Source organism: Oncorhynchus clarkii, chromosome 10 (genome assembly GCF_045791955.1).
Source record: "Oncorhynchus clarkii lewisi isolate Uvic-CL-2024 chromosome 10, UVic_Ocla_1.0, whole genome shotgun sequence".
Classification (NCBI taxonomy): Eukaryota; Metazoa; Chordata; class Actinopteri; order Salmoniformes; family Salmonidae; genus Oncorhynchus; species Oncorhynchus clarkii.
Window position 1 is genome coordinate 52,246,992 of NC_092156.1, and position 72,089 is coordinate 52,319,080.

General features: G+C 41.7%; 2 protein-coding genes across 4 annotated transcripts in view; both read left to right on the forward strand.

The window, feature by feature from the left end:
- Nucleotides 1–583: 583 nt before the first annotated feature.
- On the forward strand, nucleotides 584–40,358 carry LOC139418756 (rho guanine nucleotide exchange factor 15-like). 2 transcript variants are annotated; one of them, XM_071168432.1, is made up of 17 exons: nucleotides 584–693; nucleotides 1,949–2,534; nucleotides 2,953–4,017; nucleotides 4,171–4,222; nucleotides 4,367–4,431; nucleotides 5,043–5,215; nucleotides 5,362–5,445; nucleotides 5,687–5,847; nucleotides 6,227–6,379; nucleotides 12,661–12,790; nucleotides 13,853–13,927; nucleotides 16,168–16,260; nucleotides 37,105–37,259; nucleotides 37,423–37,599; nucleotides 37,722–37,804; nucleotides 37,912–38,016; nucleotides 40,052–40,358. In XM_071168432.1, the coding sequence occupies exons 1-17, from the start codon at nucleotides 685–687 to the stop codon at nucleotides 40,201–40,203; spliced, it is 3,318 nt and encodes a 1,105-aa protein (XP_071024533.1). In that variant the 5' UTR covers nucleotides 584–684; the 3' UTR covers nucleotides 40,204–40,358. The 2 variants fall into 2 exon arrangements, with proteins under 2 accessions (XP_071024533.1, XP_071024534.1); XM_071168433.1 differs by lacking the exon at nucleotides 40,052–40,358 and having other exon boundaries at nucleotides 644–693; nucleotides 37,727–37,804; nucleotides 37,912–37,999.
- A 25,643-nt stretch (nucleotides 40,359–66,001) lies between these two features.
- The window catches only part of LOC139419640 (mitochondrial fission 1 protein-like), a 40,408-nt gene continuing 34,320 nt past the window's right edge, over nucleotides 66,002–72,089 (forward strand). The window contains exons 1-6 of one of the 2 annotated variants that reach the window (XM_071169625.1): nucleotides 66,002–66,208; nucleotides 66,583–66,681; nucleotides 66,829–66,862; nucleotides 67,053–67,129; nucleotides 67,724–67,829; nucleotides 69,492–69,607. In XM_071169625.1, coding sequence (XP_071025726.1) covers nucleotides 66,092–66,208; nucleotides 66,583–66,681; nucleotides 66,829–66,862; nucleotides 67,053–67,129; nucleotides 67,724–67,829; nucleotides 69,492–69,580 — 522 coding nt within the window. In that variant the 5' untranslated portion in view covers nucleotides 66,002–66,091 and the 3' untranslated portion in view covers nucleotides 69,581–69,607. Of the gene's footprint in view, nucleotides 66,209–66,582; nucleotides 66,682–66,828; nucleotides 66,863–67,052; nucleotides 67,130–67,723; nucleotides 67,830–69,491; nucleotides 69,729–72,089 lie in introns of those variants that run through there. The other variant, XM_071169624.1, reaches the window with a different exon arrangement.

The window sequence follows — 72,089 nt, forward strand, 5'->3', positions numbered from 1 at the left end:
CAGCAAAAGGTGGCGCTACAAAGTATTAACTTAAGGGGGCTGAATAATTTTGCACGCCCAATTTTTCAGTTTTTGATTTGTTAAAAAAGTTTGAAATATCCAATAAATGTCGTTCCACTTCATGATTGTGTCCCACTTGTTGTTGATTCTTCACAAAAAAATACAGTTTTATATCTATAAAGATATAAAACTGTATTTTTTTGTGAAGAATCAACAACAAGTTTAAAGCCTGAATTGTGGCAAAAGGTCGCAAAGTTCAAGGGGGCCGAATACTTTCGCAAGGCACTGTATCTAAAAAAACAGTTTTTGCTTTGTCATTATGGGGTATATTGATGAAGGGGAAAAAATATTTAATACATTTTAGAATATGACTGTAGCATAACAAAATGTGGAAAAAGTCAAGGGGTCTGAATACATTCCGAATGCACCGGACATCTAAATACTCAAGCAATGACCCTAAAAACTGTCTGGGGAACTGACAAACGACCAGGCAACTGTTATAAATGGCCCAGAAGTGTTTTTGGGTGAACTTCCCCTTTAAGGACTTCCCCTATAACTAAGAGAGTACGGGGTAATTCTACAGACAAAATGCAGAAGTGACCCCCTATCTGGCCCACTGTAAAATGAAAGTAGTCTACAGCACACCACTCTCAGTCTCACAGAGGACTGCATGCAGGAAAAGACATGATTGTGGTATGTAAATATTAATAATATCTACTAATTATCATCAAAGTCATTGTGGCGTCCCAATTGGCACCCTATTCAACTTCATGGTTCAACTTCACATACTGAAAGTGTCACTGTTAATGTTGACAGTTATTTATGATGCTTTGGGTAAACGCTTCTGCTGAATGATCATTTTATGAAAGTGATTGAGTTCTCCAGTGTCAACTCCCTTGTAGGGATCTTTAACTTACTTTCCTTGCTGATCTGTTTCATTTCAAAGATTAGGGGGTAGTAATAGCGGAGGCCCGTTTCAGCTGCACTGAAGAAAAATATGAAAGCAACTTGAAACAATTTCAAGGATTACAGTTTATATAAGCAAATCATTCAATTGAAATAAATGAATTAGACATGACTAGGAATACAGATATTTATATTTTGACCACAGATACATAAAAACAGTAGGGGCGTGGATCAGAAAACCAGTCAGTATCTGGTTTGACCACCATTTGCCTCATGCAGCGCAACACATCTGTTTTGCATAGAGTTGATCATGCTGTTGATTGTGGCCTGTGGATTGTTCTCCCACTCCTTTTCAGTATCCCTGTGCATTCAAATTGCCATCGATAAATGCAATTTTGTTCATTGTCCATAGCTTATGCCTGCCCATACCATAACCACACTGCCACCATGGGTGCACTCTGTTCACATCAGCAAACCGCTCGCCCACACAATGCTGATATGTGCAGAGATTCTTTAGTTGTGCAAACCAACAGTTTCATCAGCTGTCCGAATGGCTGGTCTCAGACGATCCTGTAGTTGAAGAAGCCGGATGTGGTCTGCAGTTGTGATGCCAGTTGGATGTACTATCAAGTTCTCTAAAACAACTTTGGAGGTGTCTTATGTTAGAGAAATGAACATTCAATTATCTGGCAACAGCTCTGATGGCATGAGATTATCTGGAAATTTAAGATCTGTAGCATTGTGTTGTGTGACAAAACTGTACATTTTAGAGTGGACTTTTATTGCCCCCCAGCACAAGTGCACCTGTGTAGTCATCATGCTGTTTATTCAGCTTGTGTATATACCAAATTTGAGAGAAATACACGTTTTGTGCCTATGGAAAATGTCAGGGATCTTTTATTTCAGTTCATGAAACATGGGACCAATACTTTACATGTTGTGTTGATATTTTTGTTCAGTGTAAAAGTAACAAATAGTGGTGAGTCATAAGAATAATTGCTTTGATAATAAAGTTTTATCAATATTCTTGTTGTTAATGAAGTCAAGACTTCGACCCAGATCCGTCGTTCCCCCAAAGCCTTCTAACCTCAAATCCTTGGGGCCAAACATCCCAAACCACTTCCAGACCAGAAACCAGAACAGTCCAAACCTGAACCAGAACCAACCCCCATCAGGGGAGAGGAGCCAGGAGAGGAAACAACATCAACTACCGGAGGGGAAGGTGAAGAGGATTGTGCGTAAGTTCAGCAACCAGGAGTATGAGGTGATGGGGCAGGCAGGACTAGAGACAAGAACAGGTGTAGAGGCAGGGGCAGAGACAGTGACTGGGGCAAAGCAGGGAGACGGTGGGGTGGTGGGGTGGACAAGGACAGAGGCAGGACAGCAGGCAGACAGTAACAGAGGACAGACAAGGGCCCAGCAGGCTGACTATGATGCTATAATAATGAGCACTGTGGAACTCAGCCTCATACCACCTCCAGTACCATTGAGAAAGCCACGTTCTGGCCCTCACACACAACCTACAGCACAACCCACAGCACAGAGTGATGCCGTGCCCCTGAGGCAGAAGACAGACAACCATCTGGGCACCCTTCTCACACCTGGACATGGACAAGGAAACAGATCAGGTAAGCCAAGTCACATCTTTTAACCTCTGAATGTTCCTTTGTAAAATGATTAGGAGTCAGCGCTATTTTCTGACAATGAATACATGAAAAGGGTGTGTTCCTGCACATGTAGGAACAGAGAAAACCTTGTGGTATATTGACGTTCCTATGTATCCATGTCCATATGTCTATGAGGAAGAGAAAGAGTAAAAAACGATCATGTCTCGGACGTACAGAATCTGCTTTATGTTCCAAGTAGTCTCTTATGACATTAATGTAAAAATTGAGTAGCGGGAGATTTGGTTCTGGGTGCCGAGGTTAGGATGCCGAGGTTCTGGGTGCTGAGGTTAGGTTCACATGAATTGGATTAAGTAACAAATGAACAAACAAGCACATTGTATTTCACACTCACAACACAATAACACGCACTCTCTTTCAGCTCCCGATGGTAGTGAGGTGGATGAAGCGCCTGTGTGTGTTACCATTGAGAGCAGACAAACCACAGGCTCGGCAGCCACCCCTAGTGGTCACCATGGCAACATGACACAGTGCCAGTGCATCTGTCACCTGAGGAGAACTGGCATGAAGTTAGTCTGGGTTCCTCTGGAGGAAGAGGAAGATAACTATGTAGAGGTGATAGGGGATGAAGAAAAAGACAAACGAGGGAATGAGCACCAGAAGAGAGTGGTGAAGGAGGGGAAGGAAGAGGATGAAGATGACTACATAGAAGTGACAGGGGATGAAGAGAAAGAAAAACGAGGGAATCAGGACCAGAAGAGAGAGAGGAAGGAGGTGAATGAAGAGATGTTGGGATCTTTCAGAGCAGATGAGCGAAGGGGGAAAAGTGAGCACAGAGAGGTCAGAGTTCACAAGGTCAGCGAGAATAACAGCCAGAGATCCTTCCCTTCAAAACATAACACATCATCCAACGCAGAATCTTCCCTGGCCCTGATGATCTGCTCACAGCACAGCTCATATCAGCATAGCACACAACAGCACAGCTCAAACACCAAGCACAGCTCACACCAGCACAGCTCACACCAGCACAGCTCACACACCAGACCCCCTCAAAACAAAACTGAGACATATGATGAGGTTACATATGAGGCCATGTCCATGTCTGACAGAGAAGAACCACATCCACCCCCACTCCCACGCCTAATGAAACCTCCACTGATGCACAAGACGCAGCATCCCTCTCCTCCGAAGGATAATCTCCAGAGCATGTCCACGCCCTCTCTCTCTGGCCTAATAACCTCAATTTCAAAGTCAGACATCCAGAAGAGTACCCCTTCCCCTCAGACTCCTCCCTCCATCTCCCATGGCAACCCCCATCAGCCAATCCTGCGACCTCTGCCTCCACTTCCTGTTTTACATGATCTCTGCCTTCTCCCCTGCCCCATCATGCCCCGCCCTCAACTCAGACCTCAGATTTCAATGAAACCTCTTCCACCTAACCCTGAGCCCAGTGGTCCTAGCTGTCTCAGCCGACACTCATCCACAGGTGGGTAGGGGAAGAACTTATAAATATGGATTCTATGGTTGATTTGGTTATGAATCTAGAAATTCTATTTATATGAGGATAATGTTCACAATTCAATAATGAATCAATGGAGAAATATTAGAAACCAGATGAAATCACCACTTTCCCTCCCAGATGCTGATGTTAGGGATGACTGGGTGACTGTAGACGAGGAGGACGTAGAGGAGTAAGTCTGCGCTGCCATAGTGGCAACTCTCAACATACAGTACAACACAAACACCATAAATGTGTTTACGTCTATGTTATGAATCATCTCAAACGTTTAAAAGATTGTTAAATATGGTTTACATTCAGCATTGTGTTTCCACAGGCCACAGGAACAGGCAGATAGTCCCAGGAGGATCTCCTCAGACTGGGGACCTTTGAGGCTGGACGGTACAGAGTCTCTCGGTTTTGTTTTATTTCTGATATTACAACACGGAGACAATATACACCATATACACCAAATAGGAACACATATTGAGTTGCACCCATTCTTGATACACACGGGTAACTGTTGAGCATGAAAAACCCAGCAGCATTGCAATTCTTGACCCAAAACAGTGCACCTGGCACCTACTACCGTACCCTGTTCAAAGGCACCTAAATATTGTCTTGCCCATTCACCCTCTGAATGACACACCTACACAATCCATGTTTCAATTGTCTCAAGGCTTACAAATCATTTTTTAACCCGTCTCCTCCCATTAATCTACACTGATTGAAGCAGATTTAACAAATGACATCAATAAGGGATCATAGCTTTCACCTGAATTGACCTTGTCAGTCAATGTCATGCAGAGAGCAAGTGTTCTTAATGTTTTGTTTACTCAGTGTATCTTTTTACCTATCCTCTCTTCCTCTCTCTCCCTGGCCCTGAATATCTCTTCCTGGCCCTGAATATCTCTCCCTGGCCCTCTCCCCCCCCCCCCCACTCTTCTCCCTTGTTATTGCTCCCCCACCTCACCCCACCACTGCCAACCCCCTCCCCTCCACTCCACTCTCAGAACCTCTGTACCAGATCTACCAGGCTAAGTCCATCAAGGAGGCGATCCAGCTCCAGAGCATCAGCCGGAGTGCCAGTAGGGCCACCGTGGACCTCCATATGAGGCTCAGGGGCGGTGGGTCCTTAGGGGCCCCTAAGGGCCCGTCCTTCAGGGCCAGGAATGGCCCCGCAGAGGTCCGTCTCAGTAAAGAATGAGAGTGCTCAACTCTAAATCCTCTTCTGTAAACAAGCAAAAAGGGTGTTTTGAACCAGGAATGTATCACATAAAAATGAAAAAGGCCAGCACTCAAATATGATTGTGTTTTTTTGACTCCCCGGAGGTCACACTGTGGCAGGAGCTACCGGTGGTCAGAGACAGTGGGATCCTGGAGAGACTCAGTCCAGAGGAGCTGCAGAGACAGGAGGTGAGAGGAGGGGCGAAGGGGAGGAGAGAGGGAAGGGCAGGTGGAGGAGGGAGGGAAGGAGAGGAGGGAAGGGAAAGAAGAAGGGTGGGGATGGGAGGACGGGGTGAGGAAAGGAGGGGGGGGGGGGGAGTAGTCAGTTACATTGTCAGTTACATTATACCAGTCCTTTACCGTACCAAATTCCTATGTGAAACATTTTCTTAACAGTTCAACAATATTTCACAAATGTTTTTTCTATCAGAGCATGTTTGAAGTATTGACATCGGAAGCCTCGTACCTCCACTCACTGAACGTTCTCACTGATCACTTCCTGATGTGTCGGGACCTTGACGACACACTGGTGATCCATGACAAGAAGACCCTCTTCTCCAACATACTCCATGTGTATGAGGTCAGCCAGAGGTAAATGATGTCTGGAAAACAGACAGATGGAGGAAGAGTGGATGGAAGGAGGGAGGGAAGGAGAGAGAGGGAATGGAGGAAAAAGTGATGGAAGGAGAGTGACGGAGTGGATGGAAGGAGAGGGGATGAAAGAGAAGAGATGGAAAGAGAGTGGATTAGGGGGAAGGGATGGAGAGAAAGGGGATGGAGGGAGAGGGGATAGAAGGAGAGTGGATGGAAAGAGAGGGGATGGAAAGAGAGGGGATGGGGGAGAGGGTTTGGAGAGAGAGGTGGATGGAGTGAGAGGGAATGGAGAAGGGATGATACAGGGGACTGTAAAGAAAGAGAGATCCAACCTACGTAAATTGAAACATCCCTCACTCTCAAATTCTTCTCACAGGTTCTTGAAGGATCTTCTGAGTAGGATCGATGAGAACATTCTGATAACTGATGTGTGTGACATCATCCACCAATACGCCCTGTACGACTTCTCAGTCTACATTGATTACATCCGTAACCAGGGTTACCAGGAGAGGGCCTACAGCTCCCTCATGTGAGTAAATAAATTCACCCACCACACCTTATAAGGCCCATGTACTTATGGATTGTGTGCTTCTGAGTTTTGAAATAATTTATCGGGAAAACATAACCCAAAACACAACCAAAACAAACTTAAAATGCATCCAACAAGTTTGTAGAGTCACAAGGAATATGGGACGAAATATTGAACTAAATATACTATAAGAGAATTTGTCCAAATACTTATGACTTCTTCGGGGGCTAAATACATTTCTAAACGGTAAAACATATGTATGAAAATACCTTAAAATAAAAGGTGACCTTTTGTCACCTCATACAAAACATTTGCTGGAGCATAGAGCCACATTTTAAATTACAACTTCCCTCATGTATTTGGACATTGAAGTAACATTTTCACATTTTGCTCTGTACTCCAGCATATTTTTTTGATTTTTTGTCATCAAATGTTTTTATTGTTGTTGGTAAAACAAGTACACATGGACAAATAAACAGACGGAACAAGAACAAGACAAACATGTCCGCCCCACTCACAGGACTTCCCTAACTAATAGTTAGATTAGTAGTTCATGCTAGAAATCTTACTGAGTCATATGCTGATGAAAGAGCTGTTATGTTTCTTTCACTAGCCTCATACATTGGTGCTACAGATATTTACATGTTTATAATGTCTTTGACTGACAGCAGACACTGATGTCTGTTTGAAAAATGAAGAGCCCACCAACTTAAGGTTATAATTTTTTGGCTGCTGTTAACCCAGCCAGAGAAATATGTCACTGCTTCAGAGACAGGTCCAAAGTAGTGTCATCATTTAACAGTAAAATAGATGGTGAATATGGTACATTTCTCCCCATTATGTCAGAGAAACAGGATGAAACACATCTCCAGAAATAAAAAAAATTGCCAGGAGCCCCCTGAGGGCACAGTGAGCAATTTGGGGATTGTTGTGCAGTGGGCAAAATTGTAATGTTTTATTTGATGATCGGGGATTCTTGAAGCAATTTATATATTGGATCACGCTCTAGTCCAATTGATTACAGTAGTACGCATGGATTGTTCTTTCTTCCAAGAAGCATGGGAAGGAATTGCATTGTGGGTAATTTTAATTAACAGACAATGTAATTTTGAAATGAATCCCTGTGTACTGAATAAACAATTTGTGAGTTGGGTATATAGAGCATTCTTTCCCCCATAGGCATGCAAAGCAGAACGGAGCTGTAAGTAATAGAAAAAGGAAGTGCCAGGTAGGTTAAAATGTTTCTGTAGGTCTTGTAATGCACGGAAACAGTAGCCTTCAGTAATGTCTGAGACCATTGAGAAAAAGAGATATGTTTTCCAAACAGGTGCCAGACTGAAATAAGTTGTGAAGCGTTAGTGTCAAATTTGAGTTTGCAGTGTTTGAGTGGGATATCAGAATGGGTTATGTCTTGGAGTCTGTGAGGAGCAACTAGATTTTCCTCCAGGGGGCACCAGCGGTATTTGGATTTAGCCATAAATACAGAGGGCGTAAAATAAGATTTGTCCACCTGCACATTTTTCCCACTGAAGGGTAGATAATTTAATATGAGGGAGTTCCTCTTCCAAATGAATTTGGCAATGAATGTAGCCTATCCCAATATACTGATGGTGGTGAAAGAAGGATCATGGAACGATAAAAGTTGATTCTTGGCAGTATATTCATTTTAATTATCGAGTCTTGAGCCTGGAATGAGTTTGGGATTTGCTCCCATCTTTCCACATCAGACTCTGCTTCTTAAGATGGTAATTGAAGTTGTTTTTGACTATTGATTAGAAAGAAGTGATAGATTTCTATTTCCAGTTTGCGGAAATGCTGGACTCTGAGAATGTTTCAAGGCAGCTGTGAATTACACATTGCCTAGTTCAGGGTAATAGAGCAGATTTTGTCCAGGTTTTATACCCAGATATAAAGCTGTAGTTATTAAAAACGCTGATAAGGTTAAGTAATGACTGAGGTGCATTGCCAACATAGAGCAGTTTATCATCTGCATACAGAGATACAGCATGTGGTGGTCTGTGCCAAGTACAGTAATAGGATCATAATGTTGGGACTGTCGGACCACTTGCACACAAGCGGTTCTAGGGCTAAAGCAAATACCAAAGGACTCTGACAACCTTGGCAACAAGATCTGCCTATGTTGAAGTGGGATATATTTTGCCAGTTGATACCATGGCAGTGGGATTGGTATAAAGGACTTGGATCATGCATATGAATTGTTCACCCATTCCCATACGTCGTAGGACGAACCATAACAATCCCCATTATAGGCGCTTTTTCTGTGTCTAATGAAAATATACGTAGGTGATGGAGAGTCAGTATTTATAGACCCATAAAAATTATAATGCAAGTGAAATTATAGCAGTGTTCACGTCTCTATTGAAGGAGCCCCTATTACTGAAATAATGAATAATGTCTAGAAGTAGTTGACCTAAAAAGATACAAATAACTGATTTCCTGGTATTCATTGTTTGGCTTGTTTTTTTTTTTAGTTCAAATCAGAGTAATAGGGAGTAACAAGTGCCTTTAGTGTTGCAGGAATGAGCATCAGGGTGATGCTGTGGCAGTTGCAAGTCACAGAGAAATTAGATACATTTATCATTATCATGTGGGATCTCAGATCTATATAAAGTCCCGGAATGTTAAATTTATTAATACTGGGTCAGAGTGTATGATGCCGTCCATTGATTTATTTGAAGTTATATTTTCAAAGTTTTGGTTGGCACATAGTCTAATAGAATAGGCTAATAGAAGGCTTGGGGAGACCCATGAAAATAATAGAAGTGTTTTAGAAAACTGAGATTCTGCCCAGTGTCTATGTGAATAATTAAGTTATTTTCTGATAGTCTACTGATCAAGAATAGCTTGTGGAGATGTCAGAGTGCATTTTTGTTTCTAGTGGTGATAATTTAAATTCCAAATCAGTAATTTTGCATTGTTTAAATTAGATTAATATAAGGTAGAGTATGAGATAATAAAAACTTTGACTGCATCCCACAGTATTCGAGGACACTGAACAGTCATTGCTTATATCAATGAATTCAGATAATTGCTCCTCCATCTGAGACATGAGCTGATGATTTCACCAAGAGAGGCTTTGCATAAAATACCCTTGTGGTCAGATAAAGCAGTGGGTAATATTTCCAACATTTTGAATGTTATCAAACAGATCTTTAGAAGAAGAAATATATTTGATTCTTGGGGTGTCTCAATTAATAAAATAGAAATCTCTGGCTGTAGGATTAAGAGAGCCTGTCACGGTTTTCTGTACGTGAAAGAGAGTCATACCAAAATGCGGCGTGGCTATTGCGATCCATGTTTAATAAAACAAGGTAAACCCGAATCAAATACAAAAACAATGAACGTAACACGAAAACCGAAACAGCCCAATACTGGTGCAAAGTAACACAGAGACAGGAACAAGGACAATCACCCACAAAACCCAACACCAAACAGGCTACCTAAATATGGTTCCCAATCAGAGACAATGACGAACACCTGCCTCTGATTGAGAACCATATCAGGCCAAACATAGAACTAGACAAACTAGACATGTAACATAGAATGCCCACTCAGCTCACACCCTGACCAACCAAAACATAGAAACATACAAAGCAAAACATGGTCAGGGTGTGACAGAGCCAGAGTTCAATAATTGCGATTTCATGAGCCTAGCACCATAGCGCCATAGTTGATAGTCATTGGTCTCTCACCTCTGTTGGTCCAGTTCTATTACGCACACGATCCCATACAGCATTAAAATCACCACCAATAATCAGTCTGAAATCATACAATTGTTGCAAAATATTTGTTAATGAGCCGTGAAAGTTTTTCTCAAATGTGTTTGGTGCACAGACTGACACCAGAGCAATCGTATGCATATTGATTGTAGTTTTGATAAAAGTTATTATACCCTCAGAGCCATTATCTAAGTTCATGAATTGTAAATTTCACTTTGCTAATATCATTGCCCCTCTTTTTTGTTGTACGAGGATATCACTTGATATTGCTTGTTGCCGAGTCAATTCACATATTTTTGTAACATTTTTCCTTCTTAAAACTTCTTGACGCACCCATCCCGGTAGTGGGATCATTTTCATCAACACCCGATGAATTGCAGCGCGCCAAATTCAAATTAAATTACTAAACGTATTTAATTTTCATGAAATCACAAGTGCAATATAGCAAACACACAGTTTAGCTTGTTGTTAATCCACCTGGCATGTCTGATTTCAACACAGCTTTTCGGCGAAAGCATAACAAGCGTTTATGTAAGAACATCTCTCTCAGTAGACAAAATATTACAAACACCTAGCAGCCAAGTAGATTGGTCACAAAAGTCAGAAAAGCAATAGATTAAATCGCTTATCTTTGATGATCTTCTGATGTTTTCACTCACGAGACTCCCAGTTACACAATAAATGTTCCTTTTGTTCCATAAATATTTTTTTTATATCCAAAATACCTCCATTTGTTTGGCGCCCTTATGTTCAGAAATCCACAGGCTCGAGCGGTCACGACATCGCAGACGAAAATTCCAAATAGTATCCATAATGTCCACAGAAACATGTCAAACGTTTTTTATAAACAATCCTCAGGTTCTTTTTAAAATATATAATCGATAATATATCAACCGGGACTGCCGCTTTTTCAATAGGAGAGGGAGAGACAATGGCTGCCCCACTCTGTTGCGCAAGCAAAACTCATGCGAACACCCAGCTAACTGATAACTGTTATCTTTCTCGCTCATTTTTCAAAATAAAATCCTGAAACTATGTCTAAAAACTGTTGACACCTTGAGGAAGCGATAGGAAAAAGAAATCTGGTTGATATCCCTTTAAATGGAGCGAAGGCAGGCTATGGAACATGGAGCTTTCAAAATAGAAGCCACTTCCTGGTTTGACTTTCCTCAGGTTTTTGCCTGCAATATCAGTTCCGTTATACTCACAGACAATATTTTGACAGTTTTGGAAACTTGAGTGTCTATCCTAATCTGACAATTATATGCATATTCTAGTTTCTGGGCCTGAGAAATAGGCAGTTTCAAATGGATACGTTTTTTAGCCAAAAACAAAAATCCTGCCCCCTACACTCAACAGGTAATTCAAAGCTGCTAGCCCGCTTGCGAGGCATATTTAAACAACCTACATTCCAAGACAAAGGTGTGATGTGATTCATAAAATATATCTAAAGACACAACAGCAATGGAATTAAATAAGGTCCTGTCCCTTCCGAGTCCCCACACAAACCCTGAGGTAGACACAGTGACAAGCCATTCCACCTACAAGTACCCACAAAAAAACAACAACCCATTACCAACCCTCTGAAAAAAAGATGGCAGAGAAAAAATCCCTACTCGACCACTCCCACCCCAAAAAAAGTATGTCCGTGATCATTGTGAGATCGTATGGTGTAAGAATGAATGCAATCCACTGATTATTGAACGTTATCGATGGACACAGCTTTGTAGAACCAAAACATACACAGTCTGCCTCTGCTCATCTCTCAAACTCAAGAAGAATAATTTCGGGGGCTGCTGCAGTTTGCGAATGATACCTAGGCTATTGGGCAAATCTCCTTCATGGCAGTCAAGTAATTTCGTTCTGCCAAGTCATTCACAATCTAGTCTAGTTGCGGCAGCAACTAGACCTAATTTAAAAGGTGTCAATAAATGATCTTATTTGTATGCCTAGCAACACCAAATGTACATAGTTTGAAGCACAGTTTTATAAGTTTCAGTCACAGATGACAGCTCCAATAAGACACCTATGGTGAACGAGAAGCTTGTAGAATCATGATTATTTTGTTTTTAGTTCATCAGTCGCCTGTAGTGCTCTGGGTATTAAAGTCACTTTGTGTTCTTTCTGGACTCTGCAATGGCCATACAGCATTTACTGCGATGCGGCCTCTGCAGAAGTCAGGGCATTCATACTTCTTGTGCTTTGCGGAGCAGAGCTGTTGTGAAGGAAGTTGTCAAGGAAGTGAGTTTGTGTTTATACAGATCTTACCTACCCCACTCAACCAATCATGTCAATGCAGAGCTATACGGAGCCCTCCTCATTGTTATTTTTTTTTTGGGGGGGGGGGGGGGTGGCAAGGCATTGCGGTAAATGCTCTGCATGGTCTATCCGGTTTCTGCATTGGCCGATAAAGCATAAATCGTCCTTTACTGACTCAAATGAACAAAATCAGTTGAAAGATTCAGTCGGAAAGATCAGAGTCAGAGAAGAAAGGGCCGACCTTCCCATTACTATTCGTTAACCCACCAATCCACTTCGCAGGCAAACCAACAACCCATTTGCGTTGGTGATGCGGAGGCTGGAGGAGTCTCCTCTATGTCGTCGTCTTCCCTTCTCCTCCTTTCTGCTCCTTCCTTTCCAGAGGATCACACGCATCAAGATCCTTGTACAGGTCAGTGGCTGCATCTCTCCAACCCAGAATCATCATAATGTAATAATAATTAGAATCAATTAGATAGTTGTAATTCCATCACATGCATCAACATCCAGTGTCCGATTTCACCAAAGCATCTTAAGGCTAAGTTAATTGTTAGAACTTTCATAAGATAATCGTTAAATCTCCAAAAACCATTGTTGCTGAAGTTACAGTTGAAATTGCTCGTTATTTAACAACTGCCTCAGCCACTCATAGAACAGCTAAGTGCGTCAATTGCCCTTGTATATGTTACATCCCTTTATACACAGGCAACCGCTAAACATAGACAGATAAACATCTTGATTCTCTCTGTGACCACCGATAACTTCTGAACAAAGTTGACTACAAATAAAAAGTTGCAAATGTCTTTGCAATTGTTACAAAAAAGCAAATGATGAAAACCGAGATGACTGCAGTGTTGAATACTGTAGGCCTTTAGGCGACGTAGACCAATATCTTACAATCATATTGAAATCAATTTCATGTTCATTTCATTGAGTTCTATTACTGTCTGCAATTTCACCTCAATATATTTCATGATATGTAATAACATGTGCTCAGTGATGTGCCAAATCTTGATTTAGTGCATTATAGTACAGGCTAAGCATCGTCAATATTGTGGAAGAATTGTAATGTTAGGGTAAGATTTCCATGGATAAAACTGTTCCGAGAGCAGCGCTGTCTTTCTTTCGATCCTATCAGTATCGACAAATGCCTCAACGATGCACTTAGAGAACGTTCTCGCTGCGTGGTGTTTTGGGAAATGCATGGTGCATCTTCGGCCATTGTAAGAAAGATGCATCGGGCCCTGGTCAGTAACAGCGGCTGGAAACATCTCCAGGTCACAGGTCAAATTACATACCAATGCAAAAAAAATGTATGCACTCACTTTACTGTACGGCTGCATCCCAAATGGCACCCTTTTCTATACAGTGCACTACTTTTGACCAGAGCCCTATTGGTCCTGGTCAAAAGTACTTCACTATATAGGGAATAGGGTGCAATTGGGACACAACCTAAGTCTGCTTTTCCACACAGAACATCCTGAAGAGGACTAAAGAGGGCACTAGGGAGGAGAACACTGCCTCTAGAGCCCTGACCTCAGTGTCTGAGGTAACACCTATTCCATCCACCCCAATTTGATACACTATATGACCAAAGGTATGTGGACACCTGCTCGTCGAACATCTCATTCCAAAATCATGGGCATTAATATGGAACTGGTCCCCCCTTTACTGCTATAACAGACTCCACTCTTCTGGGAAGGCTTTCCAACAGGTGTTGGAACATTGCTGCAGGGACTTCCATTCAGCCACAAGAGTGTTAGTGAGGGCGAGCACTGATGTGGGCGATTAGACCTGGCTCGCAGTCGGCGTTCCAATTTATCCCAAAGGTATTCGATGGGGTTGAGGTCAGGACTCTATGCAGGCCAGTCAAGTTCTTCCACACCGATCTCGACACACCATTTCTGCATGGACCTCACTTTGTGCACAGTGGCATTGTAATGCTGAAATAGGAAAGGGCCTTCTCCAAACTGATGCCACAAATATAGAAGCACAGAATCATCTAGAATGTGTGCTGTAGCGTTAAAATGTCCCTTTACTGGAACTAAGTGGCTTAGCCCAAACCATGAAAAACATTCACAGACCATTGTTCCTCTCCATCAAACTACAGTATACAGTTGAAAGTATGCATTGGGGCAGGTAACGTTCTCCTGGCATCCACCAAACTCAGATTGGTCTTTCGGACTGCCGGATGGTGAAGAGTGATTCATCACTCCAGAGAACGCGTTTCCACTGCTCCAGAGTACAATGGGGGTAAGCTTTACATCACTCCAGCCGAGACTTGGCATTGCGATCTTAGACTTGTGTGTGGCTGTTCGGCTATGGAGACCCATTTCACGAAGCTCCCAACAAACACTTATTGTGCTAACGTTGCTTCCAGAGGCCGTTTGGAACTCAGTAGTGAGTGTTGCAACCGAGGACAGACACGCTTCAGCACTCGGCAGTCCCTTTCTGTGAGCTTGTGTGGCCTACCACTTCGCTGCTGAGCTGTTGTTGCTCCTAGACGTTTCCACTTCACAATAACAGCACTTATTTTATTATATTTAAAAAAAACTTTATTTAACTAGGCATGTCAGTTAAGAATAAATTCTTATTTACAATAACAGCCTAACAAAAGGCCTCCTGCGGGGACAGGGACTGGGATAAAAAAACTATCGGACAAAACACACATCACGACAAGAGACACCACATAAAGAGAAACCTAAGACAATAACATAGCATGGCAGCAACACATGACAACACAGCACGGTGACAACACAACATGACAAAAACATAGTACAAACATCATTGGGCACAGACAACAGCACAAAGGCAAGAAGGCAGAGACAACAATACATCACACGAAGCAGCCACAACTGTCAGTAAGAGTCTTTGAATGAAGAGATGACCGGGGCAGCTCTAACAGGGTAGACATTTTACGAACTGACTTGTTGGAAAGGTGGCATCCTATGATGTTGCCATGTTGAAAGTCACTGAGCTCTTGAGTAAGGCAATTCTACTGTCAATGTTTGTCTATGGAGATCACATGATTGTGTGCTCGATTTTATACACCTGTCAGCAATGGGTGTGACTGAAATAGCCGAATCCACTAATTTGGGGTGTCCACATCCTTCTGTATATATAGTGTACCATTGAATTCTGGATTAAAACTTGGAACATTGCTATCCTAGAGACTGGTTTTTACATCAGAAGTTAATGGTTATCTGTAGGAGCCAGATGGCTTTGGAATGTGCTGGGTGGACAGGGTGAAGTCACATGATTGCTATAGGGGATATGGGTGGAGAGATCTTTGGATTAGGCATCAACGGGGTTGAGGTCAGGTCAGATCCCCTTAAGGGAGAAACAATGGTTTATTACCCAATCACTTCGTCTTCCTGTCGAACCATAAAATATGTAAGGATTGGGGAGAAGGAGGAGTGCCTAAATTGGAGTATATATACATGGTGGTGGTGGAAACATGTTTTGTTTAATGCAGCTGTATTGATCCCATGGGAAGAATTAAACTTGGTTAAGCTTTCATAGTGTCCATTGAATTATTTACTCTGATAATTAGAACCTAACAGTACGTATTGGTCACTGTAGACATGCAAGCAGTAAAAAACATTTCACATACACTACGAACAATGTGCCATTGAAAATAAGTAGGCCTGTTAAAAAGATTTGAAATCCATTAGGAAATGGACAGCAGTCTTTCTGTTGGATACTTCTTCAAAATACTGGGCCAACAAAACCTTACCAAAATGTGCTCCACTACACCTCCACTCTTTGTTGTTATTCTCCCTCTTCCAGATCATCAAGGAGTCCAACACACAGGTGGGCCAGATGAAGCAGATGGAGGAACTCATACAAGTCAATAACACATTGGAGTTCAACAAACTCAAGGTCTGTTTATATACATGTCATTACCACACTGGAGTTCATCAAATGAAAGGTATGTTCATAAACATGTCATTATTACCACATTGGCGTTCCATAAACTCAAGGTATCTTCATATATAGTACCAGTCAAAGGTTTGGACACACATTGTAGAATAATAGTGAAGACATTAAAACTCTGAAATAACACATATGGAATCATGTAGTAACCAAAAAATTGTTAATGAGATTCTTCAAAGTAGCCACCCTCACTCTTGGCATTCTCTCAATCAGCTTCATGAGGTAGTCACCTGGAATGCATTTCAATTAACAGGTGTGCTTTGTTAAATGTACATTTGTGGAATTTATTTCCTTCTTAATGCGTATTAGCCCAGAATTTTTTGGGTGTTATTACATACAGCCGGTAACTAGCATTACGGCCAGGAATACGACTTTCCCGAATTGGATCTTTTGTTCGTACCTCCCAGGGCAATATAACTTATTCCAGAAGCTACTCCAAAACACCGCCGGCGGAGAAGAGGTATTCGCAGTGGACTTCTAGTCTGACTCAGGAAGCGTACACACCTTCCACCGCTTCAGAGTATGTTACTTGCTAATGTTCAGTCTCTGGATAATAAAGTAGACGAGCTCAGGGCGAGGATCTCCTTCCAGAGAGATATCAGGGATTGTAACATACTCTGTTTCACGGAAACATGGCTCTCTCTCTCGGGATATACTGTCCCCATCCATTCAGCCAGCTGGGTTCTCAGTACATTGTGCAGATAGGAAAAAATAACTCTCTGGGAAGAAGAAAGCTGGGAGTGTATGTTTCATGATTAACTACTCATGGTGCGATTGTCATAACATTTGGAAAATCAAGTCCTTTTGTTCACCCAACCTAGAATACCTCATGCAAATGCCGACCGTATGACATCCCAAGAGAATTCCCAAGAGAATTCTCTTCAGTTATAGTCACAGCCGTGTATATTCCTCAAGCCAGTACCACGACGACCCTCAAAGAACTACGCTGGACTTCATGCAAACCACATATCCTGAAGCCGCATTTATTGTAGTTGGGGATTTTAACAAAGCAATTTGAGGAAAATTGCTGCCGAAGTTCTACCAACACATTGAATGCAGTACTCGTGCTGAAAAAACATTGGACCACTGCCACTCAACTTTTAGAAATGCCTACAAGGCTCTCCCCTGCCCTCCCTTCGGCAAATCTGATCACGACTCTATTTTGCTTTTCCCTTCCTATAGGCAGAAACTCAAACAGAAAGTACCCGTGCTAAGGTCTATTCAATGCTGGTCTGACCTATCGGAATCCATGCTTCAAGATTGTTTTGATAATGCGGACTGGGATATGTTCCAGGTAGACTCTGAGAATAACATCGACGAATACGGTGACTGAGTTGATCAGGAAGTGTATAGGAGATGTCGTACCCACTGTGGCTATTAAAGCCTACCCACACCAGAAACCGTGGATAGATGGCAGCATTCTCGCAAAACTGAAAGCACAAACCACCTTATTTAACCATGGCAAGGTAACTGGGAATATTACCAAACACAGTGTAGTTATTCCCTTCGCAAGGCAATCAAACAGGCAAAACTTCAGTACATAGGACAAAGTGGAGTCGCAATTCAACGGCTCAGACACAAGACGTATGTGGCAGGGTCTATAGACAATCACGGACTAGAAAGGGAAAACCAGTCACGTAGCGGACACCGATGTCTTGCTCCCGGACAAGCCGAACACCTTCTGCGCCCGCTTTCGGGATAACACAGTGCCACTGGCAAGGCCCGCAACCAAGGACTGTCGGCTCTCCTTCTCTGTGGCCGATGTCAGTACGACATTTAAGCGTGTTAACCCTGGCAAGGCTGCCGGCCCGGACGGCATCCCTTGCCGCGTCCTCAGAGCATGTGCAGACCAGCTAGGTGGAGTGTTTACAGACATATTCAATCTCTCCCTATCCCAGTCTGCTGTCCCCACTTGCTTCAAGATGTCCACCATTGTTCCTGTATCCAAGAAAGCAAAGGTAACTGAACTAAATGATTATCGCCACGTAGCACTCACTTCTGTCATAATGAAGTGCTTTGAGAAGCTAGTTAAGGATCATATCACCTCTACCTTACCTGACACCTAGACCCACTTCAATTTGCTTACCGCCCCAGTAGATACACCCAGTAGATATCGTCATCGCAATGCTCACTGCCTTATCCCATCTGGACAAGAGGAATAGCTATGTAAGAATGCTGTTCATTGACTATAGCTCACCATTCAACCCCATAGTACCCTCCAAGCTCATCATTAAGCTCGGGCCCTGGGTCTGAACCCCGCCCTGTGCAACTGGGTCCTGGACCTCCTGATGGCCGCTCCCAGGTGGCGAAAGTAGGAAACAACACCTGATTACCAACAATGACGAGAAAGCCTACAGGGAGGAGATGAGGGCCCTGGGAGAGTGGTGCCAGGAAAATAATCTCTTACTCAACGTCAACAAAACAAAGGAACTGATCGTGGACTTCAGGAACAGCAGAGGGAGCACGCCCTATCCACATCGACGGGACCGCAGTGGAGAAGGTGGAAAGCTTCAAGTTCCTCGGGGTACACATCACTGACGAAATTAAATGGTACACCCACAAAGACAGCGCCTCTTCAACCTCTGGAGGCTAAAGAAATGTGGCTTGGCCCCTAAAACCTTCACAGATGTACAATTGAGAGCATCCTGTTGGGCTGTATCACCACCTGGTACGGCAACTGCACCGCCCGCAACCGCAGAGCTCTCCAGAGGGTGGTGCGGTCTGTGCAACACATCACTGGGGGCAAACTGCCTGCCCTCCAGGACACCTACAGCACCCGATGTCACAGAAAGGCCAAAAAGATACTCAAGGACATCAACCACCCGAGCCCCTGCCTGTTCACCCCGCTATCATCCAGAAGGCGAAGTCAGTACAGGTGCATCAAAGCTGGGACCGAGAGACTGAAAAACAACTTTGAGCTCAAGGCCATTAGACTGTTAAATAGCCATCACTAGCCAGCTTCCTCACGATTTTGCAACCCTACACCATAGAGACCACTGCTCTATATACATAGACTTGGAATCACTGGAACACTAGTCACTTTAATAATGTTTACATACATTTCTCATCTCATATGTAGTCCATTCTACTGTATTTTAGTCAATGCCACTCCGACATTGCTCAATCTAATGTTTATATATTTCTTAATTCCATTATTTTACATTTAGATACGTGTATATTGTTGTGAATTCTAGATACTACTGCATTTTGCCATACATTTAATAACATCTGCTAAATATGTTTATGTGACCAATACAATTTGATTTGATTTTGATTGGACTTTTTTGGTTACTACATGATTCCATATGTGTGATTTCATAGTTTTGATGTCTTCACTTTTTTTCTACAATGTAGAAAATAGTAAATATAAAGAAAACTCCTTGAATGAGAAGGTGTGTCCAAACTTTTGAGAGTTCCACAAACTCAAGGTATGTTTATACTTTATACTTTGACAGATTTCACAACACACTGTGTGGACTCAGGCCCCTACTCCAACACTACCAACACTATATCTACAGTACTAAATGAATAGTGCGTATGTTATTGTGTGTGTGTAAGTATGTATGTGTCTGTCTTTGCCAATGTTTGTGTTGCTTCACAGTCCCCGCTGTTCCACAAGGTGTTTTTTTATCTGTTCTTTACATCTAATTTTACTGTTTGTGTCAGTTACTTGATGTGGAATAGAGTTCCATGTAGCCATGTAGTCACATACATGTTGTACTGTGTGCCTCCCATAGTCTGTTCTAGACTTGGGGACTGTGAAGAAACCTCTTGTGGCATGTCTTGTGGGGTATGCATGGGTGGCCGAGTTGTGTGCCAATAATTTAGACAGAGCTCGGTGCATTCAACATGTCAATACCTCTCATAAATAAAAGTAGTGATGAAGAAAAAAATATCTCTTCTACTTCCAGCCAGGAGAGATTGACATGCATTTTTTAAATATTAGCCCTTTCAGCCGTGCTGCCCTGTTCGGAGCCAATTGCAATTTTCCTAAGTCCTTTTTTGTGGCACCTGACCACACGACTGAACAGTAGTCAAGGTGCGACAAAACTAGGGCCTGTAGGACCTGCCTTGTGGATAGTTTTGTTAAGAAGGAAGAGCATTGCTTTAATATAGACAAACTTTTCCCCATCTTAGCTACTACTGCATCAATATGTTTTGACCATGACTACAATCTAGGGTTACTCCAAGCATTTTAGTCATCTCAACTTGCTCAATTTCCACATTATTTTATTTCAAGATTTAGTTGAGGTTTGGGTTTGGGTTTAGTGAGTGTTTTGTTCCAAATATAATGCTTTTAGATTTAGAAATATTTAGGGCTATCTTATTCCTTGCCACCCACTCTGAAACTAACTGCAGCTCTTAAGTGAACACAGTCATTTCAGTCACTGTAGTAGCTGATGTGTATAGTGTTGAGTCATCTGCATACATTGACACTCTGGCATTACATACCTTAAGGGAACATTTTGACATTTGCTGTATGGTTAGTGAGAAAGTCCATATTGCAAATGTACGGTCCCTTACTAGACGTCCGAAAACGTTTGTAAAATTTGCGGTCGGCGTCGGGCCGTGCGGTAGGGCCGGACCTACCGGGAAGTCATCAAATGAACTTTCTCGGACATTCGGTTTCCGTTTTATAAAATAATCAAATTTTGGTCATTTTTCCGCTGTCCAGGAAAATCCCACAAGAGGGCATAAGCAATCATATTGCAATTGTACTAAACATCACGATACACGACGGGGCCTTATCTCCAAAACGGAAAATATTTCGAAGCCAAAACTTGGTGAGCGTAGGTTTGGCATAATGGGCAGTTGGCCCCGAACAAGATGGCGTCTAGGCCTCAACGGTTTTTGAGTTATGGCCATTTCTCTGGGATTAAAGGTCCAAAATTAAAATAGAGAAATTATTTTTCCACTTCACGTCAAAGTCAAGGAGCCTCCGGTGTCAATAAAAAAAGAACCAGCCATTTATCTATCGTCATTTAAGAGAAATCGTACAATGACAAATTGGTGATGTTCAAAGATAGGTGTTTTTTTTTCAACAGTTACCGATCCAGTTGCTCTGCGAGATTTCTGTGATTTTCTATGATTTTCTGAAATAACACACTCACTAAACCCTCCGTAAATAACTCAGTTCTTAACGTAAAGACTTAAAACTCAGGATTTTGCAAAGGCATACCCCAATCAGGATATGAGTTTATTTATAGCTTCCTGTGCCAACCGGAAGTGCCATAATTGGTGTCTCGGGGGCTGTTTCGAAGGGTTAAAAAAGTCAGATCTGTCCAAAACTTCATGTGTGATTAGGCAACCCCCATGAACTGTAAATCAGTCATTTTTCCCATAAAATTTCAAAGGAAAACTAAATCACACACACACACAGCTTGGAAGGAGGGACCCATTGGGGTGCGTAGAGACATACACAGCCTGCATTAGTTAACCTTGTTGGAACTTTTAAAGAACTATCAGACCTAGAGTTCCGAAACTTTAGAAACCTGTCCTAGACCTCAGGCCGATAGTGCGTGGTGAGTTAGGTGGCTCTAGAAGGTTCTCGGACCGAGAAACAGCCTCGTACATTTGCAATGACTTCAATTCCTTTTTGCATCACGAAAATGACGACATTTAGAAATATCCCCGAGTCGCAAGACTAGGTGCATTGCGACCGTCTCGGCCCATATAGACGGACCCCAATGTTTCTGTCTGATAGCTCATTCAAGTACCCCATAGCAAGTCATGGAAAAAAGTGGATTTTCAGCACCAATTAGGGTCTAGCTCGGACACCAAATTACCTATCGAGCCGAAACTTGGGATTCGGGGTCGCCTCAGCTAGGCCTACACATGACATGAGAAATGGACCCGCAGCTAGAACGTAACTACGTGTTTTACGTTTTTTTAATGGTTTGAACTGAAGGCGTTGTGAATTTTGGGCCAGCTCTGAAGTATGTGATAGTTGGCTACTAAACGTGTTGGAAAAAGTGGGTTTGGTGTCAGTTTGTATCAGTTTGGTGTCAGAATGATATCTAATTGACTCATGGACTGTGACTTGCTGGTGACTCTTGTCCATTTGCAATATGTTTAAACAGTGAGGTACCATCACCAATGTGACATTCTGAAATCAACCCTAACGAGTGATTGAGATGAACCAAAATCACTGCCCAGCCATCCCGAGTTCATCAAGCCAGTCAATTTCACATTCCTGCAGGATTTTTATAGCATGACAAATTTGTGATGGTAAATGCCCATTGAACCGTATTGCAAATGCACAGTGAATTTGCAAAAGTGAGAAAACATAAACAAATGGACATAATGAAATCAACACAACGAGCGATGGAAAGGAGCAACTATCACTGCCTGGCCATCCTGTGTTCATCAGGCCAGTCAATTTTGCATTATGATAATAAAATACGACTAAAGTATGTTGATACAGTTGTTATACGTGTGTAATTGACACAAAATTCAAAAGAATTTCAAAAAACAGTCTTGAAAGCACCCTTTTAAAGGTGTGTGAAGTTTTTTACAAAATTTTGACATTTTTGACTTTTGACTTCCTATGAAATCATATTCCAATTGGACAAAACATATTCCTTATGCGCAAGTAAAATAAAAAATAAAAATTATGATATTAAAATTGGACAAAAGTATATTCATACAGTTCTTACACATGTGTAATTGACAAAAAAAAAAAAAAAAAAAAAAAAAAAAAAAAAAAAAAATAATCGAAAGAATTTCGAAAAACGGTCCAGAAAGCAGTTTTTGGGGGGGGTGATACGTTTTTGAAAAAAAATGCACTTTTTCAAAATTTTGCGCGCTCGCCACCTGTTGGATTTTTAAAGTGTTACAACTGGCATTTGCCATACGGCATTTGTAATCAACTTTACACGAAACGACGCCGAATTGGGTGGTATTGGACACCGTGTATATGGTTTGTCCAGTGCCAATGACTTCCCATTCATTTTTGTCCATTTCAGGGGGGTGTTCCCTTACTCAAAGTTAGTAAAAATTGAAAAAAAAGCAAGGGGCCTAAACAGCTACCCTGGGGAATTCCTGATTCTAACTGGATTATATTTGAGAAGCTTCCATTAAAGAACACCCTCGGTGTTCTGTTAGACAAGTAACTCTGTATCCAAATTATAGCAGGGGATGTAAAGCCTTAACACAAGTTTTTCCTGTGGCAGAATATGATCGATAATGTCAAAAGCTGCTCTGAGGTCTAGCAAGACAGCCCCCACAATCATTTTATCATCAATTTCTCTCAACCAATCATCAGTCATTTGTGTAAGCTGTGCTTCTTGAGTGTCCTTACCTATTGTAACGGAATTCCCTTTCTCCAGAGGAGTATTAAGGATCAGACCAATGTGCAGCGTGGTAAGTGTCCATAATGATATATTTAATAAAACAGAACAATGAACAAAATAACAAAAGCACAAACAACCGAAACAGTCCCGTATGGTGAAACCACTAACACAGGATACATAATCACCCACCACTCAAAAGTGAAACCAGGCTCCCTAAGTATGGTTCTCAATCAGGGACAATGATTGACAGCTGCCTCTGATTGAGAACCATACCAGGCCAAATACAGAAATCCCAAAACATAGAAAAAGGAACATAGACAACCCACCCAACTCAAGCCCTGACCATACTAAAACAAAGACATAACAAAAGAACTAAGGTCAGAACGTGACACCTATATGCATGCTGAAATTCTGTTGTCAATTTGTTTACTGTGAAATAGCATTGTATCTGGTCAAACAACATTTTTTCCAGAAGTTCACTAAGGGTTGGTAAAAGGCTGATTGGTCGGCTATTTGAGCCAGTATTCTTGGGTGGCGGAATGACTTCCCTCCAAGCCCAAGGGCACACGTTCTCTAGTAAGCTTAAATTGAAGATGTTGCAAATAGGAGTGGCAGTATCATCTGCCTTTATCCTCAATAATTTCCCATCCAGATTGTCAGACCCCAGTGGCTTGTCAATGTTGATAGACAACAATACTTTTTTCACCTCTTTCACACTGACTTCACAGAATTCAAAAGTACAATTATTGTTTTTCATAATTTGGTCCTATATACTTGGATGTGTAGTGTCAGTGTTTGTTGCTGGCATGTCATCCTTAAGTTTGCTTATCTTGCCAATGAAAAAGTCATAAGGTAGTTTGCAATATCAGTGGGCTTTGTGATGAATGAGCCATCTGGTCCAATGAATGAAGGAGCTGAGTTTGCTTTTTTCCACAGAATTTAATTTAAGGTTCCCCAGAGCTATTTACTATCATTCTTTATATAATGTATCTTTGTTTCATAGTGTAGTTTGTTTTTATTTCGTTTAACCACATGATTTCTCAATTTGCAGTATGTTTGCCAATCAGTTGGGGTGCCAGACTTAATTGCCATACCTTTGCCTCATCCCTCTCAACCATAAATTGTTTCAATTCCTCATCATTGAAACAATCCAAGGGGATTTAACAGTTTTTACAGTCATTTTCTTAATGGGATTATTAGTAACTGGAAGAAGTAGTTTCATAAATACATCAAGTGCAGCATCTGGTTGCTCCTCATCACACACCACAGATCATCAAATATTCTTTACAACATCAACACATGAATCACAACAAAACTCATTGTATGACCTCTGAGATGTGTCTGTTACTTGAACTCTGTGGTGCAATCTGAGGTGCAGTTAATGACGATTTCTGAGGCTGGTAATTTATCCTGTGCAGCAACTCTGAGTCTTCCTTTCCTGTGGCAGTCCTCATGAGAGCCAGTTTCATCATAGTGCTTGATGGTTTTTGTGACTGCACTTGAAACTTTCAAGTTCTTGAAATATTCCATATTGACTGACCTTCATGTCTTAAAGTAATGATGGAATGTTGTTTCTCTTTGCTTATTTGAGATGTTCTTGCCATAATATGGACTTGGTCTTTCACTAAATAGGGCTATCTTCTGTATGCCACCACTACCTTGTCACAACACAACTGATTGGCTCAAATGCATTAACCTGTCTACGATACTGGTTCCCAATTGGGAATCAACCCTCCCACGTTCAGCTGAAACGGTGGCGCATGGAACGCAAAAATATTCTTACAAATATTTAACCTCCACACATTAACAAGTCCAATAGCTCAAATGAAAGATAAACACCTTGTTCATCTAGCCAGCAAGTCAGATTTCTAAAATGTTTTACGGCGAAAACATAGCACATATATATGTAAAACCACCACCAGACACAGCTCATTTCAATAGCCAAAACATGCAATCAACAAACGCAGGATTAAAAAATAAATCGCTCACTAACCTTTTGAAAATCTTCATCAGATGACAGTAATATGACATATTACACAGTACATTTTTTTTTTTTCAATAATATGCCATTTATATCCATAAATGTCCATTTACAGTGAGTTCACCTTCAGAAATTACTCAAAAATGCCCGCAGGAAATCTATGTAGCGCGGCAAGATAACGTAAATAGACATCATAAACTTTGACTAAATATACATGTTCTACATATAGTTAGAAAGATACACTGCTTCTTTATGCAACCGCTGTGTTAGATTTATTTTTAACGTTACAGAAATCGCACACTATTCTATATGCTGAGACGGCGCTCAGTTCCAAGCTACATTTCTACGTAATGTTGGAGTCAACAGAAACACAGATTTAAGCATAAATATTCCCTTACCTTCGATGGTCTTCGTTCAGAATGTTCTGGAAGGCTTCATACTTACCCAATACATCGTTTGGTTTCAAGTCTTGCGTCTTTGTATTAGCTACTGCTAATAACATCAGCTGAAATGCACCCAAAACGTCCTCTGGTCCGGAAAAGTTGCGCATCAAAACTTCAAAATTACATATTATATGTCGACTAAACAGGTCAAACTAAGTGCAGAAGCAAGCTTTATGATGTTTTAGACACGCAAAACAAACTTCAATTCAATCGGCCATCGTCTGCTCTTCTCTTGAGTGCTGGAACAAAGGAATGGCTGGGACCAATTCGCGCCCATACGCACAGCCTATTCTCTCGTGGCACGCACTAATTTCACTCCCATAAGGTCAATTATCGCGGGATTTGAACGATTCAAAGCTCGAATGAAAGAGGACATCTAGCGGAAGAGATAGAAAGTGTCCCCAGAATAACTGGTTGGGAAGGGTGGGGGCCATGACGTCAAAGTTGCTCCAACTTTCATGGCCACAAAAACTAGTTTGGAAGAATGCCTGCCCTGTGAGTTCTGCTATACTTACAGACATAATTCCAACGGTTTTAGAATCTTTAGAGTGTTTTCTATCCAATAATAATTTTTATTTGCATATATTAGCAATTTTTGACAGATTTTTTTTCCAGTTTACTAGGGGTACCCAATCTCTCCAAAGGGGGCGTATGTCTGCCATATCCTTAACAGGTTTTAAGGAAAGAAATTCCACAAATGAACTTTTTTACAAGGCACACCTGTTATCCTTTTTGGGATAGGGGGCAGCATTTTCACTTTTGGATGAATAGCGTGCCCAGAGTGAACTGCCTCCTATTCTGTCCCAGATGCTAATACACTGCTCAAAAAAACACTAAAATAACACATCCTAGATCTGAATGAATTAAAAATTCTTATTAAATACTTTTTTCTTTACATAGTTGAATGTACTGACAACAAAATCACACAAAAATGATCAATGGAAATCAAATTTATCAACCCATGGAGGTCTGGATTTGGAGTGACACTCAAAATTAAAGTGGAAAACCACGCTACAGGCTGATCCAACTTTGATGTAATGTCCTTAAAACAAGTCAAAATGCGGCTCAGTAGTGGGCGTGGCCTCCACGTGCATGTATGACCTCCCTACAACGCCTGGGCATGCTCCTGATGAGGTGGCGGATGGTCTCCTGAGGGATCTCCTCCCAGACCTGGACTAAAGCATCAACCGACTCCTGGACAGTCTGTGGTGCAACGTGGCGTTGGTGGATGGAGCGAGACATAATGTCCCAGATGTGCTCAATTGGATTCAGGTCTGGGGAACGGGCTGGTCAGTCCATAGCATCAATGCCGTCCTCTTGCAGGAACTGCTGACACACTCCAGCCACATGAAGTCTAGCATTGTCTGACCCACCGCCAAACCGGTCATGCTGGAAGATGTTGCAGGCAGCAGAACGTTCTCCACGGCGTCTCCAGACTCTGTCACGTCTGTCACATGTGCTCAGTGTGAACCTGCTTTCATCTGTGAAGAGCACAGGGCGCCAGTGGCGAATTTGCCAATCTTGGTGTTCTCTGGCAAATGCCAAACGTCCTGCAGGGTGTTGGGCTGTAAGCACAATCCCCACCTGTGGACGTCGGGCCCTCATACCACCCTCATGGAGTCTGTTTCTGACCGTTTGAGCAGACACATGCACATTTGTGTCCTGCTGGAGGTCATTTTGCAGGGCTCTGGCAGTGCTCCTCCTGCTCCTCCTTGCACAAAGGCGGCGGTAGCGGTCCTGCTGCTGGGTTGTTGCCCTCCTACGGCCTCCTCCACATCTCCTGATGCCTGTCTCCTGGTAGCGCCTCCATGCTCTGGACACTACACTGACAGACACAGCAAACCTTCTTGCCACAGCTCGCATTGATGTGTCATTCTGGATGAGCTGCACTTCCTGAGCCACTTGTGTGGTTTGTAGACTCCGTCTCATGCTAACACTAGAGTGAAAGCACCGCCAGCATTCAAAAGTGACCAAAACATCAGCCAGGAAGCATAGGAACTGAGAAGTGGTCTGTGGTCACCACTCCTCTATTGGGATGTCTTGCTAATTGCCTATAATTTCCACCTGTTGTCTATTCCATTTGCACAACAGCATGTGACATTTATTGTCAATCAGTGTTCCTTCCTAAGTGGACAGTTTGATTTCACAGAAGTGTGATTGACTTGGAGTTACATTGTATTGTTTCAGTGTTCCCTTAATTTTTTTTGAGCAGTGTATATGCATATTATTATTAGTGTTGGATAGAAAACACTCTGGAGTTTCTAAAACTGTTTGAATGATGTCTGTGAGTATAACATAACTCATATGGCAGGAGAAAATCTGAGGAAAAATCCAACCAGGAAGTGGGACATCTGAGGTTTGTAGTTTTTCAAAGCTTGGCCTACTGAGTACACATTGAGATATGGATGGGGTTGCACTTCCTAGGGCTTCTACTATATGTCAACCATCTTTTGAAACTTGAATGAGGATTCTATTATAAAGGAGGGGCTCATGAGACCTCTTTGAGTCAGTGGTCTGGCAGAGAGCCTTGGTCTCATGACGCGCACTTACCTCACGTTCCAGTGCTTTTTCTTCAGACAAAGGAATTCTCCGGTTGGAACATTATTGATGTTTTATGTTAAACACATCCTAACGATTGATTTCATACATCGTTTGACATGTTTCTAAAAAAATCAAAGTTCCGTTAGTCTTTGTCTGGATGAAATGCTCGCGACTCCTGAAGATGGATTACTGGGCTGAACACTCTAACAACAAGTGGCTATTTGGACATAAATGATGGAACTTTATGGAACAAATCAGTCATTTATTGTTGAACTGGGATTCCTGAGAGTGCCTTCTGATGAAGATCATCAAAGGTAAGTGAATATTTATGGTATTGTTTCTAACTTTGTTGATTGCAAAATGGCGGCTATTCCTCTGGCTGTTTATGGTTCTGAGTGCCGTTCTCAGATGATGCTTTTTCCATAAAGTATTTTTGAAATCTGACACAGCAGTTGCATTAAGGAGAAGTCTATCTTTAATTATGTGAACAACACTAGTATCTTTTATCAATGTTTATTATTAGTATTTCTGCAAAATCACTGTTTGTTTTTTGAATCCAAACATTACTGCACGAAAGGCGCCAATGTAAACTGATTTTTGGATATAAATATGCACATTATCGAACAAAAAAGACATGTATTGTGTAACTGTATTGGACTTGTCAATGTGTGAAAATATTTCCCAAAAATATTTTGTAGAGGTGTTCCGCTAGCAGAACCCCTGCGCTAGAAAGGTTAATTGAAATGAATTCCAAGTGATTTCCTCATGAAACTAGTTGAGAGAATGCCAAGATTGTGCAAAATTGTCTTTAAGACAAAGGGAGGCTACTTTGAAGAAAACAAATCAAAATATATTTAATATTTGATAAAAAAAAAAATAGTTTACTACATGATTCCATATGTGTGATTTCATAGTTTTGATGTCTCCACTTTTGTGCAATGTAGAAAATAGTACAAATAAAGAAAAGTCCTGGAATGAGTAGGTGTGTCCAAACTTGTGACTGGTACTGTATGTGTTATGGCTTTTGAACCTCAGATGGCTATGAATCCACGATATGGCAATCTACTGGAACACAGGTGATTTTCGTTAATTGAAGCTGCTCTAATGTTAAACATGTAAAGTGTGGTGTACCACAGGGCAGCTCTTCAGGCCCTTTACGCTTTTATATTTTTACCAATGACATGCCACTGACATTAACCTGTTGGTGTTAGGGGGCAGTATTTTCATTTTTGGAAAAAAAACTTTCCGTTTTAGATGGGATATTTTATCAGGAAAATATGCTAGAATATGCATATAATTGACAGCTTTGGATAGAAAACATTAACGTTTCCAAAACTGTAAAGATATTGTCTGTGAGTATAACAGAACTGCTGTTGCCGGCGAAAGCCTGGGAAAATCCAATCCGGAAGTGCCCCAGGTTTTGAAAGCGCTGCGTTCCAATGACTCCCTATTCAGCTGTGAATGTACCATCAACGAGCTAACGCTTTCTACGTATTCCCCAAGGTGTCTACAGCATTGTGACATAGTTTTACGCATTTCTGTTGAAGAATAGCCGTGGGCAGCCACATTACGTAAGTGGTCACATGGTGGCTCCGAGAGAGATTCTCGCGTAAAATGGGTAGCCATTACTCTAATCGGTCAGAGTGAAAAACGAATTGTCCCGACGGATATATTATCGAATAGATATTAGAAAAACACCTTGAGAATGGATTCTGAACAACGTTTGCCATGTTTCTGTCGATATTATGGAGTTAATTTTGAATATTTTTCTGCGTTGTGGTGACCGCAATTTCTGGGCGATTTCTCAGCCAAACGTGAAGAACAAACGGAGCTATTTCGCATACAAAAATAATATTTTGGGAAAAAATTAACTTTGGCTGTCTACCTGGGAGTCTCGTGAGTGAAAACATCCGAAGTTCATCAAAGGTAAACAATTTAATTTGATTGATTTTCTGATTTCCGTGACAAGTTTGCCTGCTGCTAGCAAGGCATAATGCTATGCTAGGCTATGATACATTTACACAAATGCTTGTCTAGCGTTGGCTGTAAAACATATTTTGAAAATCTGAGATGACAGGGTGATTAACAAAAGGCTAAGCTGTGTTCCAATATATTTCACTTGTGATTTTCATGAATAGGAACATTTTCTAGGAAGATTTATATCCGTTGCGTTATGCTAATTAGTGTCAGATGATGATAATGGTCCCGTTCACAGAATGGGGTGTCACTAGAGGTTAAACAAAGCCTGTGTGTCTATGGACACTAATGAGTCAACCCTATAAGTTCCAGTAACCACTGCTAGTGAATTCACTGCAACCCTTAACTTCTTATGGGGAGGTGGGACAGTAGCATCCGGCGAAATTGCAGTGCGCGAAATTCAAAAATACAAAATTCAAATATTTAGCATTCTTGAAAATATGTGTTATACATCAAAATAAAGCTTAACTTCTTGTTAACCTCTCTGATCTCCCAAACCCGGATCCGGTATCGTGACTACAGCCTCAAGCTCATTACCATAACGCAACGTTAACTATTCATGAAAATCGCAAATGAAATGAAATAAATATGCCATCTCGCAAGCTTAGCCTTTTGTAAACAAAACTGTCATCTCAGATTTTCAAAATATGCTTCTCAACCATAGGAAAACAATAATTTGTGTAACAGTAGCTAGCAAACAAAGGATTTAGCGTTAGCATTAGCGTTAGCATCCAGCACGCAACATTTCAACAAAAACATAAAAGCCTTCAAATAAAATCATTTACCTTTGAAGAACTTCTGATGTTTTCAATGAGGATACTCTCAGTTGGATAGCAGATGCTCAGTTTTTCCAAAAAGATTCTTTGTGTATTAGAAATAGCTCCGTTTTATACATCACATTTGGCTACCAAAAAAAAACCGAAAATTCAGTCCTCAAAACGCAAACTTTTTTCCAAATTAACTCCATAATATCGACTGAAAACATGGCAAACGTTGTTTAGAATCAATCATCAAGGTGTTTTTCACATATCTCTTCATTGATACATCGTTCTTGGACACATGCTTTCTCCCCTGAATCAAATGGTAAAGTGGAAGCAGCTGGCAATTGCGCACCGAATTCGACGCAGGACACCAGGCGGACACTTGGAAAATGTAGTCTCTTATGGTCAATCTTCCAATGATATGCCTACAAATACGTCACAATGCTGCTAAGACCTTGGGCGAACGACAGAAAGTGTAGGCTCATTCGTTGCGCAATCACAGCCATATAAGGAGAGAATGGAAAACAGAGCTTCAGAAATTCTGCTAATTCCTGGGTGATGCATCATCTTGGTTTCGCCTGTAGAATGAGTTCTGGGGCACTTACAGACAAAATCTTTGCAGATTCTGAAACTTCAGAGTGTTTTCTTTCCAAAACTGTCAAGAATATGCATAGTCGAGCATCTTTTCGTGACAAAATATCGCGCTTAAAACGGGAAAAATGAAATAGCGCCCCTAGAGATCTAAGAGGTTAATCCAACCGCTGTGTCAGATTTCAAAAAGGTTTTACGGCGAAAGCACACCATGCTATTATCTGAGGACAGCGCCCCGCATACAAACACATGAAAATCATATTTCAACCAGGCAGGTGCACCACAAAAGTCAGAAATAGTGATATAATTAAATGCCTGAAACCCACTCTCTCTCTCTCTCTACACTGCATGGCCAGGAGGAGAGTCTCCTCCAAGAATTTACAAACTGAGATAACAGAACCTGGGTGTAGGAATGAGAGAGAGAGAAAGGGATGCCACGATCTATACCCAGAAAGGGCCACGTCATGACATAGTGTAAGGGGCGGCAGGTAGCCTAGTGGTTAGAGCATTGGGCCAGTAACCGAAAGGTTGCTAGATCGAACCCCTGAAAGATGAGGTAAAAATATGTTGTTTTCTGCCCCTGAACAAGGCAGTTAACCCCTTGTTCCTAGGCTGTCATAGTAAATAAGAATGTTCTTAATTGACTTGCCTAGTTAAATAATTGAACCTGTTGCGACTCTAGGGGCAGTATTTTCATTTTTGGATAAAAAAACATTCCCGTTTTAAAACGGGATATTTTGTCACGGCAAGATGCTCGAATATGCATACAATTGACAGCTTTGGATAGAAAACACTCTTGCGTTTCCAAAAACTGCAAAGATATTGTCTGTGAGTGCAACAGAACTGATGTTAGAGGCGAAACCCAGATAAAAATCCTATCAGGAAGTGTCGCATTTTTTGAAAGCGCTTCATGCCAATTACTCCTTATACAGTGCCTTGCGAAAGTATTCGGCCCCCTTGAACTTTGCGACCTTTTGCCACATTTCAGGCTTCAAACATAAAGATATAAAACTGTATTTTTTTGTGAAGAATCAACAACAAGTGGGACACAATCATGAAGTGGAACGACATTTATTGGATATTTCAAACTTTTTTAACAAATCAAAAACTGAAAAATTGGGCGTGCAAAATTATTCAGCCCCTTTACTTTCAGTGCAGCAAACTCTCTCCAGAAGTTCAGTGGGGATCTCTGAATGATCCAATGTTGACCTAAATGACTAATGATGATAAATACAATCCACCTGTGTGTAATCAAGTCTCCGTATAAATGCACCTGCACTGTGATAGTCTCAGAGGTCCGTTAAAAGCGCAGAGAGCATCATGAAGAACAAGGAACACACCAGGCAGGTCCGAGATACTGTTGTGAAGAAGTTTAAAGCCGGATTTGGATACAAAAAGATTTCCCAAGCTTTAAACATCCCAAGGAGCACTGTGCAAGCGATAATATTGAAATGGAAGGAGTATCAGACCACTGCAAATCTACCAAGACCTGGCCGTCCCTCTAAACTTTCAGCTCATACAAGGAGAAGACTGATCAGAGATGCAGCCAAGAGGCCCATGATCACTCTGGATGAACTGCAGAGATCTACAGCTGAGGTGGGAGACTGTCCATATGACAACAATCAGTCGTATATTGCACAAATCTGGCCTTAATGGAAGAGTGGCAAGAAGAAAGCCATTTCTTAAAGATATCCATAAAAAGTGTAATTTAAAGTTTGCCACAAGCCACCTGGGAGACACACCAAACATGTGGAAGAAGGTGCTCTGGTCAGATGAAACCAAAATTGAACTTTTTGGCAACAATGAAAAACGTTATGTTTGGCGTAAAAGCAACACAGCTGAACACACCATCCCCACTGTCAAACATGGTGGTGTCAGCATCATGGTTTGGGCCTGCTTTTCTTCAGCAGGGACAGGGAAGATGGTTAAAATTGATGGGAAGATGGATGGAGCCAAATACAGGACCATTCTGGAAGAAAACCTGATGGAGTCTGCAAAAGACCTGCGACTGGGACGGAGATTTGTCTTCCAACAAGACAATGATCCAAAACATAAAGCAAAATCTACAATGGAATGGTTCAAAAATAAACATATCCAGGTGTTAGAATGGCCAAGTCAAAGTCCAGACCTGAATCCAATCGAGAATCTGTGGAAAGAACTGAAAACTGCTGTTCACAAATGCTCTCCATCCAACCTCACTGAGCTCGAGCTGTTTTGCAAGGAGGAATGGGAAAAAATATCAGTCTCTCGATGTGCAAAACTGATAGAGACATACCCCAAGCGACTTACAGCTGTAATTGCAGCAAAAGGTGGCGCTACAAAGTATTAACTTAAGGGGGCTGAATAATTTTGCACGCCCAATTTTTCAGTTTTTGATTTGTTAAAAAAGTTTGAAATATCCAATAAATGTTGTTCCACTTCATGATTGTGTCCCACTTGTTGTTGATTCTTCACAAAAAAATACAGTTTTATATCTTTATGTTTGAAGCCTGAAATGTGGCAAAAGGTCGCAAAGTTCAAGGGGGCCGAATACTTTCGCAAGGCACTGTATATATGGCTGTGAATGGGCTACGAATGAGCTTACGCTTTCTACGTATTCCCCAAGGTGTCTACAGCATTGTGACGTCTTTTTACGCATTTATGTTGAAGAATAGCCGTAAGGTACCACATTGAGCAAAAGATGGCTCCCGCAGAAAATCTTGCGTAAAGTACTGAGGTAGCCATTATTCCAATCGCTTCTAATGAGAAACCAATTGTCCCGACGGATATATTATTGAATAGATATGTGAAAAACACCCTGAGGATTGATTCTAAACAATGTTTGTCGATATTATGGAGATAATTTGGATAAAGTTTGGCGTTGTAGTGACTGCATTTTCCGGTCAATTTCTCAGCCAAACGTGAAGAACAAAGGGAGCTATTTCGCCTACAAAAATAATCTTTTTGGAAAAAAGGAACATTTGCTATCTAACTGGGAGTCTCCTGAGTGAAAACATCCGAAGTTCTTCAAAAGGTAAATTATCTAATTTGATTGCTTTTCTTATTTTCGTGAAAATGTTGCCTCCTGCTAGCAGAGCCTATGCCATGATAAACTTACACAAATGCTTGTCTAGCGTTGGCTGTAAAGCATATTTTGAAAATCTGAGATGACAGTGTGATTAACAAAAGGCTAAGCTGTGTCTCAATATATTTCATTTGTGATTTTCATGAATAGGAAGATTTTTTAGGAAGATTTATGTCCGCTGTTAGTTTGAGGCGATGATTACGCTCCCGGATCCGGGTTTAAGAGTCGCAAGAAGTTAAAGGTTAAATAAAACATAAGTAACACGATTTTAAAAATCTCATCAAAATCCACCAGTTTAAGGTAGAGAGCCTGCGTCTCAATCTCTCACATCCTCCTATGGCGGCCTTCTGCATCTGCGGTGGAAGGTGGCTGAGCTATAGCTGTGTTTATTTTAGACAATGAGCCATCCCGAAAATCTGTCTTCTCACAAAATGTCTCTAGCGTCCGAAGTCTAGAAACTATAATGACCACTCTATGGAAAGGGAAGACTCTCAAAAACACAATGTTCTTCGTTTTTGCTCTACGGCCCCCACAAGTCCCACAGGACTTTCCTGAAGTCAGTACCGTCGATGTGACAACTTCTGTTTCTAGCAGCCGAGGCTCCTCAGAGGAGGAAGGGGAAGACCATCCTCCTCAGTGAAATACTTCAAATTAAAAATGGTAAAACATTGAAAACTAAACCAAATATATTCACATCACCAAATAACACTAAAACACACTGTTTTGCACTGAAGGTCTACAGTAGCTGCAACAGTACTCTGTAGGGATGGCACATTGGTGTATCCCGGAGGACAGCTAGCTCCCGTCCTCCTCTTGGTAGACTGACTTCAATACAAAACCTAGGAGGCTCTTGGTTCTCACCCCCTTCCATAAACTTACACAGTAATTATGACAACTTCCGGTCCTCCAACCTATCAGAGCTCTTGCAGCATGAACTGACACATTATCCAGTACTGAAAGCATAAACTCCAGCTAGCTAGCACTGCAGTGCATAAAATGTGGTGAGTACTTGGCTCAAAGAGAGTGAAAGACAATAGTTTAACAGTTTTGAACAAATTAATTTCTTCCAAAATTAAGAAGCAAGAGTGACACTTTCTTTTTCACTTACTTAGCTAGCAAATGCATCTAGCTAGTTTAGCCTACTGAAACACCCTGCTTAAACAGAGGGATGCTATGTTAGCTACAGTAGATCGCTATGACTTTCCAACACAACACTTGAACTCCTCCAAGTCAAAGTAAGCTTTTGGTATTACAAATGTATCTTCCGGTGTGACTGCTTACTGACTGCGCAATAACATTACTGTGTGATTGTAGTGGGTTTACTAATGCGTTAGTTCTATTAGCTATGCTGACTATGACTTTATTTAGCTAATATGGTGACAATGACGTAGGCTGTGTGCAGCGTTATGGCTTGGATTTTTTTTTTTGCGTAGTCACATACAGCTGATGCGTTGTGCATTGAAGTCCACAAATGAAGGTTAGAGGTGAGAGGAGGAAAGCCAGGAATACAACGTGGCTGCTATGAAAGGCGTTATCAGGGGTGTATTCATTCCACTGATTCTGTTAAAAATGTTCTTAAACTGAAGAAAACGGAACAAAACATACCTTAATTTGTCCAATAGAAACTAGTTTGCATCTGTTGGACTAATGATTACACCCAATATCAGCTAGATGCAGGCAAGTGTGCAAGCCATGAATGAATGTCACCGTCTGTCACCTCAAATGTCTCTCGATCTGTGTGCACCTACGTTGTAAACTTTCAATCATAGGCTAGGTTGTCACAACCTCATGATGAGTATAGGGATCATTTGAGTATTATGTATTATGTATTATGTAGTAGCCTAAACCTATCCTTACATTGAACTGGGTGAATGGAATATGAATGAGAGTAATCCAATGTGCTGTAATAGAAATAAGGCCACTCATGAAAAAAAAAAATCTGGTGAAAATGCCCTTAAGATGCTTTTGGGAAATCAGGCCCCAGTTGGTCAAAAGACAAATGAGTGAGAAAAAAAATATACATTTGGGCTGCTTGTGTGAACAAAGCCTTTGTGACAACTGCAGAAAAGGTCTTTAAAAATGTTTGATTGGGTGAAGCTCACTGATTGAGACCCTGTCTCTCCACCATGTCCACATGCAGGCTGTTCCCATTGTCTCAAAGGCTCGCTTCCTGGAGAAGAGAGGAGAGCTATATGAGCTATCCAAAGGGGCCTCCCTATTCAGTTCTCGTCTCAAACTCACCCCCATCTACCTCTTCCTCTTTAATGACCTACTCATCATCACATGCAAAAAGAGGCAAGCAAAAGGATATACTCCACATACTGACCAACAGTTGCATTTAATTAAATGGTCAGAAAATGTGCTGTGGGCAACTGGTTGTCATAATATTTCAACCTTGTTTTGCCTGCTGGGTGGTGAATATGCAAGTTGAGTATAGTTTCTCTCCTTTCCTGTCCAGCTCAGAGCGCTATATGGTGACAGACCACACCCACCGCTCCCTGGTGCAAGTCCAGCCCGCGGGGTTTGGGGCTGGAGCGGAGGACCCAGGGCCCAAGTTGGAGCACTCCTTCTGTCTGCTACTGCTGGAGAACCACCGAGGCATGGCCTGTGAACACCTGCTGAAGGCCCCCTCAGAGTGAGAGAAAACACACACACAGCCTCCCAACCAACCAACTCTCAGATAATGCACTATACACTGAAGAATAAAGACCAAAATGCATCACAGTGTTGTACACAGTTTCTACTTTCACTCTCTAGGTCAGATATGCACCGGTGGATGGCAGCATTCCCTTCCCTAAATGACCCAACCAGAAAGGAAGAGGTTGTTTATGAGGACTGGGGTGAGTAAATAGATGACAAACCCAGTTATAAAATATTAACCTTCTTAGTTAGATGCACATACTTCCCTGAAGTGAAATTGTAGCCTTAACCTTTTGTGGGATTATAGATTGCCCCCAGGTGCAGTGTGTGGAACAATACGTTGCCCAGCAGGCTGATGAGCTCACCATGGAGCCTGCTGACATTATCAACGTGCTATGCAAGACCCATGAGGGTAGGTGGAACAAACAAGGAAATATACTTTCAGTACAAAATTCCTACTGAATTGTCAAGCATCTTTATTGGAAGACTTACAGTGCATTCAGAAAGTATTTAGACCCCTTGACATTTCCCCCCCAAAATGACATTACAGCCATATTATAAAATGGATTTAGTTTTCCCCCCCATCAATACCCCATAATGATAATGCGAACCATTTATTGTTTGAAGATTTATCAAAGAAACTATACCATATCTACATAAGTATTCAGACCCTTAGCTATGATACTCAATTGAGATCACGTGAAACCTGTTTCCATTGATCATCCTTGAGATGTTTCTACAACTTTATTGCAGTTCACCTGTGGTAAATTCAGTTGATTGAACATGATTTGGAAAGGCACACCTGTCTCTTCAAAAGGTCCCACATTTGACAGTGCATGTCAGAGTAAAAACCAAGCTATGAGGTCAAAGGAATTGTCCGAGACAAAATTGTGTCTAGGCACAGATCTGGGGAAGGGTACCATACAGTTTCTTCAGCATTGAAGGCCCAAAAGAACACAGTGATTCTTATATGGAAGAAGTTTGGAACCACCAAGACTTTCTACAGCCTGCCGCAGTACCAAACTGAGCAATGCGGGGAGAAGGGCTTTGGTCAGGAAGTTGACCAAGAAACCCATACGGTCACTGACAGAGCTCCAGAGTATTTCTGTGGAGATGGGATAACCTACCAGAAGGACAACCATCTCTGCACCAATCCGACCTTTATGGTAGAGTGGCCAGACGGAAGCCACTCCTAAGGGCACATGACAGCCAGGTTGGAGTTTACCAAAAGGCACCAAAATGAATCTCAGACCAAGAGAAACAAGATTCTTTGGCATGAATGCCAAGCTTCACGTCTGGAGGAAACATGGCAACATCCCTACGGTGAAGCATGGTGGTGGCAGCATCATGTTGTGGGGATGTTTCAGGGGCAGGGACACTAATCAGGATCAAGGGAAAGAAAAACAGAGCAAAGTACAATGAGATCTTTGAAAACCTGCTCCAGAGAACTCAGGACCTCAGACTGGGGTGAAGGTTTGCCTTCCAACAGGACAATGCACACAGCCAAGACAACGCAAGAGTGGCTTCGAGACAAGTCTCTGAAGGTCCTTGAGTGGCTCAGCCAGGGCCTGTACTTGAACCCGATCTAACATCTCTGGAGAGACCTGAAAATAGCTGTGCAGCAACACTCCCCATTCAACCTGACAGAGCTTGAGAGGATCTGCATAGAAGAACGGGAGGAAGTCCCACATACAGGTTTGCCAACATTGTAGCGTGTTACGGATACAGGTATCCTGTGGGTGTGTGTGTGTGTGTGTATGTATCCTGTGTTCTTTTCTCTCCTTCTCCCCTCACAGGTGAGAATCGTCACTCCCCAATCAATCATCAATCAGAAGACACCTCCCTGTTTCCTACCCAATCACAGTTCCTTTCCCTTGGTTTAAAAACCCTGTCAGTTGTTTGCTTTGGAGCTCAATCTCTCTGTAAATGCCATATGTCTGTAGATCGCTCTGTTTCATGTCTCTATCGCTCTTTATGTATTGAGCTCTCTTTTGTTTGAGCACCTCCATATCACTTTGTCCTCACCTGTGAGTATAGTGTTTGTTTGCTGGTTGGAAAAGGGGGAACCAAGACAAGTCGCCCATGGGCATACACTACCCATAGGTAAACTTTGTTAAATACACTAGTTAGAACTGGGCGGACCACCCACTGTATTTTTGGTTAGTTAGCTGTTGAAATAGGCTAGTCTAGTTTAGGGGTGTTTTGGATGCTTATTGTTTCTTTCCTTGGGTCCAGCTCAGCCCCTTTAAACAATTTAAACATTTTTATTTAAGAAGGTTAACGTAACATTGTGAAAAAGTCAAAGGGTCTGAATACTTTCCGAATGCACTGTAAAATGTGAAAACCTTTTCCATGAATCAAAATGTAATCTCCCTCTGAATTATATTTTGTCACCACAGTAAATGTGTCTCTATTCCCCTTTATGACTAATGACCTGCTTCCGTCAGGTTGGAATAAGGGGATGCGTCTGTCTGACGGAGAGAAGGGTTGGTTCCCTAGCAAAAGCGTGGTGGAGATAACCAACGAGCATCGGAGGAGACGGAACCTTCGGGAGCAGTACCGCATCACTCAAGCTGCAGCTAAAGTCACAAAGAACTGACTACCTGCATATTTGTATGTGTGTCCCAAATCACACACTATTCCCCATAGTGCACTAGTTTGGAGAAATGGCCAATGGGTCCTGGTCAAAAGTAGCACACTATAAAAAAAAAAGGTATTACAGTGCTATTTGGGACAAAGCCTATGTCAAACCAAGGATCTCTAACCCTCTTTGTTTTCTTTTACCCAGAGCTTCAACTCAAGTGCATCATATACAGTGGGGCAAAAAAGTATTTAGTCAGCCACCAATTGTGCAAGTTCTCCCACTTAAAAAGATGAGGCCTGTAATTTTCATCATAGGTACACTTCAACTGTGACAGACAAAATGAGAAGTAAAAAAATCCAGAAAATCACATTGTAGGATTTTTTATGAATTTATTTGCAAATTATGGTGGAAAATAAGAATTTTGATCAACAACAAAAGTTTCTCAATACTTTGTTGGCAATGACAGAGGTCAAACTTTTTCTGTAAGTCTTCAAGGTTCACTCACCGTTGCTGGTATTTTGGCCCATTCCTCCATGCAGATCTCCTCTAGAGCTGTGATGTTTTGGGGCTGTTGCTGGGCAACACGGACTTTCAACTCCCTCCAAAGATTTTCTATGGGGTTGAGTGGCTAGGCCACTCCAGGACCTTGAAATGCTTCTTACGAAGCCACTCCTTCGTTGCCCGGGCGGTGTGTTTGGGATCATTGTCATGCTGAAAGACCCAGCCACGTTTCATTTTCAATGCCCTTGCTGATGGAAGGAGGTTCACTCAAAATCTCACGATACATGGCCCCATTCATTCTTTCCTTTACACGGATCAGTCGTCCTGGTCCCTTTGCAGGAAAAGGATGATGTTTCCACCCCCATGCTTCACAGTAGGTATGGTGTTCTTTGGATGCAACTCAGCATTCTTTGCCCTCAACATGACGAGTTGAGAAAACCAAAAAGTTATATTTTGGTGTCATATGGTCAGATGAAATTCTCCCAGTCTTCTTCTGGATCATCCAAATGCTCTCTAGCAAACTTCAGACGGGCCTGGACATGTACTGGCTTAAGCAGGGGGACACGTCTGGCACTGCAGGATTTGAGTCCCTGGCGGTGTAGTGTGTTAGTGAATGTAGGCTTTGTTACTTTGGTCCCAGCTCTCTGCAGGTCATTCACTAGGTCCTCCCGTGTGATTCTGGGATTTTTGCTCACCGTTCTTGTGATCATTTTGACCCCACGGGGTGAGATCTTGCGTGGAGCCCCAGATCAAGGGAGATTAGTGGTCTTGTATGTTTTCCATTTCCTAATAATTGCTCCCACAGTTGATTTCTTCAAACCAAGCTGCTTACCTATTGCAGATTCAGTCTTCCCAGCCTGGTGCAGGTGTACAATTTTGTTTCTGGTGTCCTTTGACAGCTCTTTGGTCTTGGCCATAGTGGAGTTTGGGGTGTGACTGTTTCAGGTTGTGGACAGGTGTCTTTTATACTGATAACAAGTTAAAACAGGTGCCATTAATACAAGTAAAGAGTGGAGGAAAGAGGAGGACATTTATAGAGGACAGAAGAAGTTACAGGTCTGTGAGACCCATAAACCTTGCTTGTTTGTAGGTGACCAAATACAGTGCCTTGCGAAAGTATTCGGCCCCCTTGAACTTTGCGACCTTTTGCCACATTTCAGGCTTCAAACATAAAGATATAAAACTGTATTTTTTTGTGAAGAATCAACAAGTGGGACACAATCATGAAGTGGAACGACATTTATTGGATATTTCAAACTTTTTTAACAAATCAAAAACTGAAAAATTGGGCGTGCAAAATTATTCAGCCCCCTTAAGTTAATACTTTGTAGCGCCACCTTTTGCTGCAATTACAGCTGTAAGTCGCTTGGGGTATGTCTATCAGTTTTGCACATCGAGGGACTGATATTTTTTCCCATTCCTCCTTGCAAAACAGCTCGAGCTCAGTGAGGTTGGATGGAGAGCATTTGTGAACAGCAGTTTTCAGTTCTTTCCACAGATTCTCGATTGGATTCAGGTCTGGACTTTGACTTGGCCATTCTAACACCTGGATATGTTTATTTTTGAACCATTCCATTGTAGATTTTGCTTTATGTTTTGGATCATTGTCTTGTTGGAAGACAAATCTCCGTCCCAGTCTCAGGTCTTTTGCAGACTCCATCAGGTTCTTCCAGAATGTTCCTGTATTTGGCTCCATCCATCTTCCCATCAATTTTAACCATCTTCCCTGTCCCTGCTGAAGAAAAGCAGGCCCAAACCATGATGCTGACACCACCATGTTTGACAGTGGGGATGGTGTGTTCAGCTGTGTTGCTTTTACGCCAAACATAACGTTTTTCATTGTTGCCAAAAAGTTCAATTTTGGTTTCATCTGACCAGAGCACCTTCTTCCACATGTTTGGTGTGTCTCCCAGGTGGCTTGTGGCAAACTTTAAACGACACTTTTATGGATATCTTTAAGAAATGGCTTTCTTCTTGCCACTCTTCCATAAAGGCCAGATTTGTGCAATATACGACTGATTGTTGTCCTATGGACAGAGTCTCCCACCTCAGCTGTAGATCTCTGCAGTTCATCCAGAGTGATCATGGGCCTCTTGGCTGCATCTCTGATCAGTCTTCTCCTTGTATGAGCTGAAAGTTTAGAGGGACGGCCAGGTCTTGGTAGATTTGCAGTGGTCTGATACTCCTTCCATTTCAATATTATCGCTTGCAGTGCTCCTTGGGATGTTTAAAGCTTGGGAAATCTTTTTGTATCCAAATCCGGCTTTAAACTTCTTCACAACAGTATCTCGGACCTGCCTGGTGTGTTCCTTGTTCTTCATGATGCTCTCTGCGCTTTTAACGGACCTCTGAGACTATCACAGTGCAGGTGCATTTATACGGAGACTTGATTACACACAGGTGGATTGTATTTATCCTCATTAGTCATTTAGGTCAACATTGGATCATTCAGATATCCTCACTGAACTTCTGGAGAGAGTTTGCTGCACTGAAAGTAAAGGGGCTGAATAATTTTGCACGCCCAATTTTTCAGTTTTTGATTTGTTAAAAAAGTTTTAAATATCCAATAAATGTTGTTCCACTTCATGATTGTGTCCCACTTGTTGTTGATTCTTCACCAAAAAAATACAGTTTTATATCTTTATGTTTGAAGCCTGAAATGTGGCAAAAGGTCGCAAAGTTCAAGGGGGCCGAATACTTTCGCAAGGCACTGTACTTATTTTCCACCATAAATTGCAACAAAAATTAATTAAAAATCCTACAATGTGATGTTTAAGTGTACCTATGATTAAAATTACAGGCCTCATCTTTTTAAGTGGGATGAATTGCACATTTGGTGGCTGACTAAATACTTTTTTGCCCCACTGTATGCATGTATGCATGCACTTTTGTAGCTGTATTGGTAAAACTAATAATGCTATACTACTCTTACCTACTACACCTGCTGCCAAATGCTCCCCATCGACTGTTTGATGTACTGTATTGATGGAAATCTTTCCTAGACAAAAATATATCAAAAACATTTGTATATGCCAAATTATTTTATTATACAGATATTACGTGTCATGATGTTGTATAAGGCTGGGTTGTGACTGGCCAAATCAGGGCCAACCCAGTATACATCGATAATGCCAGGACCCCCTGGCATCATGGTGACCAAGTTTATCATTGGTACAGGTACACCTCAGAGGACAGGGGGCCTGCAAATACAATACCATGCAACACACAAACAAGAGATAGTCACTAAAATGTGTTATCATAGGTAGTTACCTTGAAGGCATTGGAAAGAGGCATCAAAGATGTGTACAGTAGTAGTAATAATTATTGAAAGTCAACATGAAATATGTTCCGAGGACATAAAAATAAAAAAGCTGCTCAACAGTAAAATAGCAATGCTTAAATAGTGAAATCTGCAAAGACTGAACTGAGAGACACATACCTGCTACTGATGTCAACCTCCAGCTGGTAGCCCATTACGTTCTCTTCCTATAGGGACTCAGAGGACAAGTGGTTGGAAAATGCAATCGTAGCCATGTCAGAAGAGGCATCAAAGGGACAGTATTGGCACATGTTGCCAAAAAAAGGTCAAGAATAGAGTTGACATTACTCCTTGTTCTATTCAGATGGATGAAGCTCACCTCTGATGAAGGGGTGTTGCTGGGCCCATGGGTGATGGTGGGAGCGAGAGGCTCGGCTGTGGGGCCAGGCAGGGAGGGCCCACGGCTGGTAGATTGTCAGGGCACGGGTCCCATTCGCTGGGTGGATGCAACCAATTGGGATACTATAAATGATTTAATGGAGCCAATCAAAAACAGACTGAGTGGAAATATTGGAATATGGTTGCAAAAGGTGGAGAAAAAAAGTCTCACCTGAAGTGGGGATATGGGGAGCTGAAGGTCTTCAGATCTATGGGGACTTTGGGCCGATACCGGACTTCATTGGTGTACACCAGGTGATCCTCCACCAGCTGGGTAGAAAGGAGAGTCATCAGGTGTTGTAAAGAATAAAATCCAAAACAATGGTACAAGAGTAGAGATTCTTCAACTCTTCCCTTCATCGAACCCCATCCCATGATACCAATCAAAAAGTGCATTTTTCATTTAGTCAGATCTCTCACAACAAAAGACCTACAAAACTAATATGGTATTTCTGAACAGATGAAATCAAAGTTGCTGATGCTGTAAAGTAGAGATGAGGTCCACTCACAGTTGTGGAGGTGCCACAGGAGTCTAGAGAGAAGCTGTACAGAGCCCTAGCTCCATCAGTCTCTATGGGAACACAGGAGGCATCCAGAAGGGATGTTAGCCTGGGGTTGACGTCTGAAGAAACCCTGGATGTATCCACCACCACCACCATCCTGCTGTCTGGGAGGCACACTGCATGGAGAGAAAAGGGAAGAACATCCAGACTTCAGAAAAGTAAAAGGACCATCATAGTAATATAATTGTATTTATTTTGAGGACCACTTTCTAAACTACTGTGAGCACTGATAACATGCATTTAAGGAGCCACAGATTTCTTTGACTTCGTTCAATATACAGTATTATCACTAGTGATAATATATTGACTGAAGTCAAAGAGAAATCGAATAATATTTAATACGAAATAGTTAAGTGCTCTTTTATTTAAGCAGACTAACATCTCTACACTTGAAAAATAAAAAGGAGAGCCTCACACCCTAGGAGCTCAGATGCAATATTTGTTTATCTTCATCAGGGTATAATGACAAACACTGTGGGTCACTAATTTAAATACTTTGAAAAGGACACACGTGTCTAATCATGGCTGGGTGTGAGTTGATTTCATTGGTTGATTTACAGAACATATAAAAAAAGCATGAATGATAACATATGATCATAGATACAATGGATAGCAAAAACACAATCACAAGAATGGCTTCAGATCAAAGTCTACGTTGAGACCGAAGGTAGCAAGGGTCTATAAATTAACGATCCAGGCGGCCTCTCGTTTTAACAATAAATTGTCAAGGTCACCCCCTCTCTTAAGGAGGGTGACATGTTTGATGCCGATATAGCAAAGAGACGAAATAGCTTCCAAAAACAAAGTGGGCCGCAACTGGGTACGGTGAGTTTTTGCACCATTAATTTGTGCTTTGTTCTACCCACATCATTTACCACAAGGACAAGTTACACGATAAATAACTGCCTTAGTGGAGCATGTGATAACACCTTTAATTGAGATCTGTTTCCCTGTTTGGAAGTGCCATCGCACTTGTAGTTTCCATCCGGTAGAGGCGCAAATAGATGGTGTGCAGGGGTATTTTGGGGTGGTAAATCAAAGTTTACCAAATGATCTGAGATTTCTGCCCCGTGAGAATACAACCAAGGGATTGTCGTACATTATCAGTACCGTCATTGGATCGTCCCAATGTTTGTGAACAATTCCCTTAATTTGTTCAGAGCACTTTGAATAGTTTGTTGTAAGAATGCAAAAAAAAAGCTTATTTTTGCTACAATGTCCTTGAGGTTTCGATTTTCTCAATAGCACTACTGATCTGACCATTTTTGTAACTCCTCTCCTTGAACTTTCTTTGCATCTCAGCTATTGTTTTTTGCTAATTCCTTAGATTCCACAGAATTGGCTGTAGGGCAAAATATTTTTCAAGGGCAGCAGGTGATAAGCCCTCAAAAAAAGTTATCGGTAGGTTTCCTGTCAAGATCAGTCGATAGAACATTATCCTCACACAAAATCAAACTTAAGGAAACTGATTTGGCGTGTGTCAAACTGGATAGTAAATCTCAGGTGCTCAGAACAAGAGTTATTAAAAGCATGGAACGCCTGGAGCTGTTTTTCATCACCCCTCCACAAAACAAAAATATAAAATGTAACATTTCCAAATAATGTTAGGCCCCAAAAATATTTGAGAGGATTGAGAATTGGCTGTTTCTCCATGTAACCCACATACAAATTAGCATTGTTAGGAGCCATAGGGGGATCCCATAGCAGTAGCCTTTGTCTGGATAAAGAAATAGTTTAGAAACATGCATTTTTTCACCTTTATTTAACCAGGTAGGCAAGTTGAGAACAAGTTCTCATTTACAATTGCGACCTGGCCAAAATAAAACAAAGCAATTTGACACAGAGTTACACGGAGTCAATAATACAGTAGAACGTCTATATACACAAGGTGAGCAAATGAGGTGAGGTAAAAGGCAAAAAAAGGCCATGGTGGCAAAGCAAATACAATATACCAAGTAAAACACTGGAATGGTAGATTTGCAGTGGAAGAATGTGCAAAGTAGCTAAATAAACAGTATGGGGAGAGGTAGTTGTTTGGGGTAAATTATAGATGGGCTATGTACAGGTGCAGTAATCTGTGAGCTACTCTGACAGCTGGTGCTTAAAACCTGTTAAGGATATGGCAGACATACGCCCCCTTTGGAGAGATTGGGTACCCCTAGTAAACTGAAAAAAAAAAAATCGGTCAAAAATGGCTAATATATGCAAATAAAAATTATTATTGGATAGAAAACTCTAAAGATTCTAAAACCGTTGGAATTATGTCTGTAAGTATAGCAGAACTCACAGGGCAGGCATTCTTCCAAACTAGTTTTTGTGGCCATGAAAGTTGGAGCAACTTTGACGTCATGGCCCCCACCCTTCCCAACCAGTTATGATTCTGGGGACACTTTCTATCTCTTCCGCTAGATGTCCTCTTTCAGTAGAGCTTTGAATCGTTCAAATCCCGCGAGAATTGAAATTAGTGCGTGCCACGAGAGAATAGGCTGTGCGTATGGGCGCGAATTGGTCCCAGCCATTCCTTTGTTCCAGCACTCAAGAGAAGGTCAGACGATGGCCGATTGAATTGAAGTTTGTTTTGCGTGTCTAAAACATCATAAAGCTTGCTTCTGCACTTAGTTTGACCTGTTTAGTCGACATATATGTAATTTTGAAGTTTTGATGCGCAACTTTTCCGGACCAGAGGACGTTTTGGGTGCATTTCAGCTGATGTTATTAGCAGTAGCTAATACAAAGACGCAAGACTTGAAACCAAACGATGTATTGGGTAAGTATGAAGCCTTCCAGAACATTCTGAACAAAGACCATCGAAGGTAAGGGAATATTTATGCTTAAATCTGTGTTTCTGTTGACTCCAACATTACGTAGAAATGTAGCTTGGAACTGAGCGCCGTCTCAGCATATAGAATAGTGTGCGATTTCTGTAACGTTAAAAATAAATCTAACAAAGCGGTTGCATAAAGAAGAAGTGTATCTTTCTAACTATATGTAGAACATGTATATTTAGTCAAAGTTTATGATGTCTATTTACGTTATCTTGCCGCGCTACATAGATTTCCTGCGGGCATTTTTGAGTAATTTCTGAACGTGAACTCACTGTAAATGGACATTTATGGATTTAAATGGCATATTATTGAAAAAAAATATGTACTGTGTAACATGTCATATTACTGTCATCTGATGAAGATTTTCAAAAGGTTAGTGAGCGATTTATTTTTTAATCCTGCGTTTGTTGATTGCATGTTTTGGCTATTGAAATGAGCTGTGTCTGGTGGTGGTTTTACATATATATGTGCTATGTTTTCGCCGTAAAACATTTTAGAAATCTGACTTGCTGGCTAGATGAACAAGGTGTTTATCTTTCATTTGAGCTATTGGACTTGTTAATGTGTGGAGGTTAAATATTTGTAAGAATATTTTTGCGTTCCATGCGCCACCGTTTCAGCTGAACGTGGGAGGGTTGATTCCCAATTGGGAACCAGTATCGTAGACAGGTTAAAGCTAGTGAGGGAGATGTGTTTCCAGTTTGAGATTTTTGTAGTTCTTTCCAGTCATTGGCAGCACTGGAAGGAGAGGCGGCCAAAGATATACCTGCTGGAGCGCGTGCTACAGGTGGGTGATGCTATGGTGACCAGCGAGCTGAGATAAGGGGAGACTTTACCAAGCACGGTCTTGTAGATGACCTGGAGCCAGTGGGTTTGGCAACGAGTATGAAGCGAGGGCCAGCCAACGAGAGCGTACACGTCACAGTGGTGGGTAGTATATGGGGCTCTGGTGACAAAACTGATGGCACTGTGATAGACTGCATCCAATTTATTGAGGGTATATTGGAGGCTATTTTGTAAATGACATCGAAGTCGAGGATCGGTAGGATGGTCAATTGTAAAAGGGAATGTTGGGCAGCATGAGTGAAGGATGCTTTGTTGCGAAATAGGCCAATTCTAGATTTAACTTTGGATTGGAGATGTTTAATGCGAGTCTGGAAGGTGTGTTTACAGTCTAACCAGACACCTAGGTATTTGTAGTTGTCCACATATTCTAAGTCAGAACCGTCCAGAGTAGTGATGTTGGATGGCTGGCCAGGTGCAGGCAGCGATCGGTTGAAGAGCATGCATTTAGTATTACTTGTATTTAAGAGCACTTGGAGGCCACGGAAGGACAGTTGTATGGCATTGAAGCTCGTCTGGAGGGTTGTTAACAGTGTCCAAAGAAGGGCCAGAAGTATACAGAATGGTGTCGTCTGCGTAGAGGTGGATCAGAGATTCACCAGCAGCAAGAGCGACATCATTGATGTATACAGAGAAGAGTCGGTCCAAGAATTGAACCCTGTGGTACCCCCATAGAGACTGCCAGAGGCCCGGACAACAGACCCTCCGATTTGACACACTGAACTCTATCAAAGTAGTAGTTGGTGAACCAGGCAAGGCAATCATTTGAGAAACCAAGGCTATCGAGTCTGCCGATGAGGATGTGGTGATTGACAGAGTCGAAAGCCTTGGCCAGGTCAATGAATACGCCTGCACAGTATTGTTTCTTATCGATGGCGGTTAAGATATCGTTTAGGACCTTGAGCGTGGCTGAGGTGCACCCATGACCAGCTCTGAAACCAGAGTTCATAGCGGAGAAGTTATGGTGGGATTCAAAATGGTCGGTAATCAGTCTGTTGACTTGGCTTTCGAAGACCTTAGAAAGGCAGGGTAGGATAGATACAGGTCTGTAGCAGTTTGGGTCAAGAGTGTCCCCCCCCCCCCCCTTTGAAGAGGGGGATGACCGCAGCTGCTTTCCAATCTTTGGGAATCTCAGAGAGGTTGAACAGGCTAGTAATAGGGGTTGCAACAATTTCAGCAGATCATTGTAGAAAGAAAGGGTCCAGATTGTGTAGTAGACTGATTTGTAGGGGTCAAGATTTTGCATCTATTTCAGAACATCAGCTGACTGGATTTGGGACAAGGAGAAATGGGGAAGGCTTGGGCAAGTTGCTGTGGGGGCGGGGGGGTGCTGTTGACCGGGGTAAGGGTAGCCAGGTGGAAAGCATGGCCAGCCGTAGAAAAATGCTTATTGAAATTCTCAATTAGTGGATTTAAAAATCGGTGGTGACCGTGTTTCCTATCCTCAGTGCAGTGGGCAGCTGGGAGGAGGTGTTCTTATTCTCCATGGACTTTAGTGTCCCAGAACTGTAAACAAACTTTGAGTTTGTGTTGCAGGAAGCAAATTTCTGCTTGAAAAAGCTAGCCTTGGCTTTTCTAACTGCCTGTGTATATTGGTTTCTGGCTTCCCTGAAAAGTTGAATCCACAAATAGTTGTGTGGGTGAGTACCATTTCATCCAATGTTATGAAATACCTTCCAGTGCATGCATTATTTGGGTCACCGTTGCAAAAGATACTGAGATACCTACTACAGCCCTCAACCTCCACATACAACACCCATTCTGCTAAAAGGTCCCCAAAGCAATCCATGGATCACTCCTCTTTCCAGCTCACTGCAGCCATCGACTGGACAGAGCTGCAAAAAAAAAAAACTCCCCAGTTTGAGTTATCGCCATCTTCATTCAAAACCTCAATCATGGACACTTACTGATAATTGTGGCTGCTTCACTATTGTTGTCTAACTTATTGCCCTTTGTGCTGTTGTCTGTTCCCAATAATGTTTGTACCATGTTTTGTGCTGATGCCATGTGTTGCTACCATGTCGTCATGTGTTGCTGACATGTCATGGTTGTATTGGGTCTCGCTTTATGTAGTGGCTCTAGTAGTGATGTGTATTTTGTCCTATATATTATTTATTTATTTTCAATCCCAGTCCCCGCTTTTTGGTAGGCCGTCATTGTAAATGAGAATTTGTTCTTAACCGACTTGCCGAGTTAAGTAAAGGTTAAATAAAAATAAATATAGCTGCCCTCGGATTGCCGTGCAGATGAGATTTCAGCGCGCACGAGACTGAACTTCACTCAACTTTCTAGAATTTTCCCCTTTAGTTAACCTTTCTGATCTCCCCATCCCGGATCCGGGATCGTGAATACAGACTCAAGCTCATTACCATAACGCAACGTTAACTATTCATGAAAATCGCAAATGAAATGAAATAAATATGCTAGCTCTCAAGCTTAGCCTTTTGTTAACAACACTGTCATCTCAGATTTTCAAAATATGCTTCTCAACCATAGGAAAACAATCATTTGTGTAAAAGTATTGATGGCTAACGTAGCATTTAGCATTAGCATTCAGCTGGCAACATTTACACAAAAAAACAGAAAAGCATTCAAATAAAATCATTTAACTTTGAAGAACTTCAGATGTTTTCAATGAGGAGACTCTCAGATAGCAAATGTTCAGTTTTTCCTGAAAGATTATTTGTTTAGGACAAATCGCTCCGTTTTCTGCGTCACGTTTAGCTATGAAAAAACCCCTGTATCCAGGATTGTGTAAATCTATCAGCAAGCTCATTAGCATAACACAACGTTAACTATTCATGAAAATCGCAAATGAAATGAAATAAATATGCCATCTCTCAAGCTTAGCCTTTTATAAACAACACTCATCTCAGATTTTCAAAATATGCTTCAACCATAGGAAAACAATCATTTGTGTAAAAGTAGCATTTAGCGTTAGCATTTAGCGTTAGCATTTAGCGTTAGCATCCAGCACGCAACATTTCAACAAAAACATAAAAGCCTTCAAATAAAATCATTTACCTTTGAAGAACTTCTGATGTTTTCAATGAGGATACTCTCAGTTAGATAGCAGATGCTCAGTTTTTCCAAAAAGATTCTTTGTGTATTAGAAATAGCTCCGTTTTATACATCACATTTGGCTACCAAAAAAAAATCCGAAAATTCAGTCCTCAAAACGCGAACTTTTTTCCAAATTAACTCCATAATATCGACTGAAAACATGGCAAACGTTGTTTAGAATCAATCATCAAGGTGTTTTTCACATATCTCTTCATTGATACATCGTTCTTGGACACATGGTTTCTCCCCTATATCAAATGGAAAAGTACGAGCAGCTGGCAATTGCGCACCGAATTCCACGCAGGACACCAGGCGGACACTTGGAAAATGTAGTCTCTTATGGTCAATCTTCCAATGATATGCCTACAAATACGTCACAATGCTGCTAAGACCTTGGGCGAACGACAGAAAGTGTAGGCTCATTCCTTGCGCAATCACAGCCATATAAGGAGACAATGGAAAACAGAGCTTCAGAAATTCTGCTAATTCCTGGTTGATGCATCATCTTGGTTTCGCCTGTAGAATGAGTTCTGGGGCACTTAGACAAAATCTTTACAGATTCTGAAACTTCAGAGTGTTTTCTTTCCAAAACTGTAGTCGAGCATCTTTTCGTGACAAAATATCGCGCTTAAAACGGGAACGTTTTTTATCCAAAAATGAAATAGCGCCCCTAGAGATCTAACAGGTTAACATCAACGGTTCGCTCGGTTGTGGGAATTGTGCTCGAATAAACGTAATATTAGCAACTTTTAATGTAACATATCGAAACAAATGAACTATGCGAAACTGTCCAAGTGGTTTTCTTGTAGGCAGAGCGCATTGGAGTAGGATTCTATTGCATTGACATGCACAACTCAAAGCCAATTTATGCTTGATCCGAAAATGTGTTTGGAGGCGCCATATGGATGGTGTGACGTACTTGCGAAGCCTCCACAGGTTTGCAGAGGCCAAATTGAGCTCTGTACCGCATCGCCATGCGCCTCAAATTCTTAACAAATGCGGAGGGATCCGTATATCTCTGTATTGACATGATTGGTTGATGGTATGTCAGGGCGGGAGGTCCTGAATGAACAAACTCACTTCCTTCACAACTTCCATCACCACCTGGTACGGCAACTGTACCGCCCGCAACTGCAGGTCTCTCCAGAGGGTGGTGCGGTCTTCCCCTCACATCACTGGGGGGGACACTGACTGCCCTCCAGCACACGTACAGCACCGAATGTCACAGAAAGGCCAAAATGACCACCCAAGCCACGGCCTGGTCACCCCGCTACTATCCAGAAGGCAAGGTCAATATAGGTGCATCAAAGCTGGGACCGAGAGACTGAAAAACAGCTTCTATCTCAATGCCATCCGACTGTTAAATAGCCATCCCTAGCCAGCTACTCAACCCTGTACCTTAAGAGGCTGCTGCCCTATATACATAGAATCACTGGTCAATTTAATGTTTACATACTGTTTTACTAATTTCATATGTATATACTGTATTCTCTTCTACTGTATTTTAGTCAATGTCACAGACATTACTCATCCTAATATTTATATGCACTGCTCCAAAAAAATAAAGGGAACACTAAAATAATACATCCTAGATCTGAATGAATGAAATATTCTTATTAAATACTTTTTACATTGTTGTCAGCACATTCAACTAAAATCACACAAAAATTTAATGGAAATCAAATTTATCAACCCATGAAGGTCTGGATTTGGAGTCACACTCAAAGTTAAAGTGGAAAACCACACTAGAGGCTGATCCAACTTTGATGTAATGTCCTTAAAACAAGTCAAAATGAGGCTCAGTAGTGTGTGTGGCCTCCACGTGCCTGTATGACCTCCCTACAACGCCTGGGCATGCTCCTGATGAGGTGGCGGATGGTCTCCTGAGGGATCTCCTCCCAGACCTGGACTAAAGCATCGACCAACTGCTGGAAAGTCTGTGGTGTTGGTGGATGGAGCGAGACATAATGTCCCAGATGTGCTCAATTGGATTCAGGTCTGGGGTACGGGTGGGCCAGTCCATAGCATCAATGCCTTCCTCTTGCAGGAACTGCTGACACACTCCAGTCACATGAAGTCTAGCATTGTCTTGCATTAGGAGGAACCCAGGGCCAACCGCACCAGCATATGGTCTCACAAGGGGTCTGAGGATCTCATCTCGGTACCTAATGGCAGTCAGGCTACCTCTGGCGAGCACATGGAGGGCAGTGCAGTCCCAAAGAAATGCCACCCCACACCATGACTGACCCACCGCCAAACCGGTCATGCTGGAGGATGTTGCAGGCAGCAGAACGTTCTCCACGGCGTCTCCAGACTGTCACGTGCTCAGTGTGAACCTGCTTTCATCTGTGAAGAGCACAGGGCGCCAGTGGCGAATTTGCCAATCTTGGTGTTCTCGGGCAAATGCCAAACGTCCTGCAGGATGTTGGGCTGTAAGCACAAACCCCACCTGTGGACGTCGGGCCCTCATACCACCCTCATGGAGTCTGTTTCTGACCGTTTGAGCAGACACATGCACATTTGTGTCCCGCTGGAGGTAATTTTGCAGGGCTCTGGCAGTGCTCCTCCTTGCACAAAGGCAGAGGTAGCGGTCCTGCTGCTGGGTTGTTGCCCTCCTACGGCCTCCTCCACGTCTCCTGATGTACTGGCCTGTCTCCTGGTAGCGCCTCCATGCTCTGGACACTACACTGACAGACACAGCAAACCTTCTTGCCACAGCCGCATTGATGTGCCATCCTGGATGAGCTGCACTACCTGAGCCACTTGTGTGGGTTGTAGACTCCGTCTCATGCTACCACTAGAGTGAAAGCACCGCCAGCATTCAAGTGACCAAAACATCAGCCAGGAAGCATAGGAACTGGTCTGTAGTCACCACCTGCAGAACCACACCTTTATTGGGGGTGTCTTGCTAATTGCCTATAATTTCCACCTGTTGTCTATTCCATTTGCACAACAGCATGTGGAATTTATTGTCAGTGTTGCTTCCTGTGTGGACAGTTTGATTTCACAGACGTGTGATTGACTTGGAGTTACATTGTGTTGTTTAAGTGTTCCCTTTATTTTTTTGAGCAGTGCACTTCTTAATTCCCTTCTTTTACATGTTAGATACTACTGCATTGTTGGAACTAGGAACACAAGCATTTCGCTACACCCACAATAACATCTGCAAAATATGTGTACGTTACCAATAAAATGTGATTTGATTCCATGTTTGTCAGTTTACTAAACTGATTTAGAACCAGAGTTACCAAGAGCACTGCATCCCTATTCCAGCACCATTTCAATTTAATCATCAAATCACCTAGTCTATATGTGCTTAGTTTAATACAATGTAAACACATCTTAAAAGATGCCAAAACCTATTTAGTCCAAACAATGTTCCTAAATATCATGTTGTTCATGGTATCGATGTCCTGTGTGTGTGGCGCAAGTAAAAAATTCAAGTTGATTCAACCTAGTTGTTGCCATCCTCCTCTCTTTCATGTTGGCAAAACAGTCTTTGGGTTTGTCATACAGTACGCTTTTGTTTTTTGTTGTCATAGGCTACCTAGCTAAAATGCTTGCTAGCCTACCTTCATCGCATGGGCAACAAAGAATCAGCTAAGTTAGCTAGCTAGTTAAAAGGGAGCTTACTAGGCTTCAAATTGAACTTAAATCTCAGGCCAGTGGCACAATATAAGAATGTATGGTTAGATCGGAATCGCTGCCTTAATCATTGGCCTGTACAGATAATTAACTGAAAACCACAAATCCAAGGTTTAGGAAAGGGATGATTTAGCAAGCAAGCTGGGAGGGCAACCTACAGTTGAGCTCAGCGCTGATTAGCTACATGTCATAGTAGTTGGGTCCAGACAACAGATACATGGGCTATACATACTGAGACAGACAGGCGCCTTTCCCCTCGCTCCATTGAGATTCAGTCACTTGTGAATTGAAGGAAAATTATGAAAACAGAGAAGAAAAATAAATTCTATAATTTAAATGTTTCTATTGGTCAAATATTTGGGGAAGCTAGGCTTCCTTTGGCATCCATGAAATATCAAAGGAGCAAAGCCTAGGTAAAAAGTTAGAGGAAACCCCACCTCAGTCTTCTGAAAACCTAACATTGGGTTTAGGGTTTTATTTCTCTGTGGGACAATTACAAATGTTTTCACCCCATGTGTAATCAGTGCCTGTAATCTGGTTCAGGTTATTAAATCAACATACCAGGGTGTTTACAAACACTACAGGAACAAGATCATCCACATGCATTGATCACATTTGTACTAATACTGCAGAGCTTTGTTCTAAAGCTGTATCCATATCCATTTGATGCAGTGATCACAATATAGTTGCTGTTATCCAGGAAAGCAAAAGATGCTGCACTTACTAAATATGAAATTGCTTCTTCCAAATATCGATAAACATGCACCTGTTAAGAAACTAACTGTTAAGACTCCATGGATTTATGAGGAATTGAAAAATTATTGTTGAAATAGATGAGGGAAAAGGAGTGGCTAATAAGTCTGGCAGAGCATTTGACTGACTGAAAATTGAGAAATTGTGTGACTAATCGCAACAAAAATAAATAAAAAAGCTTTTTTCTGTATAAGAAAACAAAAACAATGAAGTTGCCTCTTCTACAATGGGGGTCAATAGGAAATAATGTTGGTTTTCCCCAATGCGTGGGCGTGGTTGAGGGGAATTCCATATTATTAAAAGAATACCGGCTGGTACTATTGGTAGGATGATGCTATAGTAACTGTGCTATTCCAAACAAAAAACCACAGCGGAATTATAAACTGGATAATACCATTTGGCAGGAGGACCTGCTTCTTTTGAGCCTAAAATGAAGAAAATCGTCGTCACGGCATTATAAGAGGAGTTCCTTGCTCGGTTTATAATCATTAGCGTATTGTATACAAGGCACTCGGAAAGTATTCAGACAAATGAACTTTTTCCACATTGCATTACAGCCTTATTCTAAAATGTATTAAATCATTTTTCCGTCATCAATCTACACACAATATCCCATAATGACAAAGCAAAAAGTGTTTCAGATATTATTGCAAATGTATTAAACAAACGCATATCTAACATTTACATAATTATTCCGACCCTTTACTCAGTACTTTTTTGAAGCACCTTTAGCAGCGATTACAGTCTCGAGTCGTTTTGGGTATGACTCTATAAGCTTGACACCTGTATTTGGGGAGTTTCTCCCTTCTCTGCAGATCCGCTCAAGCTCTGTCAGGTTGGAAGGGGAGCGTTGCTGCACAGCTATTTTCAGGTCTCTCCAGAGATGTTAGATCGGGTTCAAGTCCAGGCCATGTAAGGACATTCAGAGACTTCTCCCTAAGCCCCTCCTGAGTTGTCTTGGCTATGTGCTTAGGGTCATTGTCCTGTTGGAAGGTGAACCTTCATCCCAGTCTCAGGGCCTGAGTGCTCTGAAGCAGGTTTTCATCAAGGATCTCTCTGTACTTTGCTCCATTCATCTTTCCCTCGATCCCGATTAGTCTCCCAGTTCCTGCCACAGAAAAACATCCCCACAGCATGCTACCACCACACTTCACCGCAGGAAAGGTGCCAGGTTTCCTCCAGATGTGACACTTGGCATTCAGACCAAAATAGTTCAGTCTTGGTTTCATCCGACCAGAGAATCTTGTTTCATGATCTCAGTTCTTTAGGTGCCTTTTGGCAAACTCCAAACGGGCTGTCATGTACCTTTAACCGAGGAGTGGCTTCCGTCTGGCCACTCTACCATAAAGCCCTGATTGGTGGAGTGCTGCAGGAAGACTCTTGCTGGTCCTTCAATTTAAGAAGAAGGAGGCCACTGTGTTCTTGGGGACCTTGCCAGATCTGTGTCTGAGCTTTAGATCTGAGCTCTAAAGACAATTCCTTTCCCCTCATGGCTTGGTTTTTGCTCTGACATGCACCGTTAACTGTGGGACCTTGTATAAACAAGTGTGTACCTTCCCAAATCATGTCCAATCAAGTTGTAGCAACATCTTAAGAATGAACAATGGAAACAGGATGCAGCTCAGCTCAATTTCGAGTCTCATAAATACAAGTCCAAATAATTGTATAAAAATAAAAACTACCTTATTTACATATTTGCAAAAATGTCTAAACCGGTTTTTGCTTTGTCATTTTGTGTGTAGATTGATGAGGAAAAACATTTATTTAATCCATTTTAGAATAAGGCCTTAACGTAACAAGATGTGGAAAAAGTCAAAGAGTCTGAATACTTTCCAAATGCACTGCATAATATGTATGCATGTAGGATGGTACTGTAAATGCGTTGGTTGTTTTACCCAGTAGTTCCTTCACAAGGAAGATACAGCGCTGGGTGAAGGTGTGCTCCTGTATGGCCGTCTCTCTGTCCTCCAGTGTCATTCTCACAGTTACCACCAGCCCCTGCAAACTCAGACCCTGACGGAGAGCAAAAAAGAGGAACAGGATGGGATCAAGAGATGAAGGCTAAATATGGGTATAGAGCCACTTTGATTCGACTGTTATACCCACTACAAAAATGTACATTGCCACCCAAAACAAATAGAACCCAACAGCTAAACTGGTTTAGTCCCCACACCTCGTAGGCCATGCCAAGGCCGTAAAGAGGGATCACCATACTGAAGTAGTCCTGTCTGGTCTCCAGGGCATAGTCGCCCATCTCCACCAGCTCCCAGTCCAGCCTGCGACCCCCCACGTACACCTCCCACTGGGTGTCCATGTTTCCGTAGTGCAGCTGCAGACGCACCCCTTTATCAGAGCACCCCCCCTCCACTCTGGGCAGGACTGGAGGACAGGGGAGGGAGAACAGAAGGAGGGATGGATGGGTTGGAAGGTTTGATGGATAGATAGGCATAATTCTCAAGTCAGGGAATGGTTTCAGGTGCCTTACAGAAGCCTACCTTTTGAGTTCAATTTAAACTTATACGCTCAGAGGGGCTGTGCTTGTATGGGAATGCATGCGAGTCATACATACCAACATCCTGTAGGACAGCCTCCACAGTGGCAGGGTGATGGTACAGGTCAGCGTGGGGGGAGATGGAAAGAGTGAAGGTCACTGCCAGACTGTACCTCCTGTACCCCTGCCCAAGATACTACAGGACCAGAGACAGGAGAATATCAGCGAAAAATATGTAGACTAAGGTTAGAGCTTAAGTATTGAACACACACACAGAGCAGTTTCACTGTTCCTTAATCTTATACATGAACTGCTTCAGTGTTTTTACTATGTCACCGACTGGTACTAACATGCCCTCACCTTCTGGGAGACCAGATGGTGTGAGAAGGGGGTCTTCAGTAGGTAGGCATGGGTGCCATTGGGGAAGGGGACCTGTGAGAGGTAAACCCCTAGCTGGTCTGCCATGGACTGGTCCCCCACGGTGATGTTGGACAGAGACACGTCATGGGGGAACAAGCCCAGTGACACAGAGAACTGTCCCTCAGAGGGATTGGTTTCTGCAGGAGGAAAAACAGTCATAACTTACAGAATGGAATGTTCTCTCATTAACATGTTGGTGGAAGTTAACCTGGTTCCAGATCCGTTTGTGCCCTCTTGCCAACTCCTATGGTCATGTTGTCAGACGACGACCATAGGATTTGGCAAGACATCACAAATAGGGATGAGCACACCCTGATGCAGAGTTTCCCCAAACTTGGTCTTGGGCCGCCCCCCCGTCCCAGTGCAAGTTTTGGTTTTGCCCTAGCACTACACAGCTGATGCAAGTCATCAAAGCTTGATGATTAGTTGGTTACTTGAGTCAGCTGTGTAGTGCTAGGGCAAAATCCAAAATGTGCACCTAGGGGGGTGCCCCAGGACCGAGTATGGGAAAAACTGCCCTGCTGGAGGCTCTTATGTGAAATGTTGGCCAAAGCGACAGAAAGGGGAGATATGCAACTTTTTTTAATTTATCTGGTATGAAGACTACTTGCCGTTGATAAGAATTGGTGTCTGAGGCAGATGGATGATAGAAAGGGGTCTAAAGGAGCGGTATTCAGTGTGAGCCAACTGAGAATCCTCCCACTGGTGCATGTAGAACAGGTCAATGAAATAGGACTGGGAGTACTGGCCATCCACCACCTGGCTCTGAGGGAGAGAGTGAAGGTTAAGGCAACATAAAGCAATCAATGGCATTATGAAAAGCAGAATGAAGCTGCAGCATCAAGGAGACAAATCAAAGAAAGGAGAGGCTGGGGCATTGTACATATGCTGCTTCTGAGTGCTTTATTCCCCTCAAAATTGGACTCCACAGAAACATTTGTCAGTTGTGCATGTCACCTGCTCACACTTCAAATCAAGCCACCCATTTCTTCACTTAAATAGTTGATACAATTTATAGTAATAAAATAATCAATACTTCACTGACACACCACCTGTATTTGTAAGGAAATTAACTAAGTACAGCTCATGATTCAAACTGTGATAAGAACCAAAAACTGTGAAATTAAAGCTCCATCTCCTTTGTCTGTAATACCTTGATGTAGCCGCCTTCTGCACCAAATGGAATCCTGATCTCCACAGCTCCATCCTGTTCCTGTATGTCATATCCTCGCTGACGGGCCACACAGTCACTCAGGTAGCGTCCCTCCACTCCCACCGTCAGGCCCTTGTCTCTGAAGGGGGGCTGCACCAGGGTGGACAGCAACTTGGGGAACCTCCACAGAATGTGCTTCCCATCCATGGAGGCCTTGTCTGGAGAGGGGGTAAGGTACTAAAACTGCTGTAGAGGCAAATTATACCTGATCCCAGAACAGTTTATGCGGTTTTGCCAACTGTTATGGATATGGGCAGGTGTTTGGAGTTACAATGACCATATACAGTAGAATTTGGAAGTGTACATACACCTTAGCCAAATAAATGTAAACTCAGTTTCACAATTCCTGACAATCCTAGTAAAAATTCCCTGTCTTAGGTCAGCTAGGATCACCATTTTATTTTAAGAATGTGAAATTTCAGAATAGAGATATTTATTCCAGCTTTAATATCCTTCATCACATTCCCAGTGGGTCAGAAGATTACACACAATTAGTATTTGGTAGCATTGCCTTTAAATGGTTAGACTTGGGTGAAATTTCTCAGGTAGCCTTCCACAAGTTTCGCACAATAAGTTGGGTGAATTTTGGCCCATTTCCTCCTGACAGAGTGGTGTAACAGTCAGGTTTGTAGGCCTCCATGCTCGCACACTTTTTCAGTTCTGCCCACGGATTTTCTATAGGAATAAGGTCAGGGCTCTGTGATGGCCAATCAAATACCTTGATTTTGTTGTCCTTAAGCCATTTTCCCACAACTTTGTAAGTATGCTTGGGGTCATTGTCCATTTGAAAGACCCGTTTGCAACCAAGCTTTAACTTCCTGACTGATGTCTTGAGATGTTGCTTCAATATATCCACATAATTTCCACCCTCATGATGCCATCTATTTTGTGAAGTGCACCAGTCCCTCCTGTAGCAAAGCACCCCCACAACATGATGCTGCCATCCCCGTGCATCACAGTTGGGATGGTGTTCTTCAGCTTGCAAGCATCTCCCCTTTTCCTCCAAACATAACAATGATCATTATGACCAAACAGTTCTCTTTTTGTTTCATCAGACCAGAGGACATTTCTCCAAAAGTACAATCTTTGTCCCCATGTGCAGGTGCAAACCGTAGTCTGGCTTTTTTATGGCGGTTTTGGAGCAGTGGCTTCTTCCCTGCTGAGCGGCCTTTCAGGTTGTGTTGATATAGAACTCGTTTTACTGTAGATATACTTTTGTATCCATTTTCTCTAGCATTTCAAAAGGTCCTTTACGGTTGTTCTGGGATTGATTTGCACTTTTCGCACCAAAGTACATTCATTTCTAGGAGACAGAATGCATCTCCTTCCCTTGCGGTATGACGGCTGCATGGTGTTTATTCTTGCAAACTATTGTTTGTACAGATGAACGTCGTACTTTCAGGCATTTGGAAATTGCTCCCAAGGATGAACCAGACTTGTGGAGGTCTACAATTATTTTTCTGAAGTCTTGGCTGATTTCTTTTGATTTTCCCATGATGTCAAGCAAAGATGCACTGAGTTTGAAGGTAGGCCTTGAAATACATCCACAGGTACACCTCCAACTGACTCAAATGATGTCAATTAGCCTATCAGAAGCTTCTAAAGCCATTACATAATTTTCTGGAATTTTCCAAGCGGTTAAAAGGCACAGTCAACTGTATGTATACTTTTGACCCACTGGAATTGTGAATTACAAGTGAAATAATGTAGTATTTCCAACAATTGTTTACAGACACTTGTGTCATGCACAAAGTAGATAGATATCCTAAACGATTTGCCAAAACTACAGTTTGTTAACAAGAAATTTGTGGAGGGATTGAAAAATTTGTTTTAATGACGGCAACCTAAGTGTATGTAAACTTCCGACTTCAACTATGCTGGCAAGACCACACAATCAGATCTGGGACCAGGTTCAATTACATGAATGAAATTCAGTTATAAACAGTCTATTTTCCAATGATCAAAAGATATGTACTTGTGGTGCAAGCAACCGAGGCGTCCACTCTTAGAAGTGTCCAGTGGTGTTTGTAAAGAATGGTGGCACTGACCACCTCCACCTCGATACCTTTCTCCTGAAATAGTTAGAAAAGGTTCCACATTACTAAGCCAAGCAGAACTGAGTCAAGCTGTACTGGACAGTTGTTGGAACTGCATTGGAGAGGACATTGTGAAAAGAAAATATCCAATCCAGAAACGTATGGTTTAGGTTATCCCGACAGCGTGAAAAGGGTATAGGAAATAGAGCAAAGCAAACTGACCTAAGCAGTATTGATATACCAATGGAAACAGATCTACAGCCCTGGCTCTGCAGTCTGACCTGTAGGATGTAGGCGAGGCGGGAGCCATAGGCACAGCGCAGCAGAACACGCGTCTCTGTGGTGTTGATGTGGTAGCCCAGGAGATGGGCCATCTCTACAGGCAGGGTCTTCGCTTTCATAGAGGGTCTCCCATCACTCCCCTGCTGGTCACCTGGCACCCGGAACACCACACGCCACTCCCTCAGACCCTCCTCCGACCACTGGAGAGAGATTACAAGGTATTAATCAAGAATTCAAAGGCATTAAAAGAGGTAGATATGGGAACAACAAAACACTATTGAATTGAATTTTATTTTGACCAACAGATAAAATATACATCTACAAGATGTGTATTTGATCAGTGGAAAGCACTTGAAATCATGAATGGCCCTCTTGTTGGCCTCTCTGTGCAAAAGGAAATATGCACCACAGGTGGTGGTGTCATCCATTCCAGACCCTTGTGGTTGGCAGGAGGGACCCGTTTTATGGCAGACACCTAATATTGAAAAATAAAGAATTGAACAACAGTATGCAAATACATTCTATCCTAATGAATGAGTAAATCATGTCAAACGATAATACATCAAAAAGGTACAGTCAGTCACATATAGCTCAGTTAAAAGGTTCCATGACCTCCATATAGTTCTCTTCACAGACTATCTCCCGGGGATTCCATGGCTGGTGTAAAGGGCAGGTCAGCTGGAGAGGGTAGGACATATCCTCACCGTCAACATCTCTGTTCACAAACCACACCAGCATTCGGAAAGCAGTGTCTTTCTGAAGAACATAATATAGCAGGAGGTATACTAACGAAAATGCTAAATGAAGAAACTGACTCAGGCACACATGATAATTTTGTTCACACTTGAATCATTAGGAACCCTTAGAAGAAAAACAGGTGAACACTCACTCACAATTAAAAGTTGATGGTCTTAGTTCTGTAGAGGCTCCTCCATGATTCCCCCCTATTCATTATGAATCCCCAAACTGTGGCTTCCAGATACTGATAGTAGTAATCACCTCATTGTGTACATGACAAGCCAGGTAGGAAGCACGGAGGACCAGGTCCCCCCAGGAGTCCAGCACCATGGTGTAGCCACATTCTGCAGCCCCCTGGCCTGAGAGGGTGTGGGCACCACTACCGTCTGGTTGGTTGGTTGGTGGGGGGGGGGTACAGTGGTCATTTCTATGACCTGTTCATGTGATACAAGCCTCATACTTGGTAGCTACATTTTAAAACAGCAGTGATATGTGAATTGTTCCATACAGCCGTTACACAGTATGTACCGTAAAGCATAGCATGGGGAATTTACCACCAAACTTTACTTGCGGTGCTTCCTCAAGTCCTAACTTGGAATAAAACAAGTCTTCTAAATGTTCATGTCTAGTAAGCTTAAATTTAGAAAAATGTCTGTTTAATGTTTTGCTCTGTGAAGTAATCCAACAATATTGTACGCTGCCATTGTCTATTTAAAATCTTTGTTTACTGATTGAGACAGGTGGATGAAATTCACTACTCACGATCAATGAGAAGATTTGAAATAAACAAGATGGTGTACACATTGTTGGATTACTTCATGGAGCATTTCTAAATTCAAACAAACCCCCTGCAACTAGACATGGAAGTTTAGAAGACGTGTTGTCTTAAAAGTCAGAAATTTAGGAAGTATCGCCAAGGTTGGCTGAATTCTGCTTTATGATTTACACTACCTCCTGTCTAACGGCTGGATGTATGGAAGCATTCACATATCACCACTATTTCAAAGTGTAGTTACTTTTCTAGGTATCTCACTCACCTTCAACATCAAACCTAAACTTCTGACCAAGGAGGCTCGACTTGACTGACAGCCAGAAGTGGCGATCCTGACACTCAGTTTTGAACATACCTTCACAAAATAAAGGGGATGTCATATACTTTGTACACTGTAGGTAGTCACTGGTTATGAAGTGAGACTAGAGGGATGCAGGTTTGATACCAACTTACCAATGGGTATGGTGTCAGTAGCATAGATGGGAAGTATGCAAAGCAAGAGTACACTAAAAAAAAAATCTAATAAGTCAATCACAGCACACAAATGAATTCCTTGGGCATGACACCAGGTGAAATCATTAAGGTGATTCTTTTGCAAAATATTTTGCAACAAACCATTTACTTAAAAAAGAAAAGCAAACAAGAGTTTCTATTGTACAAATTCAGTAAGTCCATCCCTGTTTTATTTGCTCTGGAGTGTATTCGTTCCACCGATTGTTGCAAAACATTTCTTAAACTGAAGCAAACAAAATTGGGAAGGACCTATTTGTCCAACATAAACTAGTTATGTCTGTTTTCTTTAGTTTGGTTCTTAATAAACAAACGGTTTCCGTAATGAATAAACCCATGCAATATAGCAACTACATTCCAACCCTTTGGACATTTTTTTTTTTTTACATTCATAGGCCCAATATAATTAAAACAAACAAAGCAACTCACCAGGTAACTCTTTCATCGTTCATAATTGTGATTCCATAAACAAGGTTCTTGTGCATTTGTAAAGTTAACTTATAATTCCAAAATATTTTTTTTGTTTGTTGTATCAGCTGCCATTGTCTTATCAGCTGCCATTTTGACTGGGTGAGGACCACACACCTGGCAGGTGAACCAACAATTAGCCTAATTGCATAGGCCATGTATCTACCGTTTTTAAGCGATATTACAGTCAAGACTGCCCCACTAATAGTAATTATAGCAATGTTGTTGCAGCATTTTCCTTCAAAGATTGTAATGCAAAAGGGAAATAAAGAGTTCATTTTCAGCTTCATGTGCCAGGTGGAATAACAAGGGCGTTGATGACGCAACCCAGATTTTACAACGCCTTGATTGGTATTTTAAGTATGAGAAAACCACATAATCTGTTACAGCAGTCTGTCAGTCGATGACACAGCCGATAACGTGGCGCGCAAACATTGGTCTGACAGGATTTACACTATGGGGAGATCTCAATTGCAGCCTGGTGTTCTATTATTTTATGTATTGTATTCACAGGAATGTGCCTGTATTGATGTGTAATACTTTTATTATTGTGGCAAAAAAGTAATTTCTAGTAATGCGCTAAAGGGTGGTAGCCAGCCAATCTTGTAGGTGATGGAAGATATAGTGAGGTGAGATTGGTCAATAGCCCTCGATGTCACAGAATTTGCAAAAACTTCACATGCGCGTTCAATTCGCTTGAACGTTTGCTACGTTGCGGAATGGTTTGTACTGAATGACACGTTTTCCCCAAAATGCGGGGGTGTATTCATTACGCTTTTTCTGTTGGTAAACGCTTCGTCTGTTAAGCGTTTTGTAACAGAAACCGTTTACTCCAAACAACTCTATTTTATTATTAAACTGAAGTTGTTGATCAGTTCTGTCTCTCCTAAAAAAAATAAGCAACTGGAAGAAGTTGGAAGGAACCCTGCGGACTTCACATGGAAGAATCATTCATTTATGCGCAGCTTGTGCCGAAAACTTCGGACTATTCAGATTGGAAAGACAACGTGTGGAAACCATACACATAACATGACTAGCTATGACTTCCTTTTAAGAACCCACTTTGAAGAGCGTTTTGAGTAAATGGTTTATTTTGCTAAACTTTTGCAACATAATTGGCGTAATGAATACACCCTTGTTACTTCATCCGGAAACATGGAGGCTGTCGTCTGTGATGTTGTTTCACCAGAGGATCTCTTGGTAAATTTTATTCCCTACTACATGGCTTCGTTGGCGATTTGACCTAGCTGACATTGAACGTTTAATTTGGCCTTATCGGGGTATTATTTATTGGAAATATCGAGACCAATTCAGTAGCTTCTAACTGACGTTAACTAGCCTGTCGTTGTTGTTTGGATATTCAAGTTATGTTATACATTGGTTCTGGATGGCATAATTCGCTAGCAAGCTAGCCATGTTTTTGGAGATAACTAATGAATCACATGTGAGTGACAATACGAAACTCTAGCTAGCTAAGAGACCGTGTCATAAGCTCAACCATCATTGCAATTTAATAGCCGTCATTGCATCATTCACCATCAGCCATTATTCCTGGACATTTTTTTTTTTTGCAGAAATTTGAAAAGAAGTATTCTACAGAGTTGGCTAAAGGGGATTTGACCAAAGACACAAAGTTTGAGTATGCCTGGTGTCTGATCAGGAGCAATTTCCCGGATCAAATCAAATCAAAATCAAATTTATTTTATATAGCCCTTCGTACATCAGCTGATATCTCAAAGTGCTGTACAGAAACCCAGCCTAAAACCCCAAACAGCAAGCAATGCAGGTGAAGAAGCACGGTGGCTAGGAAAAACTCCCTAGATGACATCAATAAGGGCATCGTTCTGCTGGATGGTAAAACATCAACTGGACACCGACTCATTAGCTTAGTCACATATATGATTGTGCATATACCCGACTGTTATGATCGATGTCAATGCCAAACAGATGGCACAAACAGATATGGGACCAGGCTACTAACATTACACCCCCACCATTTAAAGTGAACAGAGATGCTAATGTTTTTTATTTTCTGTCCCCACAGAGCTGGTTCACAAGGGGACCAAGGATGACCAGAGGGACTACTTGTTTTACCTGGCTATTGGAAACTACAAACTGAAGGTGCTTTGAATGTAGTTTTTACCCTTGCAACTGTCCTTCTACTTGCTGTTGGGGGTCTAGGCTGGGTTACTGCAAAGCACTTGGTGTCAACTGCTGATGTAGGCTTCACGAATACATTTGATTGGTGCATGCAATACTACAATTATGTCTTAATTTGACCATGTCCAGGGATTGATGTTAAAGTCTGAAAGGCACTTGCCCATGTGACAAGTTGGGAGTGTTTTTTGGTTTCCCAAAGATTATGATCACTTGTCTGAAAATGTAAAATAGCTATTTACGCGCTAAAATACATTGCCTGCCTTTTCCCCTACAGGGGAGGAATCAGAAAGATCAGTGCTGGAATTCTTTGTCTTTTGGTTGTTATTAGTAAAAACATTACCAGAGCAGCCTCAACTTTCCCTACTGCCATAAATTGTCTGTCTTTCAATTAAACAATGGGGAGGAACCAGAAAGACCAGTTTTAGACTACTACAATTATTAGCCGTTTGGTTGTTTTTATCATCTACCCAATGGGGTAACCTCGAAGCATGTTCAGTGTACTTGCCCCAGGCAATAAGGCAACCCTTAATGTCCATCCCTGATGTCACGCCACAGGAGTATGAGAGGGGCCTGAAAAGCATCCGGATCCTCCTGAAGAATGAACCAGGGAACACGCAAGCTCTGGATCTGGAGAAGCTCATAGTGAAGGCCATGAGGAAAGGTGAGGTCAGGGTTAGTCTGAGTACCAGTCTGTGTTATCATGCCAACTCCTTGTAAATCATTGTCATGCCAAACATGACAATTCTATGAAGGGTTGACAAGAAAGCAGAAACAGACTGGCAACCAGGGTAGGGTAGAGTGGTGAATCAGTTTACTGATTGTGTCCCACACATCCATCAGCAATATTTGGTATTGAAGATTAATCTTCAATGTTATATGCATAGCAGTAGGTACAATTTAAGTCTACAGTCAGAACAACCATAGGTGTGTTTGAACACCTGGTGCAGTTTAACATACATTTTACGCTTTAAAAGTGTGTAAGTATGAAACTTGATAGATACTCTACAGGGATTGGCTTGCTTGAATGTACAGTTGAAGTCGGAAATTTACATACACCTTAGCCAAATACATTTAAACTCAGTTTTTCACAATTCCTGACATCTAATCCTAGTAAAAATTCCCTGTTTTAGGTCAGTTAGGATCACCACTTTATTTTAAGAACGTGAAATATCAAAATAATAGTAGAGAGTGATTTATCTCAGCTTTTTTTTCTTTCATCACATTCCCAGTGGGTCAGAACTTTACATACACTCAATTAGTATTTGGTAGCATTGCCTTTAAATTGCATATCTTGGGTCAAGCGTTTCTGGTAACCTTCCACAAGCTTCGCACAATAAGTTGGGTGAATTTTGGCCCATTCCTCCTGACAGAGCTGGTGTAACTGAGTCCGGTTTGTAGGCCTCCTTGCTCACACACTCTTTTTCAGTTCTGCCCACAAATATTTTATAGGATTGAGGTCAGTTTTGTCATGGCCATTCCAATACCTTGACTTTGTTGTCCTTAAGCCATTTTGCCACAACTTTGTAAGTATGCTTGGAACTCTGGTAACTCTGTTAAAATGTTAAACCTTTTACGTCATGAGACCAAGGCCCTCTGCCAGACCACTGACTCAGAGGTCTCATGAGCCCTTCCTTTATAGTAGAATCCTCAATCAAGTTTCTAAAGACGGTTGACATCTAGTGGAATCCGTAGGAAGTGCAACCTCATCCATATTTCAATGTGTATTCGGTAGGCCAAGCTTTGACAAACTACAAACCTCAGATGTCCCACTTCCTGGTTGGATTTTTCTCAGATTTTCTCCTGCCATATGAGTTCTGTTATACTCACACACGTCATTCAAACAGTTTTAGAAACTTCAGAGTGTTTTTTTCTATCCAATACCAATAATAACATGCATATGTTAGCATCTGGGACAGAGTAGGAGGCAGTTCACTCTGGGCACGCTATTCATCCAAAAGTGAAAATGCTGACCCCTTTCCCAAAAGAGTTAAAGGCACAATCAACTTACTGTATGCAAACTGCTGATAGAGTGAAATAAACTGTTTGTAAAAATGACTTGTCATGCACAAGGTAGATGTTCTAACCGACTTGCCAAACTATAGTTTGTTTGGACATTTGTGGAGTGGTTGAAAATGAGTTTTAATGACTCCAACCTAAGTGTATGTTATCTTCTGACTTCAACTGTATATGCTTTGATAACTCTAAATCTCTGTAATAGATAGGATTGTTTAGATTTGATGAAGGAAATGCATACATAAAGGATATTGTTATGTGTTGAACTGTTTCAGTAAGTTTGTTGGTATCTTGTTCTGCTTCTCAACAGTTTATCAGATGAAGACCCATGCATCTAGCCTGGAGCCAGATGTTTGTATTGCATATGGTTGCTGTCAGCTATACATTATGGCTACATAGCACAAATAGATCTGGGATGAGGCTACAGTGAGTGCAGTCACTTGTTGAAGTTTTGTCATGTGCTACTGGTGTTAGGCTGTAGATAAGGGACTTTCAGATGGACTGTGGGGATACCCTTACAAAGAATGTCACTTGGAAGTGATGATGTCACAATGGGGCACTTGAGTTTCTTGAGAGATCCAATGAAAGCGGAGGGAGGACATAAAGAGGACAAGAAGGTGAAAAACGGAAACAGTATAAGAGATATCAAAAATTCTATACAAACAACTTGATCGAGACCGTTGCGAATTTGTTGATATTGGAACGTCATTTCTAGCTTAACCTGTTAGAGCTCTAGGGGCGCTATTTCATTTTTGGATAAAAAAACGTTCCCGTTTTAAGCGCGATATTTTGTCACGAAAAGATGCTCGACTATGCATATTCTTGACAGTTTTGGAAAGAAAACACTCTGAAGTTTCAGAATCTGTAAAGATTTTGTCTGTAAATGCCCCAGAACTCATTCTACAGGCGAAACCAAGATGATGCATCAACCAGGAATTAGCAGAATTTCTGAAGCTCTGTTTTCCATTGTCTCCTTATATGGCTGTGATTGCGCAACGAATGAGCCTACACTTTCTGTCGTTCGCCCAAGGTCTTAGCAGCATTGTGACGTATTTGTAGGCATATCATTGGAAGATTGACCATAAGAGACTACATTTTCCAAGTGTCCGCCTGGTGTCCTGCGTCGAATTCGGTGCGCAATTGCCAGCTGCTTCTACTTTACCATTTGATTCAGGGGAGAAAGCATGTGTCCAAGAACGATGTATCAATGAAGAGATATGTGAAAAACACCTTGATGATTGATTCTAAACAACGTTTGCCATGTTTTCAGTCGATATTATGGAGTTCATTTGGAAAAAAGTTCGCGTTTTGAGGACTGAATTTTCTGATTTTTTTTGGTAGCCAAATGTGATGTATAAAACGGAGCTATTTCTAATACACAAGGAATCTTTTTGGAAAAACTGAGCATCTGCTATCTAACTGAGAGTATCCTCATTGAAAACATCAGAAGTTCTTCAAAGGTAAATGATTTTATTTGAATGCTTTTATGTTTTTGTTAATGTTGCGTGCTGGATGCTAACGCTAAATGCTAACGCTAAATGCTAACGCTAAATGCTAACGCTAAATGCTAAAGCTAAATGCTAACGCTAAATGCTAACGCTAGCTAGCTACTTTTACACAAATGATTGTTTTCCTATGGTTGAGAAGCATATTTTGAAAATCTGAGATGACAGTGTTGTTTACAAAAGGCTAAGCTTGAGAGATGGCATATTTATTTCATTTCATTTGCGATTTTCATAAATAGTTAACGTTGTGTTATGCTAATGAGCTTGCTGATAGATTTACACAATCCTGGATACAGGGGTTTTTTCATAGCTAAACGTGACGCAGAAAACGGAGCGATTTGTCCTAAACAAATAATCTTTCAGGAAAAACTGAACATTTGCTATCTGAGAGTCTCCTCATTGAAAACATCTGAAGTTCTTCAAAGGTAAATGATTGTATTTGAATGCTTTTCTGTTTTTTTGTGTAAATGTTGCCAGCTGAATGCTAATGCTAAATGCTACGTTAGCCATCAATACTGTTACACAAATGCTTGTTTTGCAATGGTTGAGAAGCATATTTTGAAAATCTGAGATGACAGTGTTGTTAACAAAAGGCTAAGCTTGAGAGCTAGCATATTTATTTCATTTCATTTGCGATTTTCATGAATAGTTAACGTTGCGTTATGGTAATGAGCTTGAGTCTGTATTCACGATCCCGGATCCGGGATGGGGAGATCAGAAAGGTTAAACGGTGAAGGAGGAGTGTCTCCTCATGATTTTGGCCCTGCAGCGTCTGCGAGTATCCTAGCCAACGGTTCCGTTTTGGAATATCAGTATTGACACAGAGAGCTGTTAGTGAAGAGCAAGGTGAGGGGTTTCTTAAATCGCTCTCCCTCGAGAACGGTAGACCCAATTTTAACTGTTTGTTTAGTGGCAGTTGTTTGGGAAAGTAATAAATTGCCTTGCTGCTGGTATGATTTACAGACATTTGAAAGTGAGGTGATGGGTTACGAAAACGGCTATAGTTACAGATTGGTAGCCCCGATTTGAAATCCGCCTTTTTCTATGAAGAGCAGAGAAGCAGGGGAAGATTTTAGCTGGCGGAACTTTTTTCCTCAAAAATGCTCCGAAAGTGGTCAAACCGACCATTGTTTGGGAAGGTTGAAAAACACGTGGTAATGCAGCTACAAAAACAGCTGTACCGTAAGTTCCGTATGGAATATTTTGATTCTGAACACAGCTATGAATAGCAGAGAAGTAGATGAATATCCCATTCACTCTAACTTCTTGTCTAACTTGTTGCAGTATTGGTCAAAATAGACACTGCTTGCCAAAATGTTACAGAAACTGATGTTGGTGCTGTTACTTAAACTCCTGTAACTTTTGATGCGAATACCATTTTTGTCTCCAAACTCCAGATTTGA

Coding starts and splice junctions, on each gene's coding strand:
- LOC139418756 (XM_071168432.1), top strand. Junction 6,380..12,660: donor AGGGCCTACAGCTCCCTCAT/GTGAGTAAATAA, acceptor TCCACTTCGCAG/GCAAACCAACAACCCATTTG. Junction 16,261..37,104: donor TGGAGTTCAACAAACTCAAG/GTCTGTTTATAT, acceptor GTCCACATGCAG/GCTGTTCCCATTGTCTCAAA.